Source organism: Temnothorax americanus, unplaced genomic scaffold (assembly GCF_048541705.1).
Source record: "Temnothorax americanus isolate GAGA-0224 unplaced genomic scaffold, ASM4854170v1 Scaffold240, whole genome shotgun sequence".
NCBI lineage: Eukaryota > Metazoa > Arthropoda > Insecta > Hymenoptera > Formicidae > Temnothorax > Temnothorax americanus.
This window is the reverse complement of record NW_027509382.1, coordinates 1-69,139: the sequence shown is the minus strand read 5'-3', so window position 1 is coordinate 69,139 and position 69,139 is coordinate 1. Positions and strand designations below refer to the sequence as shown.

General features: G+C 40.9%; 4 protein-coding genes and 2 long non-coding RNA genes across 7 annotated transcripts; 1 reads left to right on the top strand and 5 right to left on the bottom strand.

The window, feature by feature from the left end:
- Positions 1-14,259: 14,259 nt before the first annotated feature.
- LOC143898878 (uncharacterized) lies at positions 14,260-16,458 on the bottom strand. Its single transcript, XM_077408662.1, has one exon. It carries the CDS (start codon positions 16,456-16,458, stop codon positions 14,260-14,262), a length of 2,199 nt encoding a protein of 732 aa, XP_077264788.1.
- A 5,891-nt stretch (positions 16,459-22,349) lies between these two features.
- LOC143898882 (E3 ubiquitin-protein ligase rnf146-like) lies at positions 22,350-22,895 on the bottom strand. The gene has a single exon (XM_077408666.1). It carries the CDS (start codon positions 22,893-22,895, stop codon positions 22,350-22,352), a length of 546 nt encoding a protein of 181 aa, XP_077264792.1.
- Positions 22,896-32,862: 9,967 nt separating this feature from the next.
- On the bottom strand, positions 32,863-33,594 carry LOC143898883 (uncharacterized). Its single transcript, XM_077408667.1, has 2 exons — positions 33,414-33,594; positions 32,863-33,329 (listed from the first exon to the last, which is right to left on the bottom strand). The coding sequence occupies exons 1-2, from the start codon at positions 33,517-33,519 to the stop codon at positions 32,863-32,865; spliced, it is 573 nt and encodes a 190-aa protein (XP_077264793.1). The 5' UTR covers positions 33,520-33,594.
- An 11,668-nt stretch (positions 33,595-45,262) lies between these two features.
- On the bottom strand, positions 45,263-45,682 carry LOC143898881 (uncharacterized). The gene is made up of 2 exons (XR_013257318.1): positions 45,553-45,682; positions 45,263-45,487 (listed from the first exon to the last, which is right to left on the bottom strand). It is a non-coding gene; the product is annotated as an uncharacterized LOC143898881 (long non-coding RNA).
- A 6-nt stretch (positions 45,683-45,688) lies between these two features.
- On the top strand, positions 45,689-46,973 carry LOC143898880 (uncharacterized). Its single transcript, XR_013257317.1, has 2 exons — positions 45,689-46,687; positions 46,749-46,973. It is a non-coding gene; the product is annotated as an uncharacterized LOC143898880 (long non-coding RNA).
- Positions 46,974-47,470: 497 nt separating this feature from the next.
- On the bottom strand, positions 47,471-54,667 carry LOC143898879 (uncharacterized). 2 transcript variants are annotated; one of them, XM_077408663.1, is made up of 8 exons: positions 54,234-54,657; positions 52,205-52,291; positions 49,924-49,959; positions 49,529-49,843; positions 49,372-49,434; positions 48,954-49,134; positions 47,882-47,980; positions 47,471-47,638 (listed from the first exon to the last, which is right to left on the bottom strand). In XM_077408663.1, exons 1-8 carry the CDS (start codon positions 54,519-54,521, stop codon positions 47,607-47,609), a joined length of 1,101 nt encoding a protein of 366 aa, XP_077264789.1. In that variant the 5' UTR covers positions 54,522-54,657; the 3' UTR covers positions 47,471-47,606. The 2 variants fall into 2 exon arrangements, with proteins under 2 accessions (XP_077264789.1, XP_077264791.1); XM_077408665.1 differs by lacking the exons at positions 47,471-47,638; positions 47,882-47,980 and adding an exon at positions 48,352-48,605 and having other exon boundaries at positions 54,234-54,667.
- Between the last annotated feature and the right edge of the window lie 14,472 nt (positions 54,668-69,139).

Sequence of the window (69,139 nt, the reverse complement as noted above, 5' to 3'; positions counted from 1 at the left end):
GAAGACTGCCCATTAGCTGTTGCGGAGTTGCCGCCCGCCAACGCGCGCAAGTAACGCAGCGGAGGATCAGACGTTTCACCAGGGCTCGGCCTCGCGGGATCCAGTAGCGCTGCCGACTCATGCTCAACGTCATCTGGACTCCTCCGTGCATTGTCCTTCGGTGGCAAGCCTCCACTATCAGCTGAGTAAAGTGTGAGGCGCCCGGCAGGACAACCGGGTGACGTTCATCGTAGGGAAGGACGGCGTGTTTTATCCTGCCGCCCACGCGTAGGAGACCTCGAGCGTCTAAAAAAGGATTAAGTTTTACAAGGCAGTTAGACAACGATCGCGAGCAGCCCTGACGGAGCGTGGTTAAGTCGCGGGAGAAGTGGTTCGCCTGCGTAAGCCTGATCAAGGAAAGACGAGCCTCCTCCATTTCCTCGGACGTCAGCTCGGTACCGTAAGGGAACGTCGTGCGGTCTGGTGCGACCCCCGAGCCGCCCCTTCCCCGCAGCCAACGGCGGCACCACGCTGTCACGCGTAACAGGCGTTGAAGCGAGGAGAATCGGCGCAGTTCCTCGGGCTCCTCGATTGGTGACTCGACAGGCACCCCTGCGTGGACTCGCACCCGCTCTTCGGGCAGCTCCTCCGTCTCCGACAGTTTATTACGCATTACTTTTTAAATAATCAATGCGATTTTTTTCATTACGCATTATTTTTTGAATAATTAATGCGGTTTTTCCATTTTGGATTATTTTTTTTAATAATTAATAAGTAAAGAAATAATTACTTTTAAAAAAATTAATAAGTAATGCATTATTTTTTAATTTGAATTTTCATTACTCTGGTCCAGTTACATTTGCGTTACAGCACGCATTGTGATTATTGTGTGGTTATGATGACTCTTGTCAGCCATTCTTCCAACCAATTATTATATATTTATAAATTATTGAAATAATTTCTTTGATTTTTGTATGTTTTATTACTTTACCCAAGTATGTTCAATCAAGATTCTTATATATTTGCTAAAAAATAATAATGAAAATAAAATTTTGATTAATGGTTTAATTGAATACAATCAATATACATTGCACAAGTATATATTTTTTTGACGTAGAACTACGTCTTTCCCGACAGTGGGTAGGAGGTAATATTGGGAGCAATGGGGACGATGGACGTGGACGGGGACGGGGACGGGGACGGGGGACGGGGACGGGATGGAGTGGAGACAGAGGACGGGAACAGGGGGACGGAGACGAGGGACGGGGGACGGGGGACGGGGACGGGGATGAGGTGGAGACGGAGGACGGGAACAGAGGACGGGGACGAGGAACGGGGGACGGGGGACGGAAGACGAATGCAACGGCAACAAATGCAACGAAAACATGTCACACTTTGAACGTTTATATCTTCGAAACTAATAATCGTAAAGTAATGATTAATTTCCTCTCGAAAGTATTGAAAGTCTCAAAAAGCTTCCTCAATTAATGAGGAAGCCAAACAATTATCTGTCTATATAAAATAGAATGTCTGTATGTCTGTTTGATCTTTATACACTCTTAAACTATTTGACCGATCTAGACCAACTTTTACATAGTTACTCTTTACATCCTTGCCTAAAACATAGGCTACAAACCTAGATATATTTCATTTACCGATCAGCGATTTTATCCCTTGCTTTTCCCGCGCGTTTTTCAGGAATTTTGAGATTGCTCGCTCGCGATGTATACAGAACCTCGATATTTCACTTATAACCGATTACCGATTTCATTCCTTGGTTTTACCGGGCGTTTTTTTGGGGGAATTTCGAGATTGCTTAGTCGAACAAGAAGAAACTTGCACATTGCTTCCTCATCATTTTATTTTGCTTATAAAGTTTTCTCTATGAGCGAAAAAAATGATGAGGAAGCAAGTTTTAGATACAAATTTAGAAATGCCGCAAAAAAAGCGGCAGTTTACTTTAAAGTAAATATAGTAAAACATTTCTTATGTTATACTGCTAAAAAATTTTTAATTTAAAAGAAGAACTAATTAATTAAATTTTAAAGAATTATATATGAAAAAATTGCAAATATAATAAATATAAGCAAAAAAAAATTAAATGGGCACAGTAAAAATTACTGTCCCGCCGCAATCAACAACGTAGAACTACGTCAACTGTCACTACTTGATTATGTTAAAGTATACAGCGAAGGACAGTTGACGTAGGACTACGTCAACACGAAGTAGTGACAGTTAACGTAGCCCTACGTCAACGGTCCTTTGCTGTATACTTTAACATGAAGTAGTGACAGTTGACGTAGTTCTACGTTGTTGATAGCGGCACAGTAATTGTTTCTGCCCCATTTTGTTTATTATAAATATATTTTTGTTTCAATCTTTTGTGATCACGACGTCAACATCTTTGTATTGAAATATTTTGCAGGCCGAGTTCAATTAGATCGAATATTAATTAACAATGATGCTAACCGTAAAAAACAACATTTTTGGGTATTTTTTCATATATTTGTTCAACATAAAGTGATGTGTGTGCAGGGATGAACAATAATATTTATTTTCAGTAATCCGTACATAAAACGAATGATAAACAAAAATTTCAACGATTTTTTTCATTACGGATTACTTTTTAAATAATTAATGCGTTTTTTTTCATTACGCATTACTTTTCAAATAATCAATGCAATTTTTTCCATTACGGATTACTTTTTAAATAATCAATGCGATTTTTTTTATTACGCATTACTTTTTAAATAATCAATGCGATTTTTTTCATTACGCATTACTTTTTAAATAATCAATGCAATTTTTTTCATTACGCATTACTTTTTAAATAACCAATGCGTTTTTTTTTATTATGCATTACTTTTTAAATAATTAACTCGATTTTTTTTATTACGCATTACTTTTTAAATAATAATCAATGCAATTTTGTTTATTACGCATTACTTTTTAAATAATCAATGCGATTTTTTTCATTACGCATTATTTTATAAATAATTAATTCTTCTTTTCCATTTCGGATTACTTTTTTAATAATTAATAAATAAAGAAATAATTACTTTTTAAAAAATTAATAAGTAATGCATTATTTTTTAATTTAAATTTTCATTAGGGAAGACCGGGGCTAACTCGACACCGGGGTTAACTTGACACTAGACTTTTTGCCAATTTAAATCTATCGTAGAAACTTGCCTTTCCTATTGTGAATGCGTCTTTATGTGCCAGTATTATCAACGGAATTTTGATAACATTCTGAGTTATAGTGTAATTTTTAACGCGATATAAGCGTGTTTGATAGTGAAAAGTAATTTTTCTAATCTCTCGAAAATGGTCTACTCTTTCATCGAGCTTTCGGGCAAAACTAAGCGACGTACAGCAAAATTTCCTTAAGCAATTTTGTACCTGAAGGAACGCTTTTTGAATGTGTACCATTAAATTTGCTTGAAAATTTTAATTAATTGTTGAAAATTGCCTTTGAAAAAATTGTGTCGAGTTAGCCCCGGTCTCCCCTACTCTGAGGAATTTAAGAGAGAACCTTCAAGATTACGAGGTTTGAAAAGAGTATATAGAGAGATGAAGAGAAATTAGAAGAAAGTAAAGGAAATGGACTATTGTAACAAAGTATATTCTTCAGATCAAATCAGGTTAAAAAGTCCTGTACCACTTTTTCTTCCAACAAACAATTATCGAGATATTGTAAGCTATAAATATTGAAAAAGTTACCAAGTTTTCCTTAAATATCTAAAAAATTTAGGTATATAAAAAAATATTTCAAACAAAAGTTATTCAAATTTAATTAATAGAAAATGATTATACCATGAAAAATAGGGGTTTTCCGTTTAAGAAACTGAAAGTGTCCTTGACCTGACCTTAACGATGCCACCCAAGGTCAAACCAATGACACCATCTTATATGTTCCCCTCAAAACCATACAATTTTTGTCTAAAACGTTGCATGGAGGGGCAAGGGGGCTTACATGCGTGAACGCACGTGAACAGGAAGACTTTTCTCTCCTGTACCACCCCCCCAAGCATGTACTTTATAATTTCGTTTTACAACTTAACATGTATTTTATGTTGTAAAGCGAGGTCCACGCTGCCTACCAACGGGGTGGGTGCGGGGGAGGGGGGGCGAAAGCCCCCCCTCGCACCCCCGTGTGTGTGTGTGTGTGTGTGCTTCCCACGCATAATTAAACTAATGAAACTCCCATCGTGAGACCTAACTGCTTGAATCGAAATGCTTGGTTATTCTGCACGATTGATTCATTTAAAATTGGCGCAGTTTTACATGCGCGTGCGACCACTGAGCATGCGCGTGTGGCCGCAGGGCATGGTCATAGTCGCTACATCTCGTTGGTATGACAGGAATCATAACCTGATTCCTGTCAACTTTAACCGTTAATATCTCGCTTCGCGGGGCAGTGCGACACTTTTTTCTGCCAGATTCGGTCGTTTCGTGCAAAAATACGTCGTCTAAGCCCAAGTTGAACGAAATCGGTGAGGAGGCCACCTATTCTTCAGATTTACCATACTTATTTTCAGTTTTACAGAATCGATATTTCAGTTAAATTTTTACATTAATTGCGAGACCGAAAAGCGTATTGGCGTTTACGAAAAGGTTATGTTTTCACAGATGATTGGAAGAAAAATGGCGAACTAGAATACTCATATTTATAGTCGCTCTGTGCGTTTGGTCGGAGGGGATAGCACGAGCTACGAAAGCGCTCGGGTGAGAGAATAGTGAACTCAGGGTGGAATATTTTCCTATTCAACTAGGCGTATTATTATTAAAAATGGGTCATCGTAGTTGTTGCGTCAAAAGTTGTAAAAATAATGAACTGAAATAGGAGTTCCAGTAATTAAAGTGACATAAATACCGCTGTGCAGTCAACCTCCAATTATATAGTAACAATCATACGTTACGTTTACGCGAGCGTTACTTCTGTAGTAACTTACGATAATTCGTTCGCGTAAACGGGATTTTGTAGTAACTTACGATAATTTACTCTGCGTAAACGAGTGAATTATCGTAAGTTACTACAGAAGTAACGCTCGCGTAAACGTAGTAATATAGATTATGCGCGTATAGCAATTTTTATTTACCAAAATTATTAACAGTAAAATGTAAGAAAATACACTGCATCTATTGCACAAGAAGCTTTGGTAATAATCAACATATAATAATAAACATATCTCATATCTCATCGTTGTTTCCACTTTTATTTCATGGCGATAGCGGTAGATGGCGCTGAAACGCACGGAGCAAAGAGCCTTAATTAGACAATTGACAAGCGCGCCGGCGACACGTTAGAACGCGAATTCACTAAGAGCAATCAGTCAATTCTAGTTTTAACTAAATTATTTTAGTTAAAACGCAAATTTACTAAAACGGTCAGTTAATTCTAGTTTTAACTGAATTATTTCAGTTAAAACGCGAATGTACTAAAGCATTCGGTTCCCAGCAAACGCAAAAGGATTAAAAGATATTAAAATTTTTTAATACCTTTGAATTTCTTTTTTGGCGGAATTAGATGAAATTAGATGGTCCAATCCCATGGAATCCAAAAAAGAAATTTTCAATTCCATCCAATCGTATGGAATCCGTAAAGGTTATGGAATTGCATGGCATTAGATGGTTTAGGAAACGTCTCGCGCCTCCGTTGGGCGACCAAGCGCCGTTGTTCGTCGGTGAGCTTTTGTGTATGCCTAAGGGCATTACGCGCACTACTGCCGACGGGCAATTAGCCCGAAAATGAGATTTGGAAGATCTGTCAGGCACCGTAGGGGGTCCCTTTACATAGCGGTCGAGACGAAACTTTGAACTCGAGAAGATGCCCCGGCGATGTGACGCCTAGCGGCGTCGACGCAAACTGCCGGCAATGCAGATACCGCGCGGGCGTGTAGGTGGCGCGTACCGCCACAGAGTTCAACACGGACACTTTTCAATCCTTATCCTGGCATTCAATGGTATTCATTTTATTGTCAGAATAGACGGAATTCAATGGAATTCAATACGGAAATTTTTAATTCCTAGTTTGGCATTTAATGGTATTCATTTCGTTAACGGAATCAATGGTATTCAATGGAATTCATCACGAAACTTTCCAATCCCTAACCTGGCATTCAGTGGTATTTATTTTGTTAACGGAATCAATGGTATTCAATGGAATTCATCACGAAACTTTCCAATCTCTAACCTGGCATTCAATGGTATATTTTTGTGTCGGAATTGGATGGGATTCAAAAAAGACAATTTCTTTCCAAAATAAGGAATTCCATGATATTGAAACTAATTCAATCCCTTTTTTGGACAGAATAAAATTCGGAAAATCCTTAATTGAATTCTTGGCAATCCCGTTTTAATTCTTTTCAATATTTTTTTGTTTGCTGGGGAGGGTCTTTGCTGCGTGGGGATTCCTCACCGAAAACGGGAATGCGAGCGGCTGAAGCCTCCTGCATTTCCTTGCTGGGCCTCGTAACGAATGAAAAAGCTCGCAAAATCAGCATTATAAAAAGCGAAAAGTCTTAAAAAAAAACCAGATTACCGGTAAATAGAGCACAGAGGCGCGTAAAATACACCGTATATAACACCCGCACGACACGGGAAAACCCGACCGGCACAGGAATGCACTATAGATCGGGAACACGGGAGAGGAACGACTGACGTCCGTACGCTACTGCGGTTCGAGCGCGAATCCGCGTGTGCGTGTGCGTGTGTGTGTGTGTGTATTTTTTAATATCAATAATGCGTGCCACATTATAAGATACAGCATATTGCAGTGCTTCTGGTAACACCATATTTGATGAAAAGAATCACACCGCCAGTAGTGTCAAGATTCACACCGTCTTCTGTGAGAAAATTCACACCGCAACAATGTGAATTGTGAATTTTCCACACCAAGCAGACAGTGTTGATTTCACCTCATCAGGGTGAGAATTATATAAACACCCATATGGGTGTTACGATCCACACCATTGGTGTTAAATTCACACCCATATGAGATCTCAAAATTTCGGGTACTTGCAACTCGTGCGTTCGCGTAAAAGAGTCACGGCGCGCGGCGGTCTCACGCTGCGCGTGTACTTGGCGCTTCTTCTTCTTCTTCTTAAATTATGGCCTGCGAGCTATACAGCTCTTAAGATGGCCACGGCGAACCACCAGTCGTAGTAGCCATAGGAGGCATATCCTGACCATGAAGATCCTGACATTGTCGAAGGCCACAAATGGCGCCGATTCAAGATTGCTAAAACAGATGAGAAAACGCCGCGAGCGTACCGCGCGCGCAGTAGACAGTAGATAAGCTAGGCCGGTTCCGGACCATATACCGAGGGGGTCCGCGTTTTCTGGCGCCGCGGGGCGACCGCGTTTTCGCCGCGGAGCGGAGCGAGGGGATCTGCGTTTCGCCGCGCCGCGGAGTCCGCGTGACGTCACACGGCACGCTCCCGCTCGCGTTATCTCTCCATCAATGTTTCTCCCCCGTCCCCCGGTTGCGCGCGTCTTCTCGTTCGCGCGGTCTCTCTCGCTCCCGTTCGCGTTATCTCTCCCTTGCACGTTTTCGCTTGCTCCGGCCCTCGTTCGCGCGCGTTTTCTCGTTCGCGCGGTCTCTCTCTCCCCCGTTCGCGTTCTCGTTCAGAAATTATGCAAAAACTACAAATAGAAAAATTGCTTACCACCGCTTGATTTCAACCTAAAACCCCCGGCTCTTGAGTCACCTTCCGCACTGTGACACAACATTGATTGTCTTTTTATTGTTACACTTATTGTTACACTTATTGTTAATCTCTTAGCAGTATAAGTTTCTTAATTTTAGATAATATACATTTAAAATATTTCTCCAGACACTTCCATTTCTTCAGGCACATATATTTCCATCTTGATAAAAAGAGAACGTTTCTCTTACGAGGATGAACCAATTTATTTGGAGATCGAGAAAATCTTGATGCAATCGGAGATCGGCGATTCCGATCTCGCGACGGAATAGATATCGCACTACGTCGACTCTCCTCTTATACAATCTGCTACAGTTTCTCATCTGCGGTTCGCTAATTTTTACAATTTTGAATTTAGAATTACGTATCGGTTTGCAAAGTTTGGGTACTTGCTCATATCGGTGGGCTTTGATATACAGCTCTTAAGATGGCAAACCAATTGTTGTATAAACCGCACGATCAAGCACACCAACCGACTCTCACTTCTAGTCCTCGACTACTGAGCGTACCTTCAAATTCATCCTTCTACATCACACTATTGTCACATCGTTTGTTTATCATATCTAATTTCATCTCAGCATCCATACAATTGCACCTTCCGAAAAATCTGCGATGTGTAGTTTTGCACATGTACGATGAAGTCACCGCGAGACATATTCTCGAAAACAATATCGCGCCATTGACTTTCAGGGATTTGATCTGTAAAACAGCTATTGAACCGCGATCAAACAACTATCAAACAAGTATTGAACCGCTATGAAACAGCTATCAAACAACTAAAACAGCTTTTGAACCGCTATGAAACAGCTAAAAACTGCTAAAAACAGCCATCAAACAACTAAAAACAACTAAAAAACAGCTAAAAACAGCTATCAAACAGCTCTTGAACAGCTATCAAATAACTAAAACAGCTATCTGTATAACCTAGATCTGTATAACTGCTATTGAACCGCTATCAAACTTCTTTTAAACAACTAAAAACAGCTTTTAAACAGCTATCAAACAACTAAAACAATTATCTGTATAACAGCGATCTGTATAACTGCGATCTGTATAACTGCTATTGAACCGCTATTAAACTTTTTTTAAACAACTAAAAACAGCTCTTGAACAGCTAAAACATCTATATTATACTTCAAAGTATGTGGGAAAAGGAAATAAAACGTTTATACATACATATATAGTTTATTTCAAAAAATCATAATTTTTCTGGTGTCGCGACCATCAGTTAAATATTTTTAATACATTTTGCAACGCGCAATTCTTAACATGTTTTTCGCATTTTACAGTATTAGTAACATCTAGATTATTTAAAGATTCGATATCTTCATAATCTGCATCCAAAGTCTCAATTTTTAGATTTTTTCTCGCTTTATTCTCAAGCAGATCCACCAGCCATTCTCGTTTCTGGCATCCCTTGATAGTAGATAGACAATATATACTTCTACACTCAGAGCGAATTGCGTGGGTCGGGGGGGGGGTACGTTTCCCGCGAGGGGAACGCCATAAGAGATGGGCGAGGGGGGTCCGGGAGGAGCAGGTGGTGGGGGTAAGAGTGGGGGAAAAAAAGAGTGGGGACGGACGAGGAGTGGGGGAAGAATTCCACTTCTGGCCTCAGGTACTCTGGAGGGGAGCGGGGAAGGGGGGTACCGCGATACCGACGGTGCGCGAGGAGGGAGCGTCGTCGATCGCGGCGAGGCGCGTACTGTCGCCCGGGTCGGACGTGGTTTCCGGCCGCCCGTTTTTTAAACGGCGAAAATCGCGAGTCGTCCTCCCGCGAGAGGGAGCGTCGATCGCGCGCTTCTTCGCTCCGACGGGCCGGACGCGGTTTTCCGACGTATCGAGAGAGATCGAGAGAGAGAGACGATACCGCTCTCTTCGTTCACCCCGAACCGTTACGTTTCGCTAATAATATTTTTTTATCGCGCGTCCGAACTCGTTCAAGGTCACTTTCGACGTCGCGTCCTCCCGCGAGGGGGAGCGTCGATTGCGCGCTTCTTCGCTCCGACGGGCCGGACGCGGTTTCGCGAATAGTATTATTTTATCGCGCGTCCGAACTCGTTCAAGGTCGCTTTCGACGTCGCGTCCTCCTTTTGTTTTCTTTTCTCATCTCGATCGACGCTGCGAGCGGTCGTCGTGTCTTCCCGCGAGGGGGAGCGTCGATCGCGCGCTTCTTCGTCCCGACGGGCCGGACGCGGTTTCGCGAATAGTATTATTTTATCGTGCGTCCGAACTCGAGTTCAAGGTCGCTGTCGACGTCACATCCTCCTTTGGTTTTTTTTTCGAGCGACGCGGCGAGCGGTTCGCGAAACACGCGCGACAGACTCGAGTCAACGAGGCACGGCGGTAATATGTATTTTATTTGTTAAATTTAAATCAAATTAATTTTATAAAAAAGATGTATAATGTATAAATTAATGAAACTTACGATTAAACATCACGGGGAAGAGTATATCTCCGACCCGTCAACAGACGGAAACGGAGCTCGGACAACAGCATGAACAACGCCATATTATCCGGCGGGTCACGCCGATCACCACCCGGTAAAAAGTCGCGCTGACCGATGCGGAAACGTGGACGAGTGTAGGTAAAGTTCTCATCCAACCAGTCGGGCACCACCAGCGTAGGAGGGCGGTTTCCTCCCCCGTATCGGCAGCCCGGAGTTCCTCCAGAGTCACTACACCTTTAACTGGCACAAACTGCTCGAGAGGAGTCATAATCGTAAAAAATTGAAAAGACGTTACGCGACGGAGAAACAGTCTCGAACTAAAGCGACTCGTTAAATTATATAAAGCTAGCAGTCATAATCAGCAAAAAAATGCGATAAAAATAATACCAAGATAGTACCGGATGTGGTTTTCCGACCAGCCTCGTTGTATCGAGAGAGACCGAGAGAGACGATACCGCTCTCTCTTCGTTCACCCGAACCGTACGTTTTGCGAATAATATTTTTCATCGCGCGTCCGAAGATTGCTGTCGCCGTCACATCTTCCTTTTGTTTTTCTCGAACGATGCGGCGAGCAATTGTCGTTTTTTTTTTCCGGGGAAAGAGTTTATCTCTGGGTATGGAAAACCAAAACGTTGAGATAACGAACGCGTATAAAAAGAGTTTTGCTCGCGACGGCGCGGCATACGGTGACGCGGATTGACAAATGTATCGTGATAGAGCGGTGCGAACCGATCGGAACGGGAATAAGTTGTTTTTTTAATGCGGTATGAGCGACGAGTACGTAGAACTTTGCAAACCGGTGTTTAATCCTAAAATTAGAAAACCGATCGTAAAAATAAGCGAACCGCTCGTGAAGAATTGTTGCAGATCGGATTCGTGGAGAGTCGACGTAACGAGATATCTGATCCGTCGCGAAATCGGAATCGCCGATCGCCAATTGAACAGGAGGTTTTTCTATTGCCAAATATATTTGAAAAGAATAGAGGACGGTATTTATACGTCTAATTGATTTAGACCCGACAGAGGTGATAATGTAGCAATAGCAATGTGCGTACTCGCGAATGAACGATCACCGTTATTACTCGTCCCGAGGAATTAGACGGCGAATCGCGCTGTTACGAGCCCATGCCCGCGTTGTCGTCGGATTCGGACGAAGAATCGGCGAGACTCGAAACGTCGTTATCGTCAAACGCATGTGCGTTGGTGGTGGTGAAGGAGGACGCGCGATGGAATCTGGCGACTCATCATTTGCGGAGAGAGATCGGAGCGCGAACTGCGCGCGAGCGCGCGTGGATAGAGACAACGATGGTAAATTCCGCTAGGGCGCACGATTATACGCGTAAATTGCCGCTCAAATATCATCATTATTATCAGACGGTGTTCGGAGGAGAGAAGCTACGTATGATTTACAACTGCGGGTCTCGTCGTCTTTTCGATCGAGTGAAATTCTGTGTTCCCGAGGGTGAAAGGCCCTTCTGGATAACATGCAGAAAGAGTGCGACGAATTGCTCGCGGACGACTCGCGATTCTCGCTATTTTGGGGAAAGAGTCGTCCTCCCGCGAGGGGGAGCGTCGATCGCGCGCTTTTTCGTCTCAACGAGCCGGACGCGGTTTTTCCGACCAGCCTCGTTGTATCGAGAGAGACGATACCGCTCTCTTCGTTCACCCGAACCGTACGTTTCGCGAATAATACCGAACTCGTTCAAGGTCGCTGTCGTCACATCCTCCTTTTGTTTTTCTCGAGCGACGCGGCGAGCGGTCGTCGTTTTTTCCGGGGAAAGACAACGTTGAGATAACGAACGCGTATAAAATGAGTTTTGCTCGCGACGGCGCGGCATACGGTGTAAGCGAGCAGCTCGTGAGGAATTGTTGCAGATCGGATTTGTGGAGAGTCGACGTAACGAGATATCTGATCCGTCGCGAAAATCGGAATCGCCGATCGCCAATCGAATTGGAGGTTTTTCTATTGCCAAATATATTTTGGCGTGTTGCTTCTCTGAATTTCATATCACAGCCATTTTTGACGATTTCGATTGCCGTTTTACGCATCGCCCTCTCCGTTTACACCGTGCGGAAACGCGAAAGGATGTAACATGAGAGACGTTTTGGAGATTGTATTCTCGACTGCAAGGAGGAAAGCGTGCTCGCGTTGCTCACAAAGTGGTTGTAATATGCTGATGTAATGATGCTCATATCACAGCCAGCTTTGATGAGCGTTGCGGCACTCACAATTCAACGAGTTTGGAATACGCCATAATTTTTTGAAAAGTGAAGTTAGAAGGATATGTTTACATCCGCTTAAAAAAAAAGGCGTGTTACCTGAGTGAATTTCGTGTGTATCGTAAAATTGAAGCCTCTTTTCCGCGATGCTGATTGGCTATCTCGATTGATTGCCGCGCCGCGAGCTTGCTTCATCCCGTGAGGGACTGTCATGCGTCGGCTCGCGTTGTGTCGCGAGGTTAATATTATTATTAATGCGATCTCTCATCATTATTATAAATATAAAATCGTTTAATTCTGAATTATGGTCGCGTCACGCAAGGCTCGAAGTGCCACGCGAAATATCAGCGGATCGGAGATAGGTAATTATATAGTGACTCCTCTTCTAAAAAGAGCATGTCGTAGGTATTGTTGTCACTTTTTTCCACGATGCCGATTGGTTCTCTTGCTGCGCTTACTTCATTTGCAGCTGTCATTGTATATTTTGTCAGTTGTGTGTGTGTGTGTGTGTGTGTGTGTATCAAGGTGGGTTAATAGTGTAATAGTAATAGCATAACGTTAAAGCTAAATAGCGCGCGCGTCTGTAGTGTCTAGTAATTATAAAAAAGTGAGTATTTGCAGTAAAATAATTTATGTTGCATGTAGTCGTATAAATTTATGTTATAATATCCGTATGCTGCATAAAAAATTTTCATTATTTATAAAAGTGTTATTTATATTTACACAATACGTAAGAAAAAAAAAAAAAAAAAAAAACATTATTAGAACAACTCGTGTTATCGCTCGTAACCGCACCTCGCGTTATCGCTCACTCGCGCCGCAGCGGCTCGTCGGGTCATTCGCGCTGAAGCGTCTCCGCGTTATCGCTCCTTCCCCGTCTCACTCTCTCGTCAATCATTCGCCGTTTCTCTGTTTGTTCAATTAAGAGGTACCGCAACCGGCCATTCTTACGCATTCGGCGGTACGCAATGTTTATCGCGTTCTCGCGACAAAATAATTTATGTTGCATGTAGTCGTATAAATTTATGTTATAATATCCGTATGCTGCATAAAAAAATTTTCATTATTTATAAAAGTGTTATTTATATTTATACAATACGTAAGAAAAAAATAGAAAAAAGAAAAAAATTATTAGAACAACTCGCGTTATCGCTCGTAACCGCACCTCGCGCCGCAGCGGCTCGTCGGGTCATTCGCGCTGAAGCGTCTCCGCGTTATCGCTCCTTCCCCGTCTCGCTCTCTCGTCAATCGTTCGCCGTTTCTCTGTTTGTTCAATTAAGAGGTACCGCGACCGGCCATTCTTACGCATTCGGCGGTACGCAATGTTTATCGCGTTCTCGCGACCGACCATTTTTGCGCACTCGGTAGCTCGTAATGTACACTGTGGAAATTGTGGAATAGGCGCGTGTGAAGAGGAACGACATCGTTCGTTGTTTTTTTTTCACGTAGAGAAAAAATACAAATATGTTATACGAAAAAAAATACAAATATGTTATACGAAAAAAATACAAATATGTTATACGAAAAAAATACAAATATGTTATACGAGTAATATGATAAAAAAAACAATTGTGAAATATCTACAATATTCAACACAAGTTACAGAATGAAGAATGACGTGATTACTGACATTCACTCAGGCAGTAAATCTGACTTATAAACCGATCATAAATCAGATATAAAAAAAATTACACTAACAACTAATCTATAATCGGCTTTCCATTTTTTTTTCATAGATCCACTTGCCGGTTGAGATGCAATTGTAACTTCACTGACTTCGTCCGTTTCCGATTGACTCGATGTATCAGAAACGTCGAAAAAAGTATACATATTCATCAGTATTTTTTTCTACGTATTGATCTTACGATAATACAATTTTTTTTGAAAACGTATGATATTGTTTTATTTTTTACAACGGTATTTCGTATAATGTCCCCAGGGAAGCGTTTCCACGCTGTCCAACCTCACGCATCGCTTGTCGTCGTGCGGACTGAGAGCAAGTTTCTGCTCCGACACGGTGAAAACGTCGTGCAGGCACGAGCGTATACACGACTGGTGCGTTTTCAGCTCGCGCGCGTTTCGCAGGCACGCCACGTAATCCTCGAACGTGATCTTCTTAGCGACTACGTTTCTCTTGACGCCCTTTATTCTCTTGGTGTCGTCACATCCGAGTACCTTGTAAGCGTACATCTTCGCTCTGAGGCCCACAAACTCCATCATGATCGCGCCGTTGTTCTCGTCCTTCATCAAACCGGGCACCTTCCCGTTGACGCGCGGCATACCGTGCGCGTTATTCTCCGCGTAATCGCTCGTGTCGAATCTGTCTAAGTCGCGTCTCATAAGCTCGTACGCGTCTTCGCACTCCAGCGAATAGATCAGACTGTCGGTATCGGTGTAAAGAATTCGACACCGGTCGCGATAGAGCGGCGCCATGTAGTCGTAGTGAAACTCGTAGAGGCGCGTCTTGGATATCTCGAGAATACACATTCCCACGTAGACCGGCTTGTTGAATTTCACCTCGAGCCTTCGCAGCTCGATCGCGACGAGATTCTCCGAGAAGACGCTCCTGCTGTGAAAGTTCGGTCTGGCGATCATCGCCTCCGCGCCGTACCTGCCCTCCCATCGCGTCACGAGACGCACGTCCACGTGATCGCGCACGTTCTCCATCGTCTTACCGAAGACGGCATTGTTCATCAGTTTGTACATATTTCGTTCGAACTCGTTGCTCGCGCGAGTCCTGAACGTTGTGTTCAGCTCGATGTAGCCGCGAAGCCAAGGTGACTGGGTGAATCGCAGAACGCGACGAACTCGCGTCAGTCGCAAACCCAGTCGCAGACATTGCTGCAGATTTCGATAGTGCGTCACGTAGCGCGATTTGTCGTAGAGCGTGGCGAGCAGTTTCTCCTGCCGCTTACCGAGCGGTTTATCGCGCGTTGGGCACAACGGCAGGTCCGCGTGGGCGTCGTGCAGGTCACCAGGATACTCGAGATCCACTTCCAGAATGTAACCGACATCGCCGTTCGATGGCACGGTCGTCACGTCAAAATTCTCAGGGTCGTCGAGCCACTGGAAATTCGCGTACGGCAGCGATTCGCACATAGCCCAGCCGTACAGATTGTTCACGTCGTAATACATGAGATACGTATCGGGCTGGGACGAATCGTATGTCGGTACGTGCCTGTTGTTAGCTCGCGCGTACCTGAGCGAACATTGACTGAGGCCGCCGCGTATTCCACGTTCCACGAACAGCACCATGTCGATGTCGGTGAGCAGCTCGAAACGCACGCCGGTGTATCTCAGCATTGCGTCCCACGTGTACCCCGGCAACGTATAATAATACGCGGGATCGAGCCCGTAACTCGCCATACACGTGTCCCGAAAATTTTCAAAGATATCCGCCAGAAGAAGCACGTCGGTCTTGAGATAGAGATCGCTGTACTCCCCGAGATCTCGCACGCAAAAACGTCGCCAGACCCTCGTCGCGTGCTCGTAGTCGCTCTCGCTCGCGGTCTCGTCGGTCAGGGAGCTGTAAAAGACCTCGCGCGGTGGAAGATCGGTCTCCCGCAACTTGTCCAGGCTGTCGACGTACTCGTACGGAAATACTCCCTTGCGAGTGAGCAGATCGAGATCCTCCGTGCTCAAATCCGCGTACTCCGAGCGCGTTATTCTCAGCTTGTCCTTGCTCAGATAGGACGCCAGGGTTTCGATACTCGCGGCTAAAAATTTGTACGAGTCCACGAATCGTAGCTTAACGTACCGATCCCGTGTCCCATCCGTCTGCGTCTCCTTAACGGTCTTCGAGAACGATATGTAGGTTTTTTTCGTAAGCGGCAGGAGCTCGACCTCGCCCTCGAAATCGTTCGCAATTTTCTCGATGATGAAATGCGCGTCGTAACCCGACAGATTGTGGAAGAACACGAGAATCACGTACACGTTTCTGTAATTCAGATTGCAACGAACATGCGCCGGACCTCTGTAACGTCCGGTTAGATGACAGTGATCTCGCATGCGTTTGTCCTCCGGTTGGAACACTTTTCGACACACGTGACAATGCGTCGCGCATTGAAATTCGCGTTTCTCGTCCTCCGTAAGTTCTATCATAGATATATTGGTGGAGAATTTAATCTTAGCGCGACGCGCGAGAACGCGAAGCTCGTTAACGAACCACGAAACACAATCCTCGCCGCGACGATATCTGTACGTGGATACGGTATCGTCGTAGGTGCAGCACAGATAGTAACCCAGGCTGAACGGTACGTGACGTTGATAAGCGTATCTCGCCCCCTCCCCTTCGGCATTCTCCCTCTCCCATGGTTCGAGAAGACACTCCAGATCCGCGTACACCACGAAGGGGAGTCGCTCCTTCCTGTCGTGATTGTCGAAAGACAGCCACTTATCGTCCTCGTTTGGAAGAACGATGGCGCAGTCGTTCATTCGACCGCAGTCGACGCTGTGAGCGGCCAACTTTTCGCGCGTATAGAAATAGTGTAGGCATCTGCGAAGTAACGCCATATATTAAATAACATCTCTCTCCGTTCCCTTGTTCCTCAGTTTTTTTTACTTACCGATCGCAAACGTGCTTCGCGCAGCGGCTCACAGTCAATTGTGAATTCACCAATCGCGATAGATTCTTTATCCAGGCGAAATGACCCCCGTTGACGACGCCACGCAACGTATCGCGCAGATACAGGAGATTTACGTGTCTATCCCTCTTATCGTCGGTTAACCGCAGAGGCACGATCGCGTTGTCGTAGGCGCCCCGTCCGTACTTATCTTTCTTTCCAATCTCTTCCCGAGTGGTGAACACATTGATCGATACGTCATTCTGACGTTCGAACTTTCCGATGTGTTTCAGATCTATGGGGAAGTTTATCCCGTCGAGATTCAGCACCGTCGCGTAATCGGGATACGAGCCGCATCGTTCCGCATTCCGCTCGGCGGGATACAGAGCCGCGACCACCGCGCGTGCGAAACACGTGTCCTTCTCCGATCGCACGTTTACCACCGCCTTTTTAAGTCTTATACCTCGCGGTATTTCCATCCAACATCCCACGCGCATGGGATTACACTTGTTCACGTTCACCGTTAGGTTCAGTATTCTAGACAACGCCCATCCGCTGTCGCGTTCCTGAAATTCGTCCAACCCTGCTAGAATTGCGACGCGCACGCGCCTATCGTACCACTCGCTCAAATCGGACGCTTGGAGGAGCTGTTCATTCCGCGTAACGATACTCTTCACGTCGATCTTATCGTTCGCTACGAATTCTCCATTGAACATGACATTTACCTTCAAACACGTGTGTTTGTTCAAATTGTCCTGCACTTTTTCGAGCACGGTGCCCTTCGCATCCTCGAGAAATCGCGCGGGTTCGATGTACGTCGAGTTCGTCGCAACGCCTGTGAGCACGCGACTTCGGAACGCCGTATCGATCTCGACCCACGAAAATCTTTCGCTGACGCTGCTGCTGCTGCTACCTGCACCCTCACCGTCCAAACCGGCATCCACGGCGCGTTCGAATCGCCGACGCAGATCCTCCCTCGAACCTTCCAGTCGCGCTATTCGAGCCACCAGAGCGGTCACGGCTCCGGTGTTGCCTCGCCCTCCGGAGCGTCCGACTCGACAGCTCTCCCGCAGGAGCTGGAGACACTCGTCGCATCGTCGTCTCCACGCGCGATATCCGTCCGCGTCGCGGACGTCCGCGGCGAGCAATTCGTCGCACTCTTTCTGCATGTTATCCAGAAGGGCCTTTCACCCTCGGGAACACAGAATTTCACTCGATCGAAAAGACGACGAGACCCGCAGGTGTAAATCCTACGTAGCTTCTCTCCTCCGAACACCGTCTGATAATAATGATGATATTTGAGCAGCAATTTACGCGTATAATCGTGCGCCCTAGCAGAATTTACCATCGTCGTCTCTATCCACGCGCGCTCGCGCGCAGTTCGCGCTCCGATCTCTCTCCGCAAATGATGAGTCGCCAGATTCCATCGCGCGTCCTCCTTCACCACCACCAACGCACATGCGTTTGACAATAACGACGTTTCGAGTCTCGCCGATTCTTCGTCCGAATCCGACGAGAACGCGGGCATGGGCTCGTAACAGCGCGATTCGCCGTCTGATTCCTCGGGACGAGTAATAACGGTGATCGTTCATTCGCGAGTACGCACATTGCTATTGCTACATTATCACCGCTGTCGGGTCTAAATCAATTAGACGTATAAATACCGTCCTCTATTCTTTTCAAATATATTTGGCAATAGAAAAATCTCCTGTTCAATTGGCGATCGGCGATTCCAATTTCGCGACGGATCAGATATCTCGTTACGTCGACTCTCCACGAATCCGATCTGCAACAATTCCTCACAAGCGGTTCGCTTATTTTTACGATCGGTTTTCTAATTTTAGGATTAAACACCGGTTTGCAAAGTTCTACGTACTCGTCGCTCATACCGCATTAAAAAAACAATTTATTCCCGTTCCGATCGGTTCGCACCGCTCTGTCACGATACATTTGTCAATCCGCGTCACCGTATGCCGCGCTGTCGCGAACAAAACTCTTTTTATACGCGTTCGTTATCTCAACGTTTTGGTTTTCCATACCCAGAGATAAACTCTTTCCCCGGAAAAAAAAACGACAATTGCTCGCAGCATCGTTCGAGAAAAACAAAAGGAAGATGTGACGTCGACAGCAATCTTCGGACGCGCGATGAAAAATATTATTCGCAAAACGTACGGTTCGGGTGAACGAAGAGAGAGCGGTATCGCCTCTCTCGGTCTCTCTCGATACAACGAGGCTGGTCGGAAAACCACATCCGGTACTATCTTGGTATTATTTTTATCGCATTTTTTTGCTGATTATGACTGCTAGCTTTATATAATTTAACGAGTCGCTTTAGTTCGAGACTGTTTCTCCGTCGCGTAACGTCTTTTCAATTTTTTACGATTATGACTCCTCTCGAGCAGTTTGTGCCAGTTAAAGGTGTAGTGACTCTGGAGGAACTCCGGGCTGCCGATACGGGGGAGGAAACCGCCCCTCCTACGCTGGTGGTGCCCGACTGGTTGGATGAGGGCTTTACCTACACTCGTCCACGTTTCCGCATCGGTCAGCGCGACTTTTTACCGGGTGGTGATCGGCGTGACCCGCCGGATAATATGGCGTTGTTCATGCTGTTGTCCGAGCTCCGTTTCCGTCTGTTGACGGGTCGGGGATATACTCTTCCCCGTGATGTTTAATCGTAAGTTTCATTAATTTATACATTATACATCTTTTTTATAAAATTAATTTGATTTAAATTTAACAAATAAAATACATATTACCGCCGTGCCTTGTTGACTCGAGTCTGTCGCGCGTGTTTCGCGAACCGCTCGCCGCGTCGCTCGAAAAAAAACCAAAGGAGGATGTGACGTCGACAGCGACCTTGAACTCGAGTTCGGACGCGCGATAAAATAATACTATTCGCGAAACCGCGTCCGGCCCGTCGGGACGAAGAAGCGCGCGATCGACGCTCCCCCTCGCGGGAGGACGCGACGTCGAAAGTGACCTTGAACGAGTTCGGACGCGCGATAAAAAAATATTATTAGCGAAACGTAACGGTTCGGGGTGAACGAAGAGAGCGGTATCGTCTCTCTCTCTCGATCTCTCTCGATACGTCGGAAAACCGCGTCCGGCCCGTCGGAGCGAAGAAGCGCGCGATCGACGCTCCCCCTCGCGGAAGAACGCGACGTCGAAAGTGACCTTGAACGAGTTCGGACGCGCGATAAAAAAATATTATTAGCGAAACGTAACGGTTCGGGGTGAACGAAGAGAGCGGTATCGTCTCTCTTTCTCGATCTCTCTCGATACGTCGGAAAACCGCGTCCGGCCCGTCGGAGCGAAGAAGCGCGCGATCGACGCTCCCTCTCGCGGGAGGACGACTCGCGATTTTCGCCGTTTAAAAAACGGGCGGCCGGAAACCACGTCCGACCCGGGCGACAGTACGCGCCTCGCCGCGATCGACGACGCTCCCTCCTCGCGCACCGTCGGTATCGCGGTACCCCCCTTCCCCGCTCCCCTCCAGAGTACCTGAGGCCAGAAGTGGAATTCTTCCCCCACTCCTCGTCCGTCCCCACTCTTTTTTCTCCCACTCTTACCCCCACCACCTGCTCCTCCCGGACCCCCCTCGCCCATCTCTTATGGCGTTCCCCCCGCGGGGAACGTACCCCCCCCGACCCCCGCAATTCGCTCTGAGTGTAGAAGTATATAAATTGTCTATCTACTCTTGATGTACACAAGAGTCGACGTCTCGTCGTCCTCTCCAAGTACGGCCGATGTAATTAGACGTTTCGCCATGCTATACGGCATGTTTCCATCCTCCCATCGTAGTCCATGGTGATTCGCAATCAACCAGGAAGCGCATGACTTGTCGGATTTCATGAGGAGACTCCATGGCATAGGACACGTAAAAATGTAATGTGCCAAAACTGTCCCGTTTTTCAGAACCGCCATCCCTTTCACGACAAATTTCATCCCGACGGTAAATCCTTGCAGATCGATAAACGTCGGTACAATCATGTCGAAACGATGGAGCAATCTGTATCTTATCGCGGTACATCAGTGTCTCTTATATTGCAATCTCTTATTTTGAGCACTACGTACGACAACGGACAGTATTCGATTACGCGATCATGCAAGATGAGACAATAGGCGATAGTATTTGCCGGTACATTCTTTTTGCAGTCAAATTTTATTCGCACATCCACAGTGGCGCTCTTGACAGATTCGTTTTGTCGCGAGCAATCAATGACTACAAAAGGTCCTTTTGTCAGGAATGTAACCACGGTGCAAAGCGTATCGAAGCAGTCTTATCAGTAATAAGCTTTACGAAAACGCGCACACATATCGAAAAGGACGGCGTATTGATTTTTGCCAAAATCCAGATTCATGTCATCGTACGGATAAAATTCAGAGTTTATATAAAGTTTTACGTTAATCGTTTCACGTTAAGTTAAACGTTTAATGATTGCGCGACGAGTGCGGCACGCGCATTCTTATCGAGAGTTACCGCTCTGTAATTCTAAACCGTTGACGGTGGACAAGAGAACGGTAGACAGAAGGAAAGATAATTTTAGATACAGTGATATGCATTTAGTATACATTTATTTCTCATGTAATGCATCGTGTATAACATTATTTGCAGCATACGCCAACAGTTCACACAATCAATAATTGAATTTTTATCATAAAATTCACGCAAGATTCTAACTGCATTATATTTATCGGTGATACAATTTTAGCGTAAAATTGTTATAAATTGTTTAAATTTTTCACTTACGCCATGAACATTTTGGCATAGTTGAAAATACACATTTTCAACGCAATGTTCTAGTTTGAACAGGAAGAGTACGGTTGACGGTTTCATGTACAAGCTGGTGCCGCACGACGTCAATTTTACAATATCTGCGTCGCGTATTTTTAACGAGTTCCAAATCTCGAAACGCTAGCGATGATGGTGCCGGCGACTGCACGAGTCGCTGAATACCTGCACGTTTTTCGATGAATGTCACCCACATTGCATGAGGCAGAATTATCCGATTGCTTCGGTTATCGCCAATAAGTATATCCACAGAGGACATAGGTCCAGCGTTGATTCCAACATCCAAAAATTTATATGCGGTCGATGTCAAAGCAAATCTCTTTCCCAAAATACGAGGCATGTAGCGGGGTTTATCAAAACTGAAAAAATACAATTATGTATATAAAAGTTTTTTTGCACAAGTATATACGAAAATTAGCGGTATTTACTCATTGTGCTGTTTCTCGCACGTGACTCGATCACACGCTGAACAATATCGTGTGCAATGTTGAACATGATTGTGCATGCATGAATATGCCCGATATCAAGTATTTGTATAATGCTGTATGAAACCAATGAATATAATTGAGTATGTTGTTAAATATGGGTTTAGAAGTGGATCTTCGATCTTAACGGACAAATAATCCATTTTACAAATGTTATTGTACACCCGAGACACCCCTGCACGAAGCATCTTTTCTTTCACGTTTGATATTACGTTTGTAACGTGGGTTGTATTTTCTATATTGACATTTCTTTTCAAAGTCAATTACGTAAAGCATGCCACAGATCAAAAGTTCGCATTGCGCGTCCCCTAGTTTGTAAATAGTCTCCAGATCATTGCTTGTCCTCGAATCATATTTCCACCAACCATTTCGACCTTCGTAAAACCATTGGTACTCTTCCTCGGGATGTTCCGACTCCTTCTGAGGCTCCTCCACTTCCACCAGCTGAGGTCTCTCGAGAAAATCCGGTGGGATCTCTTGACGACACATCGGACACCGCTTGCTCTGATTAGCGACACCCTTTACGCACAGATAGCAGTATATATGGCTGCAGGGTAATCGTGCTGGATGGATACAAGGCTGCAGGCATACTGCGCATTCTGGCACAACAGTGGGACCTTTTTTTTCCTCGGAATCCTTATCCTTAATTTTAATGCCGCCGCCAGATTTCTCCAGCACGTCGAGCTTTGCTTGCGCCATGGCAGAACGAGTCGCGCGACCGCCGACAGGGTCAGAGTCTCATCCGACGAAGCCCGATACAGCTCTCATGCATGAACGACATAGTGCAAGTGCACCACCCGTTGAATAATAAAAAAATAGTACGCACTCTTTTATATGTAAATTTAGTGCAACGATTTCCTCACGCGACACAATTCTTTCAATGACTTCTTTACGATCATCTTCTTCATCGCTGAAGTAATCACTGTCGTCCGTTAACGCGCGATCCATATCAGAATTATTGTCATCTCGCTATACTTTTTTCCAATCGATGTACCGACGCGTAGACTTTCAAATCACAGACTGTGATTTTGACTCGCTTCATTCTTTCTTATATACTTTAATACAACCTAGCTTCCGAAGAGCGGATTTAGCTCGCGGCTGGTCAGGGTTCGGAGTAGGCGCGGAGGAAGACACAAGACTCGGTTAAAATATAACAAAACAAAATAAGGTTTATTCAATTATGCGTGAATACATAGAGATGCTCGCGGGAGCGGTGGATATATACACAATATCGCGGTCGCTGCTACGATAGCGGCGGCATACAGTGATCGCGGAGTCGATGCATAGGTGTGGAAGGTCGCGGATGCGGTTTTTTTAACGGCGGTAATATACAGATATCGCGGAGTCGCTGGGTACGTACAATAAATCGCGGACGCGGTTACAAGGGCGGTGACGTAAAGATATCGCGGAGTTTACGGGCGTCGGTTAAGTGATGATATACGGAGATCGCGGAATTTCGCGGATCGGCGGGCGCGCGGACTCGCTGAAGTGCGGTGTACGATTTCGGCGCGGGTGACGCGGGGTCGCGGCTTGGATAGCGGAGGCAGTGAGCGCGTAAGGCGTTTGGATCGCGATGGGACGCGATGTCCGAGCGGCTAAGACCCTTAGCGGAGATAGAGAAGTACTCTCTATCTCCTGGCGCACCTATTCGTGTAGGCGGGAGGCGGCACCGGGTGGCCAAGACCCTTGGCGAGTAAGAGAAGAACTCTCTTACCCTGGTTCACTCCGGTGTCACAGGTGTTCGTATGGAAGTTCGAGTCAACCGCCTAGATGCTTCACTCGGCAGAGGCAGAGAACACTCTCTACCTCCTGGTTGTTCGACTGTGGGATTTCGGGATTCGTGAGTAACGGAGAATCGGTCGGATTGGTTTGCTAGCTCACGGTGGAATCTAAAACTGAGCAACATTGCTCGGTTTATATACGCCCGCGACGGCGTGTTGGCGTGGCGGGGGTATACGCGACGGCAATCGCGCGCGCCGGGATGGAGCGGTGGAGCGTTCGGGAAGTATGGCGTCCCGACGCCGCGATTACGTTCGGCGACTCTCGGCCGTTTTCGGCATCGCTCGGCGCTCCGAGTCGGTTGCCGCGCTAAGTCCGTTTGCGGACTGATACGCGCGATGGCTAGTTTAAAAAAAGGCACATCGTGCCTTGTCTCGCCCAGCGGGTGTTTGGCCGGGCGGCATCCGGCTGATGTTCACCGGGAATGATGCGTTTCGGGGCGCATCGTTACATCACCCCCCCTCCTTTTAAGGCGCGAATTTGGCGCTTTAGGTCCGGGTCTTTGGCTTGGCCGGTAATTTCCGGATCTTTCGGACGGTCCCTTCATGGTTGAATTGTACGTGCCACTTGTAGCCCCTCTCCGTGGTTTTCCACTCCCGGGTGTTGTGGACGGCTCCATGGGGCACCAGAATGACGTAGCCTGGCTCCACCAGTACCGGGATTTTTGGGGTTGCTCGCGGGCCTACGGGCCGGAGTGCCTGCGTCTCTGCGGCTGGTGGTGCGGCAAGCGGTGCGGCCAGCGGAGCGGCCGGTAGTGCGGCCGGTGGTTCCGCCGGTGGTATGGCCGGTGGTGCAATCGGCGGTGGCATCGGCTGGGCGGCGGTCGTCTTGCGCGCCAGGTACGTTGCTGCGGTGATGCTGCGGGCCGGCCTCGGTGGTGGCGGGGTCGTCAGCCACTCCATTTTCCGCCTATGCTGGTGGTCCGATCTCTGGACCATGCATCCGACCGTCGGCACGTTTTTGCGTGACGGTGGAGCTGCGGGCCTCGAGGCCTCGGCGGCGGCGACAGCGGAGGCGGCGGATCCCGTGGTGAACAGCTTCGTCCAGGTCGCGCCGAAATCCGGGCAGACCGGGTCGTAAAAGGCGGGCTCGGCGAGGAGTTCCTCGATTTCCTCGAGGATGCTTTTCTCGGTCGTGGTTGTCTCCATCTCGGGAAATTTGACTCGAGTGTCTTTTGACTTCGAGGCTCGTTTATATAGCCGGTCTTTTGTTTATTGTTTAGCGGGTGTCCGGGAGGGGATATAGGGCCATGTTTTAATATTCGTTGTTGTCCTCGGTGTCGTTGTCGGGGTCGATGGTGTTTTTGGTGTCGGTTTTGCTGTTGCTTCGCTGTCTGTTTCGGCATTTTCTTCCCCGGTCTCGTCGCCTGGAAGGGCGGGGGTTTCCGGCGCGGCTTTCAAGTCTTGCACGTGGATATGTCGGATTCACTTGCCGCTCTTATCGCGTAGGTCCACAATTACGGGGGATACTATACGTCGCACCTCGAGGGGGCCTCTGAATTTCGGCGCGAGTTTTGCGTTGAATGCTGCGGCTTTATTGGAGAGTGGGTACTCGCGCTTCCATACCCAGTCTCCAATTTTTGGTGTCCACGCTCGTCGTCGTAGATTATAATACTTATTCTGTTGTCGCTGGAACGCGTGTGCGAGATGTATTCTCGCGAGTTCGAAGGCCTCCTCGAGATGTCGGCGCGTTTTGTCGGGCGGCGGTGCGGCGGTTTTTGGTGCGGCGTTTCGATTGAGAGGGGATACCGGCTCGCGATCGTAGACAAGATATGCAGAGGTGTTAGTCCAGTCAAATTAGACATTTGAGCTCGGAAGTGAAGCGGTATCAATGAAACCTTTTTAGGGTTGTTGGGGGGATGTAGAAGAGCTTATTTCTGAGTTGTCGGGCTAATCGGACCGATGGGTTTTTAAGGGCGGGAGGGGGAATGAAAAATTTTGTTTTTTTGCAATAACTCGGCGAATTTTGACCGTACATGATTTACTAACCTCTCATTTTGTAGCTCTTTTAAAGCCCTACAATTCATTTCCTGAAGACCCTAACTTAAAATCAATATTTGTCGAGTTCTAGCGAGTCCCAAGCGCACTCGACTCGACACGCGCCGTCGCATGGCCGATCGTCATCGCGGCGCACAGTGGGGCCAAATCCCAAAAAGCTGGCCAAAACCTAAAAAATGAAAATTTAATTCGGGGAATTTTGACTGGTGGGATGGGTAGAAGGATGTTTGGTGCATCCAATTGTAAAAGGAAAAGACCCTATCCTCATACCTGCGTCTGTGAGCTCAGTTCAAAGTTAGCCTTCGTTCAGAGCGCACGCATCGCGTAACAAAGGAAAGAAAATTACGGTATATTATATATCGGATAGCTTGAAAGTGAAGTGTTCGATTTTAATTCTACGACATGGAAATAACTCCTGCAGGTATGTAGAAAATGTTTTTACACTAATATAACCTATAAATTTAATTTTTATCGTGTTAAAACAAGGCATAATTCTGCCTTACAAAGACAATATAATTTTATAAACTTCTATTTTCAACTGGATGGAAAGTTATATATTTCGCTATATTCCGCGAAGATCCAAATTTAGGGCTTTAGTTCACTTTATTATCTTGCAAAATTCACAAAAATTAGCTGCCGAGAGCTGCCTATCATGCTGTTTTTTCGCTTATTATCGCTACGTTGCTCATTTGCGACTTGTCAATCGTTTCGCTTCAGGACAATGACTCGGCTTGAAAATGCTTATGTTCTTTTGTTCTTTCAGTAATTCTATCCCTAATAATAACAAATCATACAATATACATATCCCGGATCGATGTTTACGTCGATTAGTGTTTTCGATAAATCGCGCTCTATTATCCAAAACGTTTAAATCTATATATTTACAGTTACTTCATTTTTATTTTATTTTGGTTTATTTTAATGTTCTAAGTTTTCATATTCATATCAGTTTTTTAAATTTTGTATGCTTTTATTACAGGATCTAGTGATCAACAATTTTTACAATATACTCGAAAGGAAGTTTTTATAATCGTCAGAAATCATTTAAAAGACGAATTAAATATTATAATAGAACACCTGGAAAAATTTTTTTTCGAAAAAAGTGGACGTTCCGTACAGGTACGTGAAGATATGAGAGCGTCCTATTCCACATTATTCTATAAAATGAGAACCATGTGGCAAAAGGTCAATAGGACAGAGGGGATCTTTTTCAAAAACTACTAGAAATGGCTTAGTGAACCCGTATTCTTTCCACTACCTGCTATTTTTCAAAAGACACCGACCAAGAAAAGCGGTCGCCCTTCCTCGGAATTTGTGTTTTGCAGTGAAAGATCAAAACAAAGGAAGACCGAAGGAATTCGTACAACATCGACCTCAAGCGAATTAGCATCAGAAAACTGCCACAGAAAAAACTAAAAAGTTTATCACGGGAAGCTGTAGAACTATTACTCTCACCTACTGTTGCAACCAAAACCGAATCTGGAACTACGTTTGACACCGATTCGGAAGTTGATTCTGAATCTGGGGTGGATTCCTACTCTGACAGTGATTCCGATTAATTATCCTTAGTAATATTTTTTGTCAAATAAATATATTTTATTTTTTAATGTATTAATTTAAACTAAATATAATTGTGTCTTTCTTACAGTGACTGTTGCAACCGAAACGGAATACGACTCTACGATTGACACGATTTGGATCTACGATTCAGAAATTGATTCTGACGTAGATTTGATTCCGATTCTGACGCGGACTTAATTCTGATTCTGACGTGGATTCCGATTAATTATCTCCAGTAATGTTTATAAATCATGTTTTATCTTTTGATCACTATCGTTCTAACATTATTTTATATACATATATATATATATATATATATATTGCTTAGTTGTGCTAGTATCGAGACTATAATTTTTTCTTTATTAAAAAAATTTACATATCTTTCACACATGCGTTCACCATATTAAATGCCATTTTGCTTACAGTAATTTTGGCTTGAGATTTGTAATCAGCGACCTCAAAAACCCCTGTATACTAATTTTCATTAAAGTCTGATATCTTTTTCACATGTGTGATCGCCATATTGGATCCGCCATTTTGTTCACAATAATTTTAACTTTGGATGTGTAATCAGCGACCTTGAAAACACTTGTATACTAATTTTTATTAAAGTCTGATATCTTTTTTACATGTATGACCGCCATATTGGATCCGCCATTTTGTTCACAATAATTTTAACTTTGGATTTGTAATCAGCAACCTCGACAACCATAGTATACCAATTTTTGCTCGATTCTAAGTTCATTTGAGGTTTTGGCCAGCTTTTCGGGATTTGGCCCCACTGTGCGGCGGCGCGCCGCCGCGCCGCCGGCGACGATCGGCCACGCGTTAAAAGCGCGACTTCCAGAGGCTTCCCTGGGCTCAATTTTTAACGAATCTGAACGACTAACCCCTCGTTTTGTAGGTCTTTTTAAGCCCTACAACTTTGTCAGTGGCGGCACATTTCTATCTATTAATGGAAACGAGATAAACGCAAAAAACCGCGACAAAATGCATTTTTTCCCACTTTCACCGGCTAGAACTCGACAAATATTGATTTTAAGTTAGGGTCTTCAAGAAATGAATTGTAGGGCTTTAAAAGAGCTACAAAATGAAAGGTTAGTAAATCATGTACGGTCAAAATTCGCCGAGTTATTGCGAAAAAAAACGAAATTTTTCATTCCCCCTTCCCCCCTTAAAAACCCATCGGTCCGATTAACCCGACAACTCAGAAATAAGCTCTTCTACATCTCCCCAACAACCCTAAAAAGGTTTCATTGATACCGCTTCACTTCCGAGCAAAAGCCTTTTTTTTTGTCTAATTTGACTGGACTATGTATCCGGTTGCTTCGTGCCGCGCCGTATTGTACGCGAATTGCAACTCCGGTATTCGCTCGTCCCAATTTCGATGATTTTTGTCTACATATTGGGATACCATCGTTTTTATTACGCGGTTCGTTCGTTCTACCGGGTTGCAATGTGGCGCGTGCACGGGCGTATATGCATGCCGCACGTGGTGTGCGGCTAGCATTTTTTCGAGTTTCGCGGACCGGAGCTGCGTCCCATTATCTGACAGGATTACCTCGGGGCATCCGTGCCGGTACAGTATCGCTTCGGCAATGTTTGTCGTGACGGCAGGCGCGGTGGCGCGACGTAAGGGACGCATCTCCAGCCATTTTGAGAAACGGTCCCGCATGGTCAGGAGCCATGTATGCCCTCCCTTTGAGCGCGGCAGCGGCCCTATTAAGTCTAACGTGACTTGTTGCCAGGGGCCGGACGACAGACGTGGCGTGTAACGTACCGGCTGGTCGTGTTTGCGCGACTTTATGTTTTAAGCATTTTGGGCAGTTTCGGACGTACTGCGCTATTTCCCGAAACATGCCGGGCCAATAGTAGTACTGCGCGATCCGAGCGATTGTTTTCGCGATCCCGAGATGTCCAGCCGTAGGGGCGTCGTGATTCTGGTATAGGATTTCGGGGCGGCGGTCTTTGGCTACGCACTCTTTCCATTGCTTGTCGGCGGGTGTTTCTTTGAAGTCAAGATTGTGGAGTACGTGACGGAATAGTTTTCCCTCCTTTATTTCGTAGTCTGGATATTCGCGTGGGGCGTGTTGTACGGCGCGCAACGTGCGGCGATACCAGGGGTAGCGGGGCGGGGCGGTAACGGCGGCTGTCGTGGGCTGGCGAGATAGCGCGTCTGCCACCCGGTTAAGGGCTCCCTTCCTGTAGCGGATCTCTAGGTCGTATTGCTGGAGCTCGAATGCCCACCGGCCCAGTCTCCCGGTGGGTGCGTCGATTTTCTGCAACCACCGGAGCGACTGGTGGTCCGTGAGAACGGTGAATGAGTACCCCTCGAGATAGTCTCGCATGCGGCGGACCCCATATTCCCCATATTATGGCTAGGCATTCGAGCTCGGTCGCGCTGTAATTTCGTTCGGCCTGATTGAGAGTTCGGCTTGCGTATGCGATGACTTGTTCGCCCTCCGGGAAATTTTGTGTGAGCACGGCTCCTACTCCGGTTGTGCTGGCGTCGGTTTGCAGGATAAAACGACGCGTAAAATCCGGGCAGGCGAGAACCGGCGCGGTGGTCAGGGTCGTTTTTAATTGTTCGAATGCGTTTTCTTCCTCGGGGTCCCATGCCCACCGGGCGTGTTTGCGGGTTAACGCGGTGAGGGGCGCGGCGACGGTCGCGAAGTCTTGTATAAATCGCCGGTACAGGAGACGTCGGCTAGGAATTGCCGTATTTGCTTTACGGTTTGTGGCCGTGGCCACTGAGCGACGGCTTTGACTTTCTCGGGGTCGGTGCGTATCCCTTCTCGGTCGACGATGTGTCCTAGGTATTGTAGGCGGTCTACGCAGAATCGGCACTTGGCCGGATTGAGTTTTAAGTTCGCGTTGCAAAGCCGTCGGAAGACTTCCCGTAGGATTCGAAGATGTTTTTCGAATGTCTCGCTAATTATTATGATGTCGTCGAGGTATACGAACACATGGGGTTCTAATTTGGGTCCGAGCACGGAGTCTAGAAGCCGTTGGAACGTGGCGGGGGCGGAGTGCAGGCCAAACGGCATTACTTTGAAATGGAAGAGCCCCTTCTCCCGGGCACCGTAAACGCGGTGATGGGTCGACTGGACGGTGTGAGCGGTACTTGCCAGTAGCCGCTTTTTAGGTCGAGCGTGGTAAGGTATTTCGCGCCGCGTAATTTATCGAGGGTGGCGGTAATCTGAGGTAGCGGGTAGGCGTCGGGCTCGATTGCGTCGTTGACCCTCCGGAAATCTATACAAAATCGGTAGCTGCCGTCCTTCTTTCGGACCACGACTACGGGCGAGCTCCAGGCGCTGTGGGAGCGTTCTATTACCCCGTCTCGCTCCATTTTCTCGACTTTGTTGTCGATAACGGCCTGCATGGCCGGGTTGCGAAGCCGGTATCTTTGTTTGATCGGACTGGCGGTCGGCTTCAGGCGGATGTTGTGCACCGCTCGGTCGGTGGGCCCGCGGAGGGTTTCGAAAAACGGTCGCCCCGCGGCGCCGGAAAACGCGGTCGCCCTGCGGCGCTGGAAAACGCGGCGCCCGAAAAACGCGGTTCTCCTCTGCCCCTCTCTTTGTAACGCCCGAAAAACGCGGTTCCCCCCCTTCTCCTCCCCCCGCAGCGCTTGAAAAACGCGGTTCTTCCCTCTCCCTCCCCGCGGTTCCCCCCGCCCGCGGTCTTCCCTCGCTCGCGGTTTCCCCCGCCCCTTACCCCCCCTCGCTTTCGGTATGTGGTCCGGAACCGGCCTAGCTTACCTACTGTAGACACGCCCCATACTGTGGCGATGGTTAACCCCACTCCTTGTGGAGGGGGCTTAAGGTTGTAGATCCATTGAATTGCATGCAGCAAGAAGGAGACGAATGAATGGGTGAGAGGGATTGTTTAAAAGTGGAAAATGTTTCTGGGTTAACGAGGAGAGGAATTCTCTATATATTTTATTACATAGAGGCTTTATTAGAATATAACTCGCAATCAAAAATAACGTGGTTTATATCCTGTACGGGGTTGCCACAAGGGCAAGATCCGGAGTCAATTATATTTTTTCTGGCTAGGCTGTAATTTAGATTATAGTGCCCACTGCGCAGTCTATTGATTAGAATTATTTCTTTCCGCTTAAAGGGTTTTTTATAAAACCACGGGCAATTATTATCTATGTGGAAGTGGTTATAGTAAAAATTGCCTTTAGACAAGTTAAGATTGAGTATAAGTATTTTTTAATCTGTTTACGGAGGGTTTCCCTAAAAGTAGAATAAAAGTCGCTATGGGGGATTCTAAAGTCGGGAACATAACCGTTTCTTGAAGCCATTTTAGCAGTCCTATCAGCAATCTCATTGCCTGTAAAAGCTCATCTACACGACAAGGCATAACAGCGCGGCGCAAGTGCGCGGCAACAAACTCAAGCGTAGGCGCAAGATGTCTGCGCCATGCTCGTCTACACAGGAACACGCAACGCAGGTGTTGAAACAAGCGCAAGACGCGTAAAAACGTTTAAACGTGCAGTCGTGATACAACCAGGTGAATAATTGCTGTGACTTTTTTTAATCTGCTAGCAGTGCTATTGTGTAAACATAAATATTTATACATATATATATATTTTTTTCTAAATTTGCTTATATTTGAAAAATTAAAATAACAATTTTTATGTTTAATTTATTATTAGAGATTATTAACGAGTAAACAAATGGTTATTTATAAGTATAGTAAGATTAATATTTAGTAGTAAGTAGATTAATAGTATAGTAATATTTATAAGTATAGTAAGATTAATTAGTAAGATGAAGCGAATAACGGGGAAAACCGCGAGACTGCGCCGCACGTTCAAAACTCTGCCTCATATTTCAGTAGAAAATGTTAATAAAGGAAATAAAAAAATAATTAAAATTTCTCAAATTACAATTATAATTGTGTTTTTATTTATTTTGAATTATTATATTAGAACATATTATACCTTTAGAACATATATAACATTTTACCTTTAATATTATAACACATTATATAACATTATAACATTTTACACTTCTTGATATATGGAAACTTAAAACTGAATCTTCAATTAATATAAACGAGCATACTTTGGTGTTTATCACAGCTGATAAAATTAAAAAACCAGTTTCTCTTTTGTTAAACAAATTAAAATAAAGCCTCAAATAACATAAAAGTAAACATTTTGGTACTGATAAAATATTACTATAGAACAACTAACCAAAAAAATCAAACTTACACATACATTTTAATCTTAACTTAGCAATTTCAAATTAAATTTAGTATTTGGCTATCACAGCTGCATTGAACCAACGCTCATACATTTAAGTATCTCAACACGAGTTTCATTCATAATCCCCTGAATGTTTATTAGTGTAGTTTTTCACAACTGCCACCATGTCCATGACACATGACAGCCGTTCTTCCTCAGATACTCTATTAAGTGCAACGGCTACAAAACCTAACATTGCTTCTATATCTGATGACATATTAGGGCCACCAGAATGGGGTGCTGGCTGTACTGGCTGTGATGGTCCAAACCTTTCAAGGGCTGCACCCAGAGATGCAGCCAGAAATGAAACATCTTTTGATGACTGAGAAAGTACGTCATTTGTTTTCTCACAATCCCGCTTCTTCTTCTTCACAGGATCTTTTGGAGGCACTGTTTTGGCCGGCTGAATAGAGGTCGCCATGGTTTTCAGACTTGTTACTGAGGCGGTATCTTCTGATGCTTTCTGAATTGCACATTCATTTCCTTCTGTTTCATTGGATATGTTGGTTCCACTTGTATTAGTGATGTCTGAGTCGAAACCTATGCAATAATAAATAACCTTTAATAAAATATCATTATGTTAAATAAAAAATATTGCTTCATTACTTTCTTCCTCATTATAACCTTCCATGTTTTCAACGTTCACACTGTTCACACTACATAAAGGTAAAGCCGGCGATAATACTTCTTCTTCAGACATAAAAGTTTCTTCACGGATAGCATCGGCCATCAAAGCAGCACAACGAACGATGTGACTTGCAGACAGATCCACGTATACTTCTCTCTGTTCCGAATATTATTTTGAATTAGATGCTATTTACATTGTAACAAATATATATATATATATATATATATATATATATGTATGAATATACTTACAGTGATAGCACGAGGACTTTCGCATAAACTCCAGTAAAGACCGTGCAACAGGCACGACGAACGATCCACGATGTATTCACATACTTGTAGCAACTGATGAGGATAACCTCTGGAAGGCAGCACAACGAACGATGTGACTTGCAGACAGATCCACGTGTATACTTCTCTCTGTTCCGAATATTATTTTGAATTAGATGCTATTTACATTGTAACAAATATATATATATATATATATATATATATATATATATATATGTAAAATACTTACAGTGATAGCACGAGGACTTTCGCATAAACTCTAGCAAAGACCGTGCAACAAGCACGACAAACGATCCACGATATATCACGTGTCAGTACTTGTAGCAACTGATGATGAGGGTAATTTAACCTTCAAAACAGTCGGCGTAACGTGGACGCAAGCGTTGGAAATAAAAATAATTTATTTCTCCTGCGCCGTTGCGCCGCGCCGCTATGATCAGGTACAAACTTCTTGCGCCTGCGCCTGCGCCCTTACGCCGTCTTACGCCGTCTTACGCTTTGTCGTGTAGACGAGCCTTAATGCCTCTATGGGCCGGAATCCATTAATTGAAGGTTAATGCCTCTAGCTCTGAGATCTGGAAAATTTTCTCCTTAATCCAAGGGATGATGTAGTTCCGTTGATTCGCCGTGTTAGAGCGGACATTTTCCAGGACGCTCTTAGAATCTGAGAAGATCACCGTTTTATCAAAATTTTGCTGTAAAATAATGATGAGCGCTGTTGTGTGAGCTTCACATGTGCGCGCGTCCCCATAGGTAGCGCGCATTACCTAGCTGCGCAGTCCGATGCGCAGACGTCTTGATGCGGGCGACACGCGTGTCGCCAGGGAGCATTATGCAAGCAACCGTGCCACGTATTACACGTACAATATATAGTGTTCTAAAGGGAGACGCAGTGTACATTCATTACTCGCCTTTCCTTACCATTTATTGGATTCACACCAGTACATGTTCGGCTTGCCTCTGAAGGGCGGCACATACACAACAATTGGTGACGAGGACGGTCAAATTCAGCGATTGAAAAGTGTCTCAAGATTGCATCATTTTCCAGTACCGCGACCATTACGCGCGGCCATTTTGGGAGACACACGTGGCACGAACGCAAATTCACGTACGTTCAAGAAGTAAAGAACGTAGTGAAAACTTCCGCGAAAGATAAGTACAATGGCACATGCACCGAATACGTTTACAATCGAGCTTTTCGATCCTACGGTAGGACAGTTTTCGAAGTGGCAAATGCGTTTGGAAGGCGCATTCAATTTCTGGGACAATTACATACATTGCACAAAGTTGATGACGCGAGTAATTTAGAATTACAAAAGTTATTGAAAGAATTTTCTAATTTAACAAATCCGGCCATTGCAAAAATTACGAATCCCTGTTAAAAATGACCGATTAAATCCGATTGGTTCCGTATTAAATTTGGTGAAATTAAATCGGAATGAATGCGTTTTCAATCCGGTTAATCGGATGCCCGATTGGAAGTTGTTTAGGATTAAGGTAAAATCAGGTGGCAGGGCGCTGTCGCGAAAGTAATCGCCCCTGGCGCAAGCACAAACAACCCTCGGGCTTGACTCGACTTTATCCGAGATCACCCGAATATCGCGCTGACCGTTTCGACAGCGCGATTGCAAAACGCGCAGGCGTATTCCTAAATATGTATACCGCGCAACGCGTTACATCGCGGATCAATGTGATTCGCCCTTCGTGAGGCCCATACCCCCGCCGAGGGTCTCTTATCGGGACGAAGGATAATCGATATCGATCCGCGCTCTCTTCTGTTCTCTGCCGCGAAAAGAGACACATCGAGCCGGGCGTTCGCGACATTGTGCCTATCGGGAGTGGTCTCGACCGCCAGTACGTGAAGTCCGTAATCAAGTTTCATCGCGAGCCGCATCCGTGAGATCGCCGCGTGAAACATCTCGAATCGCTCTTTCACTCGTGCCGCGAAGAGTGAGCCGTTTTCCGACTGCGAGGAGTTCGGTATTGAGGGACGCGAGAAGCCCGGTGCGAGGGGTAATTTCGAGCGTAAACGTGTCGTCGCGAGCGGCATTAGTCGTCGCGCACTATCTCTCGTCATACGAGATTGACGAGATTTGTCGCCCGCAATCGAGTGGGCAACGCGCACAAAAGGATCACGTGATCACCGCGTGCGGTACCGTGATCCTCATCTAGAAGAACGTACAGACGGCGAACGAGACCGTCACCCGCAGTCAGCCCGGGTATAGTGATTGCAACAAGTGTTGTGATAACCGAGCGTAAGTGCAAGCGAGCACTTCTCAATAACTCAGCGCAGGGAGTTCGATCCCGATATCGACCCCTCTCTCGCGGCCATTTTGTCGTGCCGCGCCGTTTGTGAACACGGACCATCAGCGTGAATGTAAAGCGTATAGTGATTGTGTAAAACGCGAACTCACTATCGCGTACCCGAGACAAAAAGAAAGCCTGAGCATCTCGCACCTCGTGACCGCGGTCGCTCGTCTGCTTCGCGCCAAGATATCCGTTGACCGCGAGCAAGATCTCCGAACGCGAGGGCGGTCATCTACCGCTCTTCAAGATTTCCGTTTCGCGAGCCACGCGGACAGAAGGAGCGACTCAAGATTTCCGTCCCGCCATCCCGCGAATGCTCCGGGTGCTCGGGTGCGTGAGTGCGATCAGTACTCTTATGTGCAATAAAGTGTGTTTGTCAGAATAACCCGGCGAGCGTTTTTTGAACCCTCTTTCCGCTACCTCCTTGGTTCTTGCCCCGCGCCCTGGACAGGGTGGTCCCGGCCTACTTCGTGTCCCGAGGGTACCTCGGTCGCGCACGAAACGGAAGTGAATTGGTTCTAATAACAAATCAATCGGAATCGTTTTTAATTCGGCATTTCCGGATTAATCTGAATCCGTCGTTATCAGTTTCAATCGTATTAATGCACATCCATTTTAATTGGGTGAATAAAGTAAGCACATGAATCGTGTTGAATCCGCATCAATCGTAAAATTTTAATACAACACCAAAATCGGATTTAATGCGATATTTCCGGATTCATCTGAATCCGACTGAATCGGTTTCAATTGTATTAATCTTAATTCATTTTAATCGGGTAAATAAAATGACCACATGAATTGTATTGAATCCGCATCAATCGTGAAATTTTAATACAACACCGAAATCGGATTTAATACGATATTTCCGGATTCATCTAAATTCTAATACTCAATCGGTTTCAATCGTATCTGCGCTTAATTCATTTAAATTGGGTAGTGAAAGTAGCTATGTGAATTGGATTAAATCCGCTTTAATCATTAAAATTGTATATAACACATCATTTTTACGTAATAGAGTTCTTACTACAGGATTTCCTTTTGTAAAGTCATGAATTCCATATTTGCAAAACTGTAAAATGCCTTTATTTAACCCTTCGAGAACACACAGGGTTAATTTGACTCTTTTTTTCTTTTTTTTTGCCAAAAAAATTTTAACCAAAAATATTAAACAAAAAAATTAAATTTTTTTGTAAAAAACTTTTTTTTTTTTTTAAAGAACACTGTTAATCTGACTCTACACACATTTTAATCGTCCACCATTTTAAATTGACAAGTGCGATCAGCTTTAAAAAATTCCCAGATGTACTTGAAAAATTGTTAAATTAATTGATATAAATAAAAAGTGCCCTTAGAATTATTTACATATTTTAAAAAATTAAAAAAAAAACAAAATTTTTTTTTATTTTTTTAAAATATGTAAATAATTCCAATGGCACTTTTTATTTATATCAATTAATTTAACAATTTTTCAAGTACATCTGGGAATTTTTTAAAGCTGATTGCACTCGTCAATTTAAAATGGTGGACGATCAAAGTGTGTGTAGAGTCAGATTCTCCGTAAATGAAAAAAAAGGTGTGTTTTCGAAGGGTTAAATAAATACTGCACATTGTAATAAATTTGTAGTACAAAGAATGGAATTATAATAAAGTAGTAAATAATCCTGTTTATATATCCGGAATTCACGGATTTTATCAGTTTGAATCGGTCTCAGTCAATCCGTTTAAATCATTATAATTTCGTGATTTTGGAGTTCACGAAATCATAACAATTTAGACTGATTCAAACCGATAGAAAACGAGTGAAATTACATCTTTGAGTACGAATCCGTTTCAATCGTTTCCAATCGGTATAATCGTTATGAAATATCATACACGCAGAAAATTTTTCTCGAATAATGTAGAATACTCATAATAAAATGTACTAGATTTACATCACACCGGTAGAATATACGCGTATTCAACCGGAAATTAATATATGACAAAGAAAAGTAATAGTTTGATCAGATACATCTTAATTGTAACCTAAAGGTAAATAAGTTTGCCATACTAACAAGGAAATATGAGAAAAGTAAAAAAAGTTCTATACTGATATGTTTATAGACGACGGAAGGCGCGCGGCGCGAGCGGCAACGCGGGCTCGCGCGGCGAAAGGGTTCGGCTTGCGCCCGCTACGCGGCGCATCGCCGGTATATTCTCGCGTGATTAAGATTCAACATCGACCCCTATATCTAGGGTAGCTCGGCAGGGTTTCTACAGCGTTCTCAAGTTCGCTCGTGGCAGACAGCTGACCGCCACAGCCTATAACAGCAACTTGTGTTTTTGCCATGACTGCAACAGACATCTCGTTTTCTGTCCATCAGCCATATTTTTATTCTTTGCTCTCTAAATTTCCTATATTTTCTTGAAATTTTTTGCATATTATGACTATATTTTAGCCGTGCAAGATTAGTATGGTATTTACTTTGTTCGTGTATACTGGTATTTTCCAAAAAAATTTTCTGCGTGTAACGATTCAAACCGATAGGAACCGATTGAAATTACATTGTTGAATACCAATCCGTTTCAATCGGTTTTGATCGGTGTAATCGTTATAAATCCGTGATTTCCGGATCAAGAATCCAGATTCATGCGGATTCAAAATTTTTAATCGGATTTAATCGGTCATTTTTGGCAGGGATATGCAAGCAAGGCTTACGCTAAAAGATAAAGCAAAGCCTGTGTTTATTAAAGCGCGCCAAGTTCTTTTCCGTTTACGTTCTTTGGTGGAGGAGGAATTAGATAGATTAATTTCTGAAGGAATATTAGAAAAAGTTGATCATTCCGAATGGGCTACACCCATAGTTCCGGTTATTAAAAAGAGCGGACAAGTATACGTATCTGCGGAGATTTCAGCGTAACACTGAATCCACAGTTATTGATCGACGAACATCCGTTACCTACGGCGGATGAATTACTGATTTCCATGGCCGGTGGTACCGTTTTTTTCTCAAATAGATTTGCTACAGGCCTATTTACAATTAAAGGTTTGGCCGGAAGACCGTTCCCTGTTAACTTTGAGCACGCACGGTCTCTATATAGTTCTACGCGTTTAATGTATGGTGTCGCAGCAGCGCCAGCGATATGACAACGCACCATTGAAAATATATTAAAAGATATTCCGGGAGTAGTAGTTTTTCTCGATGACATACGCGTCGCAGGCATTGATACGAAAAATCATCTACAAAAGTTGCGTTTAATTTTAAGTCGTTTGGAAAAATACAATATTCGCGTAAATATGGAAAAGAGTGAATTTTTTATGCCGCAAATTTCGTACTGCGGATACATTATTAATAAAGACGGATTACGTAAGGATCCGGTAAAAATAGAAGCAATAAATCTCAAGAAGAGACCTTTCCATGTTTCGGAAGTTCGTAGTTTCTTGGGGATGATTAATTATTATGGGAGATTCATCCCTAAATTGAGTTCATTCTTATACCCATTAAATAATTTGCTTCAAAAAGATACTAAATTTTAATGGACTTTTCAATGCGAGAAGAGTTTTCAAGATGCAAAGAATGCGTTTATTAGTTCTAAATGTTTAGTACATTTTGATCCACGGTTGCCAGTAACGGTAACTACAGACGCGAGTTCTTACGGGGTATGTGCGGTTTTATCGCACATCTATCCAGACTGCTCGGAGAGAGCTATACAGTACGCCTCACAGACACTTTCGCCTACTAAGAGACGATACTCACAAATTGATAAAGAGACATATGCAATTATTTATGAAGTTAAGAAGTTCCACCAGTATTTACAGGGTGCTAAATTTATTTTGATTACTGATCATCGTCCACTTACACAATTTTTTTTGCCAACAAAAAGTCTTCCGATTTTTACAGCATTACGTATGCAGCATTATGCATTATTTTTACAAAATTTCAATTACAAAATTAAATACAGAAAATCGGAGTTACATGCAAACGCGGATTGTTTATCTAGATTACCCATTCCACAGGAAACGAATGAAGTTGATTTGGTAGATAGTTTTCAGTCAGGTACATTTGATTCATTGCCAGTAAAAGCGTCAGAGGTAGCTACAGCTACAGAAAAGGATAAGGAATTATCCACAGTTCTACAATTTTTGAAAACGGGAAAAATTACAGGGAAAGAAAGAACTTTCCATTCGATTAACCTGAACGAATTTACATTGCAGGACGGGGTTATTTTCCGGGAATCTAGGGTGGTTATTCCATTTAATTTACAAAAGAAAATTCTGCAGGAACTGCATACAGGTCATTTTGGCATCGTCCGGATGAAACACTTAGCTAGAAGATATGTCTGGTGGCAGAAAATTGATAAAGATATCGAGAAATTAGTTGCAAACTGTAAAGATTGCAATGAGTTTCAAAACAATCCTTCAAAGGATGTTTCGCATATATGGGAACCGTCTTTAACGCCGTTCGAGCGTGTATGTACATGTCGATTTTGCAGGACCATTTTTAGGTCAATATTTTTACATTCTGGTCAATTCTTTTTCAAAATGGCCGGAAATACATATTGTTAAAGATTTAACGTCACGTACGACGATAAATCTTACTCGGCAAATTTTTGCAATGCACGGTTTACCTAGATATTTTGTTTCAGATAAATGCTAAAACTTTTACGTCTAAAGAATTCAAAGATTTCTTGTTATCCAATGGGATTGCACAGAAGTTAATAGCCCCCTATCATCATGCGACCAATGGCCAAGCGGAGCGTTACGTACAAACGCTTAAAAATTCATTGAAGCGAATGCGATGTACTTCAACGAATGTACATGTAGAATTGCAAAGATTGTTGTTACAATATAGAAATACGCCTCATGCGACAACAAATACTTCGCCGGCGGAAATGTTATTTTCGCGGAAGGGGGGGGGGTTTTATCAGTTACATTCCTCGGATGAGGAAATAAGGTGCCTTGTACCCTAAGGTAATTAGCACAAGCAATGTAGATCTAGTCATTCATTCATTTACACTACCACCGTGATACACACGTTCATAATCTTTTTGATCCTTTTTACGAATCTTAAACCTTGCAGATTGTGAATCCTTTCCGATTCCCAATCGTGCAGATCATTAATCCATAAGAATCTTAATCGGAAAAAACTTCTCAACAAAGCATATATGGGACGAAGGCCGGGTCGGATTCGAACCACGGACCTTGGTGTTACTAATCATTCGCGTAGGCACTGAGCCACGCGTCATCCCGTTATTTTCGCGGAAATTACGTACTAGGTTAGATTTATTGCGACCCCTTTCGAAGAAAAATTTAAGTATAATACGAGTAGTGCACCTGTAAATTTTGAGGAAGGGAGAAGGGTCAGTTGTCGAGATTATAGAGGTTTTTGGTACAATCGCGCAGCGTTTAGGACAGTTTAGGAACGCTTAATTATAGTGTTAGGTTAGACCACGGTCTTACATACAGGTCTGGAAACTCCACTGGAGGGGGTAGGTCGCTTATTGAAGCAACTTGTAATTCGCTTTGCCGCCACGAGAGGCACTGCGGGAAAGTAATGCCACTTGGTGTGAGACACTACCGTGTCTCTTGACTACTATTTTTATAATACAAACTTCCAATTTAGAAAATGTAAAATGTAAAATAATTAATGTATTAATAATCTATAATGCTATAATATATTAATATAATAATAATTTATAATATAATATATTAATGTATTTTAAATGTAAAATATGACATTTGCAAAATGATATAGTTTTGTTTGCAAGTGAGGGTAAGTAACGACGGTTGATTCTTTAATAAAACCTGTTTTTCAAATACTGTGGAAACTGCATAAGGAAAAATATACTTATTTTATTATTTTAAGGGAATAAAAAAGTACTTTTATATAAGAAATGCTTTATTGGTTTGTCAATTTCGACAATTTTTTTTCTGTACAAATTGTTTTTGCATTTTTTGATTTTCTTGAAAAGCGTATTGTCGCATACGTAATCTAATATAATAAACTATTACATATGAGAGGATTTCGGAGGCATGTTCTGTGCAAGGAAAAGAAAATGTATAGGTAGTAAGTACTTCATCGACAGTTAAGTCAAAAACGTCGATGCAAGAGCAATACTTCGCAAACCCTGTTGCAAAGAACCGATAGAAACTGATTAAAAAAATATATTCTATCTGAAAATAATGTGTTTTTGTCCTTGGAATCTCTCATAACTTCTGATAGAATTGATGATTTTTGGAATTTGTTGATTCAATCAAATTTTATATGTATCTATTACAACTCATACAAACAGATAGAACTCCAAAGAAACTCGACGCAGGTCAATCTGAGATTGCAGATATTCTTCAAACTTTGGTCGTCTTTTATCTGCAATTGCAAATAATTTTAATGATTTGATTGTTTTTAATCAACAATTGCACATACCTTAAAATTTAAATTTTTTATTGAACTCAATTGGAATAAACTTGCACTTACAAGCTAGGATTTTATCAGGACTTACAACACGATCAATATATAGAGATTATAGAGGAACGTATATGTTTTAATCAGATTTCGGCAGCAATCATTCTGTATATGGACTGTCATATTTAAAAAGTATCTTTGGTTCAAAGAGCGTGAATCCGTATCTGCAAAGTACTTTTTATATGCACATATTCGTATTGTGAAAAGTTCGACCTCAATACAAATTCGATTCTTATCAGTAAATACGGTTAAATAAGTGTCTGTTTACATCGGATTTTTCCAATGCAGTCACTTTTCTAGATGAAACTGCCTTCAATCGGTCGCTATATGGATTCTCGGGTCGAAAATTAGTCATTCGACGATTTATCCGTATTTACAAACAATTTTTTATCTGCACCTATCGGTATGCATTTGTGCTTTGTGAAAACCTCACTCTAGTTTGTATCAGTAAATACGGGTTAATTAAGTATTAGTTTACATTGGATTTTTCAAATGTAGCCACTTTTATAGATAAGACTGCCTTCAATCGGTCGCTATATGGATTATCGGGTCGAAAAATAGTCATTCGACGATTTATCCGTATTTGCAAATAATTTTTTTATCTGCACCTATCGGTATATGCATTTTTGTTTTGTGAAAACCTCACTCTAGTTTGTATCAGTTTACATTTGATTTTTCCGATGCAGTTACTTTAGGACGAGAATGTTTTCAATCGTTGTAAACAAACGTTATAAACGTGAAACCAAGTAAAAAATACGTTATAGAAATAAACAAAATAATCGATATTTTAAAAATTAAAAAATAATTATTTTCTAATTATAAACAGTTTTTACATCAAATAAATATATTAAAATTAATACTTATAATTTTTAACAATATTATAATAATTTTTAAATAAATATGCATTACTGTTTAATGATTTTGTAATATCTATTTATTCTATCGTAATAAATAAATTGTTAAATTGTCAAATACATTTAATAATTTTTATACAAAAATCACTTATAGCGTATTCGATTTGCTGACTCGACCCGACTCACAAAGTTCGATTAGTTCAGCGAAATAATAATGAAACACAAATCTTATAAAGAAGCGTAACCGATGATAGCGGCAAGTCCGAGTACACAGCAGTAAAGAAATGTGAGTACGATATATTATCGGTAAAAAAAAAGAAATGTAACGTGAAAAAGGGGAAAAAGGGGAAAATGACAAATCAGTCATCGCTGTTGTCATCGCTGTTGTCACTGCTAGAACTGCTACTGCTGCTGTTGCTGCTGCTGCTGCTGCTGTTGCTGTTGCTACGATTTTTGTCACAGTTACCTGGAGGTGCGCTCTTATTTTTTGGTCTTTTTTTGTCTACAACACACATAAGCCTTTAACTTACTTTTTATATTGTTTCCAAATTTTAAATCTTTATCAAACTAAATTTTTACTGGAAATAAAGGCTATTCTACAATTGCATAAACGTGGTCGTAAATAGTTGTAAGAGTTTTGTAAGGCGTGGTTGTAAAGCGGTACTTCCGGTTGTAGAGCGTGTTGTGGAAGATGGTTGAACTTCATCTTTCACGACTACGCTAGATGTAAACATATGAGCCAACTAACCAGAGTGCTGTTATTCACGTGACCACGCCGCCATCATTCTTTTTATCGAAATACACGTGAAAACAACTCTCAAGATCTCAAGTTAAAAATTCTTTTTTTATTGTAGTGTTTTTTGTTTTTACCGTTTTTATCGAAGAAAGTACTGCTCCAAGTTTGGAACAAAAAACTGCACTCTGTTTGCAGGTTGCTGTAATCAAGTTTATAACGGTATTTTTACTCTATTGTAGATTGATCCGTTGTACAACATCCTACTACTCCTACTCCACTACTACTCCACTACTACTCCACTACTACACCACTACTCCTAATCCTACAACCCTACGTTTATGCAATTGTAGAATAGGCTTAAATCATGACTTGGGAGTAAGTCGTAGTTAGCTCGTCCTATTGTTGTCTACAAAAAATTATAAATCTATTAACTTACTTGTCGTTTTCACGACGCGTTTGGTGACTCTGTTCATGTCAGAGATTTTTTGTCTTATAAACGTTTGGTAATCCCCTACCAACTCTTCAATCTTGTCCTTATCATAGCGACGATATGACTCCAAAAAGTACCTGAATATATCTGTAAAATATATTTACTTCTATGAAGGTTATATCATATGGAACACCAACCGACACACAGTAACAAAAAGTATAATTAAATTATTTTTTGGGGGGTACATATCTTGGGGTAAACGCTAAATTTTACGAAGTGCATCAATCTGTTTAAAATTTTTTAAGAAAAATATATGCCTTTTAAAACATTGGATTAACAATTTGGGGTGTGACCTACATGCAGGTCACCCTAAGAAAAGGCTAAAAAATACGTGATCGCGTGAGTACGACATAAAAATAGCGCTATGGAAATCACACGAGAGTGGTTGTTCGGTGGTGTTTAAAAAAATAACTTTTCTACACGTTATTTAAATACACTAGACACTACATACGCGCGCTACGCGCGTGCTATTTATCTTTAACATTTCACTATTAACCCTATTATACACAACTGTCAAAATATACAATGACAGCTGCAAATGAAGTAAGCGCAGCAAGAGAACCAATCGGCATCGCGGAAAAGCGACAACAATAAACTTCACCGATTAAAGGAAAAGAGGCAGTAAGAGCCGGCGCGGTAAATAGGGCGCAAGTTATATATATTTTTCTTATCGTCAATACATAAAAAATAAAATAAAAAATTCGCGAACGTTTCGACCATTTTTTGTGGTCATCTTCAGCGCAATAAATTAAAAACGTGTAAAATTAAAAACTATATTGTAACGCGGTCATTGGGCTATTGTATACTCGCACGTTGCACGTTCCTTTTTCCATGCGGTCATTCCGGTGTGTGTGCGCTACTCCATAGGCAAGCAACCTTGGGTCTCTCCCAAGTTGGAAGGCTAGGAGGACTATGCTGATGCATTTGGTACTTCATTATATGTTGCGCGATACCTGCGTACATACGGAGCGACACACTGATTTACGGTTCACATCGATATAAAACTGAAGTTACTTACAATGAAATCGTGAACGGTATAGCGCACAAAACGGTAGACAACAGACGCAAGTTATCTTGGCATTGTTTCGAGAGATAATACTTGATCGTAGAACGGTACAGCGCACAGATAACGGACGCAAACTGTCTCGACAATGTTTCAAGAGGTAATGACCGATCTAATATGTTTCGCTTGTCTCGAGGTTAAAAGATCGATGTATAAGAATTCGGTAACAAACAAATAGCGGTAATGCCAGTTGAGAGATCGATGTATAAGAATATTCGTTGCAAAACAAATAACGGTGATGTCAGTCAAAGACCTTGTAATACGGTAATCTATGTATAATACAAATTCAAAATAATATAATAAATAAAGCGTGAAACGAGGGGCTCTCAAATTTTTGGAAGTCCCTCGATTACATCGAGATAGTTTTCGGGTAAATCCTCGGTGTCCGTCTGCATATTCAGACCATTCTTCTGTCTTTTTATACATATCATTTCAGATATTAACCGTTTACTGATATATGGTTCGCTGTCCAAAATTTCCACCGCATTCCACTCGAAATCATGACCAGACTCTAATCTATGTTCTGTGATTACCGAGCGACTGGTTGTGTTCTTTCTTATGTGGGCCTGATGTTCTTTAATTCTGGTTTGTAGTTGCCTACCGGTCTGACCCACGTAAGAAGCATCACAGTCCCCACAGTTAATCTTATATACTACGTTGCTATGTGCAAATTTCGGAAGGGCGTCCTTATGTGTTTTAATACAATTCTGCATTTTATTCAGGCTATAATATGATAGCCTCAACTTGTGATTTTTTAAGATGTTTCTATATTGGTCGTTAATATGCGGAATGTACGGTATCGTGAAATGTACGGTATTGTTTTGCAACGAATATTCTTATACATCGATCTCTCAACTGGCATTACCGCTATTTGTTTGTTACCGAATTCTTATACATCGATCTTTTAACCTCGAGACAAGCGAAACATATTAGATCGGTCATTACCTCTTGAAACATTGTCGAGACAGTTTGCGTCCGTTATCTGTGCGCTGTACCGTTCTACGATCAAGTATTATCTCTCGAAACAATGCCAAGATAACTTGCGTCTGTTGTCTACCGTTTTGTGCGCTATACCGTTCACGATTTCATTGTAAGTAACTTCAGTTTTATATCGATGTGAACCGTAAATCAGTCGCTCCGTATGTACGCAGGTATCGCGCAACATATAATGAAGTACCAAATGCATCAGCATAGTCCTCCTAGCCTTCCAACTTGGGAGAGACCCAAGGTTGCTTGCCTATGGAGTAGCGCACACACACCGGAATGACCGCATGGAAAAAGGAACGTGCAACGTGCGAGTATACAATAGCCCAATGACCGCGTTACAATATAGTTTTTAATTTTACACGTTTTTAATTTATTGCGCTGAAGATGACCACAAAAAATGGTCGAAACGTTCGCGAATTTTTTATTTTATTTTTTATGTATTGACGATAAGAAAAATATATATAACTTGCGCCCTATTTACCGCGCCGGCTCTTACTGCCTCTTTTCCTTTAATCGATTTAATCACGAGAGCCTTATAATTTTTAATTCTAATAAACTTCACATCTCCTTTTTAGAAAAAGATAGTAATCCAATATTTTAAACGCGTCCGTGTAAATATATAAATAAATATAAAAAACCCGTGTAAATATATTAATTAAAAAAGTAATTTGTTTCCGAACATTTGGCAACTTTTCTTTTATTGCTTCCACAAAAGTTTTGTGGCATCATTAATTTTTAAGACTACAAGTCAATAAAAAGTGCTCCCCTAAGCCGATGTCACATAGAGATGAACGATTAAATTAACTTGATTATTAATGCAATATAAAAATGGATACTTACCGCGAACAGCAAGTGCCTTTGTGGGATTCAGCGAGGGCTTCGGATCACTCTTGGTGCGATTGGATGGTGCACCTGTTACGCTTGATTCTTTCAGTTCCTTATCCCCAAAAATAGCGAGAGCCATATTTTTTACGAACATCCCGTCTGAACGTGCATTAAAGACGGCATTGTCATAAGTCATCTTACAAATCCAAATATTCTGGCCACAGTGTACCTGTTATTTTCAAAATAAATTCTTTAAAACACCATGTAATAAACTTCTTTTTATAGGCTGACATGAAGCAGCCGGAAGTTAAGAGCATGCGAAAGATAGCAGTTTCAGAATATTCTTTTTTTGCAAAAATGCGTTGGCATTTTGAAGAGAAGCGAATGTAAACCACATGTTAATGCGGAAATAACATTTGCAGCCTAACTACATTATCCAACCAAACTGTTAATTCAATATACTTTGGCTTACCTTCATTGCCATCTTTACGGATAAATCCCGGGAGTGGAGGTTTATTAATGTCATCAAGATGTACGTTTTTGTTATTGTCACCTGCTGCTGTACGAGCACCTGTAATTTTTGAAATTAGGGGAGGCCGGAGTTAAACCGTTAAACCGCCAGTTTTTTTCGGTGCCAATTTTTAACAACAAAATAAATAATTTTAGTTAAATGTGGTACACCACTGTAAAGAGTAAACCTTTAGCTACAAAATTTATATAGGAAATTTTTATCTATGTTGCTTTGTTTAACTGGTATAGACCAAAAACGACAACGGTGGAAAAATAGAAATCTCAAAAATGCCGGGGTTGAACTGCCACCCCCCCCCGGGATAAATCAGTTTCAGGTTTGATTGCCCATGAAATAATAGAAATCTACACTGGATTCGTGTTCAGCATGCATTACTCTTTATAATCAGCATGCATTTATAATCACATACCTCAAGATTTGGAAAGCAAATATTATTGCAGATATTACAAAATTTCCACGCGCAGATAATTTCACTTTTCACCACGAAAACACGTTTGCCCTCGTAAAAATCATAACACGGCAGGTAACCTGCCGAAACTCCGTTGGTCACATGGGTACCATAAGCAGCGTTTACAATGTTAATAGCGAGTTCGCACAATATACCAGGTTCCGAGATATTTGATTTGGCGGTTCAACCCCGTTGGCGGTTTAGCCCCGGTCTCCCCTACTTTTATACATATTTATTATGTAATAACACGGAGTCATGTACAAAGAATTTTGTTTCACAATTTTGGAAGTAAACTACTTTTATTGACCTGATAAATCAGGACGTTTAATATCTTTAACGACAAAAATATTATGACTGAAAGTTTTTTCACAATTACAAATACTTTTTTAATGATATTTTTAATGACATTATCACAAAATTAAAGTATTTTTATTAACACGCATTAACAACCGAGTCCGAGACTCTCAAAGCCATTGTTATCCATATATTTTTAGTAATATATTTTTCTTTAATAGCATGGATGGAGACTGGAATATTCACCATTATCAGGTAACAAAAAATACTTACTCTGTAGCTGCTTCCAGTTGCTCTCTATCGTGCTGAGGGATTTCAATATTGATGCTTCAAATTTTGTACGTGACTGTTCCGATTCTTCAAATTTATTTGTTAATTTTTCAACTTTTTCATTTAGCTTTTGCAGGCAATCAGCAATATCCACTTTTTCTATCTTCTTTGAGCGCAATTTATCCTATAAATACGATATTTTTTTATTTTTGATATATACATTTTTATCCTCACTTAACAGTATTCAGAATAAGACACAAATGAAAAAAGAAACCCCTGCACCAACTCAGATATTTGCATATTGCTTCCTCATAACTTTCCGCTTTATTAAGAAGTTTTATGATGGTGGAAAATGTGTTATGATAAAACAGTAGCAAGTTTCTACAATTTCAAGGATTTCTTCTCAGTTGCATTCACTTACATTTGTTTTACGGGCGTGCTTCTTTGTAAGATGCGATTTCTTCTTTTTAGAATGTTTTGCATGCTGAGGATATAATAGATTTTTTTAAAGGACATTGCAAATTGTGACTTAATAACTTCACAGTAGATAAAAATAGATAGTAATTCTGCCTTCACACCTTGTTATTATTATTCGAATTCGATGAACCTGAGTGAGTCATGCTTGAAAGCCCGGCAGATTCCGGCTCCGGCTCCGACGGAGGAGGGACCAATTTATCAAAATTTGATGCCTCATTCGGCGGAGTCGCATCTTTTGTTTGAGATTCACTGTTCGGAGGTAGCATTAATGAACTATCCAAGGAAACCTCAACCAAAGGGGACTTTAAAACTTGAAATTCTTCCGGGTATTTATCTGTCGTAAACGAATTATTTGACGACAGTTTGACGCTTTTTATCGGAGACTCTGTATGGGGTGTCGCAACACTGTCCGAAATCTACAGAAAACATGATTTGATGAAAGCAGGTCCTGTTTGAACTAACAATAAGATGATAACAATTACAATTTGCTACTCACTTTAGAATCTTTTGAGATGTCATCTGATGAAGATATCTGAAAAGTTAACATAAAGTTGTAAATGAAGAGAATATTTGCAGCGATAGTATAAATTCTCGTCTAATGAAGTTTTTACAATTTGTTACGGTTCTAACGTACCTCCGATTGAGGGGTCACCCGTTAGCTCTCGGCGGGTGAACAGGTGGAAAGTTGGAGGAGGCGGAAAGGGTGCTGTAGACGTGGGTGTGTGAAGGGGTGGAGAGCAGGAGTAAAGGAAAAGGTGAAGGGGGTTGAGAAAAAGCGGAGGCATTGGAGGTGAGGGCGGATTCAAGGAAATGCGGTCGGAAATCGAGAAGGAAGAAGAATGCTGAGAGTGAGGTTAGGATGACGTTGAGGAAGTGGGAGAGGACGCCAGAGACGGAAGAGGTGAGAGGCGGCGGACGGAAGAGGAAACGTGGGACCCGCTGATTGGCTGTCGGCGAGAAGGAAGTGCGGGGGATGCATCGGTCAGAGCCGGCGCGGGGAGTCGACGGCTCCGAAAGAGTACGTTGGCACCACGCGGGGCGGTAGGACGCGATACGCGGGAGTGCGCGGCGGGCAGAGCAGGCCGGTAAGGAAGAGAGAGGGGATATCGGCGACGGAGGAGATGGCGCAAGAGACGAACGGTTTAAGGCGAGCGCACAAGAGCTCAGCACGACGGCCAATGAGATGGAGCGGGTGAAATCGATAGAGTCGATCGAGGAGGTGAACGGCCAACGTCCGTAGATGGCATGCAGGTAGTGCAGGTAGCAGTATGGCCGATGGCGAAGAGAACGTATGACGGAGAAAAGTATCGACGGCGGAGGAGATGGAGTAAGAGGCGACGGACGAAGGTAAAGGCGGGTGCACAATATGGATCGATAAATCGATAAGTCAAGCAGGTCGATGTGGTCGATGCGGGAAGGTGAAAGGACAGCACGTGGCAGATGGTTATGGCGGATGGAAGGGCAAAGGTGACAAAGGCGAGAGTGGACAGGAAAAAGAGTAAGAGAGCGACAAGAGAAGCGAGGAAAAGAGCGGACGCACACACACACACACACACACGCAAGCACGAGAGGCGAGAGGAGAGGGAGAAAGAGGTTGGAAGGCAAATTTTAAGGAGATTTTGTTAGTACGGCAGCGCGGGACGGCAATGAGCGGGAGGTGTGTGGAGAAAGCGGAGAGGATAGAGGGCGCAGCAAATAGAAGAAAGTGTGACGGCGGCGCTGGAAGGCAGCTGGGATGGCAGGTCTGAGAGGAGAGGTAGGGAAGCAACAAAGTTGGACGCACTGGCAGAGGTGAAGTGTAAAGGAGGAAGGTATACGGAAGGTGAAAGGAAAAAGTGTAAGGGAGATGCGAAGGAGAAAAACCGTGGAGGAGCAGAAGGAAGACTGGATAGGAATAGAGAAGATGGCAGGGATGGGGCAAAGGTCGGAGGAGACAGAGTGGGTGGAGGAGATCAGGAAAGAAGTCAGGAAGATAGGGCAGGAAATCAGGGAAGAAATAAGACGGGAAGGAAAAGGCAGCAGGAAGAAATTAAAGGAGATTGGAGTGAGGTTGGAGAGACTAGAGGAGGGGCGCTGGCGGTGCGAGGAAAGCGAGGAGCAGGATGAGGAGGAGGAAAGAGAGACAGATGAGAGCAACGGGTGGAGAGGGAGGGAAAAGGAACCAGCAAGGACGAAGAGGAGTAACAGGGGAGTGGCAAGAAAGGAGATGACGGAGGAGGATGGATGATGGACGAGGATAAAGCGGTGGAAGCGAGAGTATGGATACGGACAAGGACGAGGGCCATAGGAAGAAAAGAGAGCAAGAGGGAGGTGGGAGGAGCGGAGACGGAACAGGGGGGAAGGCGGCGAGCGGGAGGAGGGAGAGGAAGGAGAGAGGGGAGGAGAGCAGTGGCAGAAGGGAGGGAAGCAGAGAAATGACAGAAGCAAGGAAGGCGGAGGGAGATGGCTGGAGTAAAGAGGAGGGGAGGGAAAAGGAAGTGGGTTTTTGTTTCAGAGCGAAGACATAATAGGAAGGAGGGAAGGCGGCGAACGAGAGAAGAGAGAGAGAAGGAAGGAAAGAGAAAGAGCAGTGGCAGAAAGGAGGGAAGCGGAGAAATGGCTAAAGCAAAAAAGGCGGAAGGAGATGGATAAATGAAAGACGAAGGGAGGGGAAATAAATGAAATGTAAGGTCTCATATGGCCAGGCGCGTAAGGGAGTGATTTGTAAGAGGTTTGGGTACGTTCCTCATAAAAAACGCCTTGTAAACCCTACGGGGATACACAATAAATCTACGTACCTCCGATTGATTCAGTTGCGCTATGCCCTCCTTCAACTTTTTCTTAATTTTACTATCTTTTAAAACTTTTATTCTTTTATCACCTTTCTGGAATATACGTTATGTGCTCAATTTCAGGTTGATATCTTAAGGGGAAAAACCTGGTTTATAGGGTCTAAAAAATCGAATTTCAAGAAGTTGTCTTAATCGATAGTAGCACTATCTGAGAATATCTTTTTAAAATTTTAGGCCGAAATTCAAAGTACTTTTCGAGTTACAGCCTCGAGAAAGTCATGCGTGGAGCAAATATACATCTGTTCCGCAAACTTTAAGGAGGCTCTTACCCGGCTGCTCTAATCAATGTAGCAACCGAAAAATTATCATTAATAATTGGTTATAAAATTATCGGAAAATTAAATAAAAAAATAAATAATGATTTTTGCATAATGTAAGAGTAAGTTATATGTTCTATTAGTGTAAATATTAAAATTTATACGATAAGTCAGTTGACTACGTCAGTGCTAAAGAGCAGGATAATAACATGCGCGTGTTACAACGTCGTCTGCAGCAGTCTGCAGCTAAGTGAGGTGTAGCCGTGTAGCGTTGTAGCGATTGATGCGATGAAGAGATGGAGCTAAAAAAAAGATATAACGTGAGAATGCTGAGAGGGAAAATGAAAAGAAAATTCTCGTAAATAAAGGTTGTCGATGCGCGAGAGAATAATTATGCCGCTACCATACAGCGCAGAGAAAAGACATGTGTAAGTGAGGTTAGAAACTTGGCGCGATTTTGACACTCGGAAGATCATTCGCCTAACCTGTCGTACGTCATATTAAAACTACAATATCTTTTATAACTCATCGTCAACGCCAAGTTTTCTTCTTATCATTAGAAAGATTATTATTTTAACTACAATTCCTTAGTTTTTTGTTTACCTGGCTCGCAAACTTGCCAAGAAAATACATCACTTCCGGCAAAAATTTTAGTGTTTACCATATGCCCTGTGTTAAAAATGCGAATTTCAATACTGATATTTTTAAGATTTTTATCGTCAACCTATGCTAAAGTTTTGGGCATCGGTTCGTTGTGGTTCACTTTACAACATAATTTAATTTCATAAAGATCTGTCGTTTTATGATCGAGGTAAGAGCCTCCTTAATGTCAACATTTCTAATTTTGTTTTTCCTCTATCTGTCTTTGTCTAACGAAATAACATCAGCCTGCGTGTATATTTTTGTGGAAAATATTTTACACAATTTCTTCGAAGCCCACATTTTTTTTACAGGCTTTCAATCTCAGTTTCAACGGTACATTATTGTTTGTGCACGTATTCTGAAGAGTGGGAACATTTCATTTCGTACATATAACCTATACAACTGTTTATATTAGAAAATATGGTTATGAGGTGACAGCATTTTTACATTTTTTTCAATTATCACTATTTTTTTACATTCCCACTCTTTATTAGTAAAAACATTTTTTTTTAGTTTGTGTACACGATAGAGAAAAATCTAATAAATCGATTGAACTGTTTCTGGGCTTGTTTTATAAATTAGTACCTCTATTAGTTAAACTAAAATGTTTTTGAAAAAAGTTAAATTAGACTAATTTTATTGGAAGAAAACGTCGAAATTTTTTCGTGAAAATCGTAACTTTCTTTCCAAGTCGTATAAATTATTCAATTTTCGTTTTTTTTTTAATTTTTTTGGTTTAACTAGAAGGTAATTACATAAAATTAAAGAAAAAAATTGATGATTTATTGGTTTCAAACAAAAATTACAATCGCTAGAGTGTACACAGTGGAACAACTGCACGGCTTGGCACTACCAACATGACTCCATTTTTAAAACAAAGATGTCAATATTTTTTAATAAAAAAATTATTTTATTCAGTTGAAATAAGTAATAAAAACGCCCTTAAAATTTGGAAGTGATTGGTTTTATTATAGCTGAAAAAAATTTTCTAAAAGTCATGCATTTTTAAGCCTCCTAAACCAGGTTTCCCCCTTAAACGCTGCACAATTATTAAAAATTGTATTAATGTAACTGACCTTATTTCCTTTTTCTTCTTCATTATCTTCTTCTCTATGCCTCTTTCTCTTTTTTAGCAAATCACCTTGCTGTTGTGATGTTTTTTTGTGACTGTTTATTTGCTCTCGTTTCTCTTCTGTGTCTCTTTCAAAACATAAACTTTCCTTTTCTTTACTTCCATCTTTTTTGTTTTCATTTTCCATTGTTGCCTGCCAAAGATTGTTTTTGTGTGTATGCAAAATTAAATCCATTATTGTATTGTTAAAAATAACGGACCTTGTTTTATTCAACACGACTTCAAAGTACATAAAAAAATCATTCAAAAATTATTTTTACAAAGCGCTTTAATGTACAGGAATTGATCTTCTACATTCCCAAATTTTTGGGAAAGAAGGCGATGTAGTCTTTGATTCCGGTAGAAAAGTGTATTACTTTGCATTGAACATTTTCGGCGTTAACAACTAGTACATCCCCTTCTGTGTCTTGTACTTCAAACAAATGGTCCAATTGTACTTTTCCCTTAAACATCCACGGAGTTATTAACATTTCACGACCGTATAGGTAACATGTATTGTTGACAAGTACAAAGCTGTGAATTTTAATTATTTCCTTTGATTTTATTTGTACTACAGTATCATCTGTTTTTTGTGGACGAATGTATGAGGTACTGCGCAACACGATTTCCTTGTAAATACATCGATTAAATACTTTAACCGGTATCTGTACTCTATCTAGGTGATTCATCATCACTGTTTGAATCTTTTTGTCGTGTCGGCCTGTACCGATCAGTGTCACACCATTATCACTTTTCACGCAGTTTACCAGACGATTTGGTTTAAATAAATTATGACAGTAATTACGACAAGCAGGCACCGTTGAAGCATCGTTGATATTTGATTTAATAAATTGTTTTTTTAATACTAAATTTGCAATTTGATGGCTTACACCGTCAGGCGCATTGATGTGGCGTTTGAAATAAAAAATTCCATTTTCAAAAGGAAATGTTGAACTTGCCCATAGCGGCCCACTTTGTCTAACCGATTCACATAGGTGCAGCATTGAATGCAGATTGAATGTCATTACTTCCTCTCCATACAGAATTTCACACTCTCCCACAAATTGAAGCAGATCACATTCGCATTTTCGAAGCTCTGCTTCGCTGATCTCGCTTTTCAGCAGGGTGTTAACGCTTCGAACAAACAAAATATAAGATTCAAAACATTCGTCGTTGAGTATCCCTTGTAGGCATGGTACACTGTCAAATAACAGCCAAGATTCCCATTCCGATGCTTTCCACTTTGGTGCATCTTTTATCGGCCTTACCAGTCTCTGAATTTCATACGGTCGCTTAACTTTTGATCGACGGTTATTTATTTCCTCTCTATCACTTGGCTTTAAATAACAATTCCTTGAGGCTGTAGTCCATATGCTCCATAATTGTTTGGTCACACCTAGTAATACACCGTGCATGTAATCTATGGGGAGACCCCAAACGCAATTAAAATGATTCATCCGCAGCAGTTCCGATCGACCTTTTACACCGTTTATCGTTAAGCCGGCGCGATAAATTCTTTCAACCTTGTCAACGTCTTGTAAGTGACTTTCGTGTGATCTTAATTTTGGATCGATGCGACACATTGGATATCGCATTGCACTACCATCATAAAATCCATACGCATAGCACCAATTACATCCGTAATGTCCGTTGAACTGTACGCGAAACTGTACAACTGGACGAGCTACTGAGTCCATGCATAGTAGAAGACAGTAAAATTTATAGTTAATTTTCTTTCCGGTCAATCGATGTGTAAAATTTACTCCATTATTCATTAGATCTTTAGCCTGATCGATGAAAATTGATAAATACATCTTCATGAATTCAGGCTTCGGCTCTTTAGAAGTTACAAATAGTCCACCAAGTATGACGTTACGAAATCGAACGCGAGGACTCAATTCATTAATGTGAAGTTGGATTGGCCAGAAGCTACGACTTGAACTCTTAAACATTGGAGCGCCATCTGTGTTTACATTATAAGTTAAAGCTCCCGGTAAGAGTTGTTGGACTTTCTGGTACAGACGACTGTCATATATTTCGCGTATTAATCCATCATTTGGTGTTTGTTTTATTGATTCAATGGTTTCCAATAAATCTCTCTGATTGCATACTTGCATCACTCAGCATCATCTTCAGTTGATATTTTACATCAATAGACAGAAATTGATTCGAACTTTTTGACGAAAGTGTATACTGCTTCTTACAAGATACACATTCAGTTCGCACACGGCACATTTTTTCAGCCAAACTTTTCGAGGCTATCAGTTGGTAGCAATTCTTATTGTTAGTTTCGCAATAGAAATGTAATGTCATTTTATCGCGAGGTGGATTAAAAACTTTTCCTCTTGCATAATGAGTTGCATTCCAGCATTCAAAATCAGGACCAGCTACAATCTTAACGAGATCTATCAAGTCATCTTGATTTTGGCGCGTGAGATTTTTTGTCACTGCATATGTTTCTATCATTAGCAATACATCCGATACCGTAAGATGAGATTCGGGAAACATCACACCATGCATCTTATCGATATTGAAATGCAGATTGGATTCATCTTGGGATTCGTCCTGGGATCCGTCTTGGGAATCGTCTTCATCTGCTGAAGTCGATTCACTTTCATTATTTTCGGATTGGCTTTCGCTCGAAGATAGGTTATCGGCTATTTGTTCAATGGAATCTTCGTTTAGATTCTCGTCCAGTAACATATAATTACGATCGTCAGTAGAAGCATTCGACAATGTGTCGAAAAGGAAATCATGTCCCTCGTTCAGTGGAAAACCAATGGTTGGTACTTCATTCTCCGACACAGCAGGAAAAATGAAATTATCTGCAGAATTTGACGTTCCCGGTTGACAGCTTGAAACATTTTCATAGGGGACATTACTTTCTTCGTCACCTGACGCATTCAACACGACATTACTTTCTCTTTTTGCCTTTTTGGCTTTATTACGCCATCTATCACGTGTTCTCTTGCAAACTTGTGTAGACTCATATGATGATGAGAGAATAAGCTTATAAACTTTCTTGTTTTTTGTCGGATCCATCGCGAAAATACATTTAACTAATCACTTTTACTTATCGAAACAATATTTTCTAGAAGAATAAAGTGACATTAATAGATGTTCTGTATCAATAGTAGTAATATGTGCCTAGATAACCAAGTGTGACATATTGATTACATATAGAACAAAGTATCGATACAAATATAATATTTGCGCATATAAAATCGGATGAAAAACTTAATTTAAAAAAAAAATAACTGTATCAACACATAATGACATAATTGGAGGAAACTCTCCATCTGACGTTTTATCTGAAAAACTGTCTTTCCAGTTAAAATAGTTAGTTTGCCAGCTAAAATAAATTAAAATCCCGAAAAATAAAATAAAATAAAAGCTAAACAGGAATAAGAAAACTTTGAACATAATATAGTAAAATATTAAGTTACTAATTAGTAACCAGCATTCTACTTCAGTATCAAATTAAGTAACTTCAGATTTTATATTCAGATGTATGTGTGTATGTTACTTACGCTATTGTGATATGTGCTACATGTGAATACATATTTACTTTGAAAAAAAACAAAATATTCTCACTCGTGGAACATACAACCAATCACCATTATTAACCGAAAAAATTACATTAAAAATGAACCAGAAAAATCATATTAAGCAGAAATTATTTGCAGTTGTTAAACAACCAATTACCATTACTAACCAGAAAAATAATATTAAATTTAAACGAAAAAGATTACATGATCTGTTTTACAAAGGAAAACGAGTCGTGGAAAGTTCTGTTAACAAATCTAATAGAAATTTGGACGGAGAATCTGACAGACGAAACTATATTTCGCAAATGTCAGGTATTCAATTCGTCTCAAGTACCTCACATACATTATACACATTTTACATGTACAAATTACAATTTTTTATACTTCAACAAGCGTGAATCATATAAAAGAAAAGTATAGATTGAAATTTATTCTACAAATAGCGAGAATACTTCGCATTTTTCTGAGTAGGAAAATCAATTTATATCATAAATTCTACCCCTGTTTCATATACTTTTGGTAAAAATTCGGTCCACTAACGAATGAGTAGTTCGTGGACAAACGGACGGACAGACAGACAGACAAACAGTCGGGTTTTATATAATAGTATGAAGTATGATTAAATACACTTGCAAATTTACAAATATATATCTTATTCTTTGTAGACTACATAATGTACATAAATGTAATTACAACTTCGTATAATTAATCATATTTACACATAACAAAACATAGCAACTCGTAATGTCAATAACTGACGGTAATCATAATTGGAATAACATAAAATAACCGCAATAATAAATCCACAATTGTATCGCTACCTTGCAAGAAGACCAGCACAATTTAAAAAATATCAATTTAAAGAAAACGTTTTTTTTAAATTTAATCAAAAGAGAACAAGTATCCATAGGCAAATGGCAAAGTAAGTACCAAACGAAACAACTCGTCAAGCTGATTACAGATATGCCAGTCTCAGAGTGTACCTATTTACCGTTCCAAAAATATCCAGAGCATTTTCGATCGAATCGAGGAGGTAGAATGGAGTCGTTCCTCGGCGCACAGCATCGCAGCCTATGCTGCACTTGGTGGGTGCCATCGAAAAGTGGTGGCATAGGACAGCGTACAATGAAAATGAACCCAAAAAATGACACAGAAGAACCCAAGGAACGAACAAATCGATACGAGCGAGAAGTGATAAATAGGTAGGGGAGACCGGGGCTAAGCCAACACTATTTTTTCAAAGGCAATTTTTAATATTTAATTAAAATTTTTTGCAAATTCTCTCTCTCCATGATATATATTTAAAGTGTTTCTTCAGGTATAAAATTGATTCAGGAAGTTTTGCTGTACGTCGCTTTGTTTTGCCGCCAGGAAAAGTGACGCGAAGACAAATTTTTGAATTGAAAAATGACGGGGCGAACTCGACACCCCGCCGAGGCAAACTCAACCCTTTGTTTGATCGACACAATTTGATCTGGAACTTATTTTTTTATTGTTTAAAAATAAAAATACATTGTTTATCAAATTAAAAGACATTGTGTATTAGAAACAAAAAGTCGGAATAAAGTAAACAATTATTTAAAATAATGAGAAAAAAAGATTAAACTTTTAATTATCTTTTTCTGAACTGTCTGAAAAACAATTTATACACGTAAACTCGCGATCAGATGTGCGCACACATAAGTCATGAGCCATACGGTTGCATAAGATGCATTGTTTGTTATTAGAAGCTAATGAAATGTTTTCCGAACACACGCAACAGTTGTTCCTTAAATCGTCATCGGAATCGGACGAAACAGTGACCTTTTTTGCGATAATGTCACTTTAGGTTAGTGTCGTCTTTGCCCCGGTGGCGTCGTGTCGACTTAGCTCCGAACGTCGTTTTTTACTTTTGTTACTCCAAAAATATATAAATTTTGAAAATATACCAAAATTATTATCGGATGAAATAGTAGACATTTTCGAGAGATCAGAAAAATTACTTTTTACTATCAAAAGCACTTATGTCGCGTTAAAAATTACACTATAACTCAGAATGTTACCAAATTCCGTTGATAATACTGGCACATAAAGACGCATTTACAGTAACAAAGGCAAGTTTCTACGATAGATTTAAATTGGCAAAAAGCCTAGTGTCAAGTTCGCCCCGCTGTCGGCTTAGCCCCGGTTTCCCCTACACTCTGAGACTGACATATCTGCGACAGGGGTTATTCGCGGCTCGGATTCCGATCACCAGAGGATCTGGTCAATTAGGATTCTTATGGGGCGGTCAGAATTATGGTATTCTGCTTGTTCATTCAGGATGTATGTTTCGAAAACATCTTCGATGATCGTACACTCAGAGCACTCGCTTGCCGGGCAATAATCGACTAGTGTTTTATTACAGTCTGCACACGTTTGGAAATCTGTTCGCGGTCCGTACTGCACGAAATGCCACAGTACGCCTTCGAATTCCTGTCTAACCGGTTGGTATTTACCGAGTAGACAATCTTCGCAAATTTTTTCATCGGTGGCTTTATTTCGAAAAAATATTGTATACGCACAGACGCCAGTCATAAGCCAGGCTCTGAGCGGGGTAGGGGGCGGACATATCCTGAACGGAAGACGCCTGAACAAATATATCGGGCACATGAGGGATTTACTTCGATTTAGGGGGAGTTGATCTGGGAAAAAAGAAAATTAAAATTGAAAAACGTTGACAAGTTCTTATGTCACCATTTTAACCAAAAAAACTATATAAAAATTAAACAAAAAAAATCGTATTAACCAGAAAAACTCCAATTTTGAAAATAAGTAACGCATCTCATCACGATACATACTGCCAGTACTGGCAGTGCATTGCAGTGAATATCGGAACACAGCCTTCGTTCGAGGGAAAACTCGACGGCTGGGTGGCGGAGACGACGACGGTGGATAACGGCGAGATGCCGATCCACGCCCGAGACTGATTTATTAGCACGTATTCTAATTGTGAAGTTGTTTTGTGTTTTGTGTTACGTGTTAAATGTATAAATTAATCATATTAAAGAATCTTATAATTGCAAAGCTGCTTTTTCTGCTAAAACGCAGCCATTGGATAGGTACGTTAAAAAAGTATACAATTAATTTAGTTGCAGCTACAAAAATATAATCGGCAGCTATATTTCTCACAAAGATCGTTCTAGCTGTATTATAGTATTGAAACTCATATTTATCCAATGCAGTGATAAACATTTGGTAATGGGACCTAAATTTTCCAGAAGATATTATTAGAATGTTGCTGTTATAAATTCTATATGTGGCAAACAATATTCTACACTTGCAAAACATTTTTTTGAGTGTTTAAAAACTATTATAACCTTGGCATTTTTATATTAAAATTTTTGTCTTAAAATGTTACAAAGCATTTATCATTAAAATATTTATCGCCAGTTTAATTACATTCTGTATAGTTAAAAAAAAATATTACAAAATTTCAAATATAAACGAATTCTATAAAAATCGGTAACCCCTTTCCCGATTCTCGCCAAAGTAAATGCCAATTTTTTTGTAAGGAGGGTGGTTAGTCAAATCAATTTGATAAGAATTAGTTCAAATTTGTGGAGATTATTTGTCTATAGGAATCTGTCGTCCATGCCAAAGTTGAAAACAATTGTCTGCATAATTGTCGAGTAATTAATTATTGAAGTTATACTCTGTCTCTCTTTTATACACGGGCGACACAGCAAAAATGTTACCTAACCTGTAATGTAACTCTCGAAAGCATATTAAAAATGATAAGAATTTAGTGAAAATAGGTGCAAATAACTCTTTACATATTTAGTAAGAACTTTCTCGAAGACTGAAATGACTTGTCTTTATAGTTATCAAGAAATTGTAAAAATAAAACAAGACCACATTTATTATTTCCACATTTCAATGTGGATAATAACGTATTTGGGTTTCAATTGTACAAACAACTCTTTTTAAACCTTAAGAAACAGCAATTAAATGCATTCCACATATTTATTTGCTAAAATTCGTTTATTTCACGCGACGAAAATCTAACCTATATGCTTTTTCCCTGCCGCGCGCTGCCTCCCCACACGGAGAACTAACCAACCTCCTTAATGTTATTCTGTATAAAATTACATGTGTAACTTCACTTTTTTAAAGACATAAATCGGTAACTCATTCAACGATTGACGCCAAATTCAATACCGGTACTTTAATAAGGTCTCTCTGACTCATTGAAAATTTAATATACTTAAGAAAATTGGTTATTAAAATAAAAAAAAATTAATCTCAATATCTCAAAAATTTGCGGAAGTAGCAGCGAAAATAAACATTTTTCAACAAATTTAAAAATTTAAAAAAAAAAAACCCTTTATAGCTACAATAAATATAAATATAAATCGGTAACTCTTTTTGAAGACTTTAGAGACTTTCACTAGATGACCACACCCTTTCTCCTAACCTAACCTTAGAGACTTTAGAAAGAAAATAGGACTCTATAAGCTATCGAATGACACCTTATTTATTACTCAATTATTAGTTCCGAAGATATAACAAAAATTATAGCAATCATGGAGATTTGTTAAGATAAAAATCGGTAACCCCTTTTAGAGACTTTAGAGACTTTAGAGGGAAAATGAGACTATATAAGCTATCAAATGACAACTTATTTATTACTCTACGAGTATCATTTTCAAAAATATAACAAAAAACTACGCAACCGGTTTAAAAAAATATAATATTATTAGAAGGAGCTAATTTTGCATTTGGCTATCTGGGTGCATAATCAAAAATAAATTTATACACGTATTTGTAAGAATGTACTTACTTCCGTTTCTGTACAAGCTTTTAGAGCAGTTAACTTTTCTTTTAACAATTGGTTTTTGTCAATAACCTTCTGTTTTTGCTTTTTAATTTTTTCGTCCTCGTCGGTTATTTCAGATGCAGAGAATAAAAGTGACGATGGCAGAACTTTCAGCCTCTCTTTTTCTATTCTCCGTTGCAAATCCTCTAACGTATCTGTAAATATAATTAACTAGCTGGTTACCCGGGCTTCGCCCCAGAGGACATATGTAATAAGACACTCAAATAGTCTCTCTCCCTCCCTCTCTCTCTCCCTCCCTCCTTCTCCCTCTCCCTCCTTCCCTCCCTCTCCCTCCCTTCCTCTCTCTCCATCTCTCTCTCTCTCTCTCTCTCTCTCTCTCTCTAAAATGCTATAAATTAAAAAATATTACTTTTTTTATTAACTGAAGTTCAATTCCGTCGTATACAATTCTTTAAGATTCACTCAATTATATCCTAAAAAATTGGAAAATTTTGTAACCGATTTACAAAAAGATACTTGTTTCTAAAATGATCGGTAACGAAAAACTACAAAGTTTATAGCACTCCCCGGGAAATTCTACCCCTGTTTTATATACAATTCTTTAAAATTTGATCAATTACTTCCCGAAAAATTTGAAAAACTTCTGATACCGGTTTCCAAAAAGATCAGTAACAAAAAATTATACACTTTATACCTTCCTTTAATGATACTCTATATAAAATTACATGTATAACTTATACACTTTTCAAGCAGAAATCGGTAACCCCCTCCACCGATCCTTGCCAAATTCAAAACAACCTTCTTTTAATGATACTCTATATAAGATGACAAATGACATGTATAACTTACACACTTTTTAAGCAAAAATCGGCAACCCTTTCACCGATTCTCGAAATTCAATATAAATAATATTCTATCCATAAAAAAAATTAACTCGATATCTTAAAATTTGCAAAAATCAGAACAATTACGTAGATTTTTTTAGACAGAAATCGGTAACCCCTTTATTAGGAAATTCTACCCCTGTTTTATATACAATTCTTTAAGATTCGGTCAATTATTTCCCGAAAAATTGAAGAAATTAGAAAAACCGGTTTTCAGAAGATCGGTAACGAAAAACTATACACCCTATAGCACTCCCCGGGAAATTCTACCCCTATTTCAGATACGTTTGGTAAAAATTCGGTCCATTAGTTTCCGAGATCATCGAGGACAAACAATCAAACCGACAAACTCTGCCTCTTTATAATAATAGTATTGATATAGATTATCACAGATTTGCGCAAATAAGGGGGAAGGGAGTGGTTACGTTAGTGGCTAAAGACATATACTTTACCTTCAACGAAAGCTATGGCTGCCTCCCGGTATTTATTGCCACACTTGACTTTATATAATTTTTCTTTTTTTACAGGAGTCTGAAAATTATGTATTTTGTCACTCTCGATGATTTTATATGCCGACTCTCCAGTGTATTTTATATAACAAAACATTACTGAAAATAATGTAATTAACAAAATAAAATGCAAATAGTAATAGTGGATTGTGCTAAGTGTTAGAATTAGGCCTGATAATGTATGAGATTTTTGCACGATAAATAAACTAAATGCAAGTAATTCGCAGTTTGTTCGCGCATGGATTGTTTGCTCACGCACAATTTTTTATGTATAAAGTTTACGTCACCAAAGTATGCGCGTATGGCCATATTAATTGTTAAGCCCCTTGCACAATGCTAGGCAATAGACACACCAAAAAAAAAGTTTATTTGATTTAAGTAAATATATGATTTATTAAGTAATATATTATGTAAATATATTTAAATATATTATCTTGAAATTTATTTACTTAAATTAAATAATTATTTATTAAAATCTAACAAATTTTTTTACTTCCAAGAAAATATCAAGAACACCAATTTAGTAATACTGGGATACTAAAAACAAACAAATATTTACTTTCACACACACACAATAACGAAATATATATTGTTTTAATAAATATTTCTTTGATTCAAGCAATTCATCTATGAAAATATCTGTATATAATTAAATATTTTAGGCATATATATTAGTACAGTCATTTGGTAGTTTTGCCTGGAAAGTTTTCCGGGAGTTTTGAAAATTGGTAGATTTATATATTTCGATGTGCTCTTTCCGAATTTCAACTTTGCCACCTCGTATCTTTGCCGCTCGCGCCGCCATATTGGAAAAATGGCGCCTAAAAGCAGTTTTTTGACAATATCTCCTTCCCGACTCATTCCACGATAAAAACGTTTATATACAAAATAAAACTAGAGAAAATTTCCTACAATTTATGTAATAACCATTTTTTTCGTAAAATTAATAGTTTTGGCGTACGAGCGCCGCAAAATGTAGTTCAACACGCGTTTTGGCCTAAAAACTCATTTCCACACCACCTTGAGGTAGAGTAAGCGGCGCGTTTATATCAGCATATAAAAGTAAATTTAATATTGCGTTCGCTACCACCAACAGAAGCAGCAGCACGACAACATTCGTTCCGAACCTATCACCAGGTTCAGCAGTGGTATGGGAATGAACAAAATGCAGAGCAATGGGGATGGAAAAAAAACAAGAACGGGCTAATTCCTATCACCACACTCGAGCCCCCAGCTCCGGAAAGCTTGTTAAAACTTATTTCTTGCAAATGCAAAAAAAGATGTCAGAAAGCCTGTGGATGCAGAAAGGCTGGGTTAAAGTGCTCCGTTATATGCACGAATTGTAGTGGTACCTGTGATAACTCGCAAGTTCCATCACAAGATAGCGACGAAGAGGAAGAAACGGAGACTATTTTCGAGCAAACGTATGACGAAATCGAGAACGAAGAGAATTGCGATGAAACTGATAATCCCATCGCGGATGATGTGGAAGAAATTTCGATCAGTACTAATGACGAACTCGCACCTGGTCCATCAAGAACAGCGAAGCGAAGAAGAATGCGCTAAATTTTAAAATAGTAAATTACATGTGGACTAGGCCTACTGGGGATACCACGGTAAAAAAAAACGCGCCGCTTACTCTACCTCAAGGTGGTGTGGAAATGAGTTTTTAGGCCAAAACGCGTGTTGAACTACATTTTGCGGCGCTCGTACGCCAAAACTATTAATTTTACGAAAAAAATGGTTATTACATAAATTGTAGGAAATTTTCTCTAGTTTTATTTTGTATATAAATGTTTTTATCGTGGGATGAGTCGGAAAGGAGATATTGTCAAAAAACTGCTTTTAGGCGCCATTTTTCCAATATGGCGGCGCGAGCGGCAAAGATACGAGGTGGCAAAGTTGAAATTCGGAAAGAGCACATCAAAATATATAAATCTACCAATTTTCAAAACTCCCGGAAAACTTTCCAGGTAACCGCTTCTTTTGCGACCAAATGACTGTACTATATTTACTTGATGAAAATAAATATTATTTTGAATAAATAAAATAATAACTTTGGTTTTTGAAAAATTTAACTACAAAATCATTTACTTGATCTGAGAGAATGTTAACGTGAATCAAAGCGTTGGTGTTTGAAAACAAAGAGTATATTTCTTTATAATTGGTAAATAATTATGTACTTGAGTATGTACTATGTACTTGAGTACAAAGATACCATTACTTTGAAATTAGAAAATATTCACTTTTATCCAGAAAATAAATTACTTATTATCAAAAAATATGTTTAACAAATGTTAAACATTATTTTGCATGTCAAAATTTACGAGGTTTACCACAAGCCTTACTTTAACTTTTGTTTATGTTATAATAACTTTAATGGTGCGTGTCCACCTGCGAGTAAAACTCTCGAGAGTAGCTCTCGAGATTGATTCTCGCAAATGGACATATTCCTAAAGAGTACCTATAACGGAGAATGAATCGCAGCTCTCGGCGAGCGAACTTTTCAAGACCTACTCGCAAATCGACACGACGTTATTTTACTCTCGGAGATCAGCTTGCCAAGCTCGAACGCTGTTCGTATTTTGAGAGCTACATGATGACACAAAGGAACTTATTGAATAATGCGGAAATCATGAACCATTGTAGAATACTACTGTGACAGAAATAAAAGTTTTTTTAATTTTTATGTTTTGCGAATAAAGTGCGAAAAATTCATAATTTAAAGAATTAGATAAGAATATTTTTAATACATTTTCTGCTTATTACATGGTCAATAATTAGTAACACTTTAGTTTTACATACTTTGCACGTTTTAGTTACAGCGTTGAAATTAAATACATTTTTACATCGCAAATTAAGTACATTAAAAAAAAAATTATTTAATATTTACATGTAAAAATCTAACATCAAGATATTTCGCAAACAGAAAACTAAATAATAATATCGCACTATGTATTCCACTTCACAATTTGTAAGTCTGTAGAAATTTTTAATTGTTGGGAATCTTCAATCTTAAGCTCTCTAATTTAGAGCAGATCCGACACCTGCGATCAATCCATTGCTTGACCCAGAAGGTGTTTTTGTTGTTATTTAACAACCTTTTTCTGTTTAAAATAATGCTAGCCACTATAGTAGCCGCAAGTCTCTTCGTTTACGAGACATTATAATGTCACCACTCTCAGAGATCGACTAAAAAAGTACGTAAGTGCGGACACAGTTTTGAGAGAACTGTCCGAAAGAATACTCTCTGGATTCTCACGAGATGCTCGCAAGAGTACAATGTTCGAAAAATTACTCTCAAATGGACAGTGTCAGAATAACTCTCGATAGATATTCTCGAGAGTTTTAAGGCGCGTGTCCACCTGCGAGTAAAACTCTCCAAAGTAGCTCTCGAGTTATTCTGACTGATATATATGAATACATATATACATATACATATATATATATATATATATATATATACATATATACATATATACATATATATATATATATATATATATATATATATATATATATATATAATACGAAAATTCATCAGATAATACTTGGCGTATCCAATGTTTGTAGCGATCATCGCTAAGCCAAGTTTCTGAGAATTTTCGTTTCGGGTTTTTTTTTTCGATTTCTCGCAAGTTTCCATGATAAATATTGTGTAATATGCATATTACACAATATATATATATATATATATATATATATATATTGATATATATATATTGAAACGAAAATTCTCAGAAACTTGGCTTAGCGATGATCGCTACAAACATTGGATACGCCAAGTATTATCTGATGAATTTTCGTTTTATTGCAATATGTGCAACAAAAATTTTTCGTGTTCATCGCTAGTTTCCAGGCATGCGGATTCTGCGTGTCATAAAAATAAGATGAAAGAAGTAGAATCGTTGCACAATAACGTTAACGACAACGTACACACTTCTAATACATCTGCAAAAAAGACATTCCGGCAACAATGGCTCGATATTGAGGAATTCAAATTATGGTTACGCGAAGTCCCAAATAATCCTCATTTGTTTAAATGTGACATTTGCGAAAGGTCATTTGTTGGCGGTTTGTCGCAGATACATAGGCACGCAGAATCCAACATGCATATAAATAAATGAGGTAAAAGCGATGTAGAAGTGACCAAATCGAACGAAAATTTGAATACGCAACCTGATGAATCTTTTCTAACGTTCGATGATTTCAAAAAATCATTCGAAATACGATTTTCTGCATTAATTACAGAAAATAGTCTTTCACACGGAACTGCAGAAAAGATTCTCAGACTTTTTCGAGAGGCAAGGGAAAGAACAGATTTTTCCAAACTTTTGAAAACTGTTACTATTGGTTCGACAAAATGCGCAAATATTATAACTAATGTTCTGGGTCCAGTTGAGACGGAACGAGTAGTTGATAATATTCAGAATACTAAATTCTCTATTTTTGTTGACGAAACATCAGACATAACAAATAATAAATGGATGACGTTTTTTGTAAGATATGTAGATTCTGAAACCTTAGATGTTCGATCACAGTTAGTAAAATTGATTGAAATTGATGCAAGAGATTTTAGTGCAGAGAAATTATTTAATGCATTTCAATTTGAAATGCATAAACTTCAGATTCCATTTCCAAATATTCTTGCCCTGTCATGCGACAATGCGTCTGTCATGACAGGAAAACATGTATCGTTTAAAACAAAACTTGAGACAAAGTGTAAAAATTTATTAACATTTTCATGTCTTTGTCATTCCGCCGCATTAGCGGCGCACGCTGCATGCGCTAAATTGCCAGATTTTTGTGAACAATTTTTAAGAAAAATTGCTACTTACATTAACAGTAGTCCAAAGCGTTCTGCTATTTTTAATGAATTTTGTGAATGTTTCCAAGATAGACATCGAAAAATTTTAAAGTTATGCGATACTCGATGGCTTTCACATTATATGTGTGTTGATAGACTTTTTGAATCGTGGGATACAATGCAACATTTTCTAAACGAAATGGTTATAGGCGAAAAAACAAAATCTGCTGAACCTTTATTAGCTTGTATGATAAACGTAGAAACAAAAGCATATTTTCTATTTTTAAAATATATTTTAAATTACTTCAATTCGTTCAATACATTC

Excerpts from the sequence above, each read along its gene's own strand:
- LOC143898878 (XM_077408662.1), bottom strand. The coding sequence starts at position 16,458 with ATGATAGAACTTACGGAGGACGAGAAACGCGAATTTCAATGCGCGACG.
- LOC143898879 (XM_077408663.1), bottom strand. The coding sequence starts at position 54,521 with ATGTACTTTGAAGTCGTGTTGAATAAAACAAGGTCCGTTATTTTTAAC. Across the intron at positions 49,135-49,371 it reads AGCACGCCCGTAAAACAAAT|GATAAATTGCGCTCAAAGAA; the intron begins GTAAGTGAATGC and ends TCGTATTTATAG. Across the intron at positions 47,639-47,881 it reads CCGTAAAGATGGCAATGAAG|GTACACTGTGGCCAGAATAT; the intron begins GTAAGCCAAAGT and ends TGAAAATAACAG.
- LOC143898883 (XM_077408667.1), bottom strand. The coding sequence starts at position 33,519 with ATGGCCGATGCTATCCGTGAAGAAACTTTTATGTCTGAAGAAGAAGTA. Across the intron at positions 33,330-33,413 it reads GAACGTTGAAAACATGGAAG|GTTTCGACTCAGACATCACT; the intron begins GTTATAATGAGG and ends ATTATTGCATAG.
- LOC143898882 (XM_077408666.1), bottom strand. The coding sequence starts at position 22,895 with ATGGCGCAAGCAAAGCTCGACGTGCTGGAGAAATCTGGCGGCGGCATT.